Consider the following 67,525-nt stretch of genomic DNA (forward strand, 5'->3'; position numbering starts at 1 on the left):
ACACTTAAGTCAACGGCTGAAATAAACCTTTGAAAAGGAACAACCGGTGTCAAGTTTTCCCTTTTACACGCCTGATGCTTCTGCATTTTTTAATGCTTGTGGGACACTGATTAAAGCCATGGCAGAAACGCTGGCCACTCTTCTGCGAAATGAGAGGTGAAGTCTCACCATCCACCGTGCTCCGATTGAGGCTAGTGATAGGGGCATGGCGGTTTATCAGTCTATTTGCTTATTTACCGCTTTATTTGTTTATTTATTTCCTCACTGCAAGCTTTCCACTGCATTGCAATAGCTAACAGCAAAGAGCACCATCTCTTCCCCCTCTCCCTTCTACTCCCCCTCTATCAGCCTAACACTCAACACTTGCGAGTGATCTGAAACACCTTGTGGCTCCGTGATAATTCTCTGACCCCAGTGAAGCATTTGTTTAAATTAGAAAGTGCACGGTTCAAACCTCCTGACAGTCGACGCTCTCGCTGGTAAATCTTAAGTCTCGGGCTAAAGAGGTGTGTGTTTGTGTGTGAGTGAAGAGCTCAGGAGGGATGGGGGGGGAGGGGTCAAGTCCAAGGTGAGAGGCGTGAAGAAGTGCCATAAGGGGCTCGGTGGCAGGCAGTCTGCATTTTCTCAAGACCTCATCTGAATCCCTCTGCGTTCTGTAGGCCTCGGCATGCCGGGCCCCCAGGGGACACAGATGGGCAACACGTCGAGGGCAAAAGGCGAGGGTATGACTTATTGCCATGTGGAGAGAAAAGCATGGGGCGCGCCCCTGCAATGAGGCCAAATTGAATAAAAGCGAGGCTGAATGCGATCCAGATCTTAAGTCGATGCCCCGGCAATGCTGTTTCAATTAGCCGGCCCTCCAGTTCAAAGGCGAGGCCCCTGATACACTTATGCTCTGCTTGAAGCCACTATCATCACGTCGGCCCTCGCCTTTCACCTCCCCATTGTGGTGCCATCTTTTTCCGCTCAGCGCCTCTGTCTGTCTGCTGGCTGCGCTCATGTTTTACATTAAACAGATAGCGAAAGCTTCGGCATCACAGGCAGTAAAGCCATCAGTCAGAGGACCAGCAGGGGTTTATTTCATTCACCATCAGTCACTTAGTAAGAGCCGCTCTTGCATTCATGTCAACGATAAACGTAGCTTAACCTGAAGATATTAAATGCACAAAATGATGCTTCAATAAACATTCTTCAATCTTCCACAGCTGACAGATACACTCCTCACCCCGAATCCCTCAAGTTTAAGGTTTTGACCGTATAACCTAAACCCTGAAAGAAAAACAGAGTCAAGTCTGTCTTTCAGTGCTGATGCTTTGCATCTGTTTAGAACTCATGATCCAAACTCAAAGCTGTTGATCATTTTCTTCTAATTTGGAGTGTGAACGTGCTTTAGATACATTTTCTTTCTGTTTTTTTCTCCAACAGCTTTGTTTTCTTGATGGATTTCTGCCACCTCACTGCTTTAAAACAAAAAAAAACAAACAAACAAAATAAAACCAATAACTGTACCATACTGCTGGCTGTCCTCGGCTGGTACCCTACATCATGTTGAGCAGTCTCTGGATTCTTTTGTCTCATTTTCTCATTTTGGACCTTCCAAAGATAGCGCTGACAGGTGATATTAATGGTCTTTTATTAGCATCATCCTGATTGCTGTAGATTTTTTGGAAGCATGAGACACAGGGAAGGAGCAGGAGAGAGGCATAAGAAGAAAGGGAAAAAAAAGAATATGGAAGTTTTCCACCCACCACTTCTCACAGGAGATCGCCTCTCTCTTTGATAGCTTGCCCGAATCTGTTCCCCCCATAGAAACTGCCCCGCAGATGTTGTTGCTGTATGCAGACTACAAAGAAGGAGCCCTTTATGAGAAGTACATCTATTTTGGGCCTCAGTGTTTCCGAGTCGTGGTGCTCAGTGAGAGAAGTGCAGGCCCAATCTTTCTGCGGCTGAAAACTCTGTTTTATTCGCTGCCCATGATATTTTTAGATTAAAGCCCAGCTCTAATGAATAAAGTGAGGATGTAATATTTTATGACAGTATCAATATGCCATCACTGCGGTGGGCTTTTGCTTGAAACAGTCTACGTTGCTATTGGCATCAGCCGAGAGAAATGGGGAAAGTTGGGGCAGTAACCTCTGAGGAGTTGGAACATGGAGAAGCCTTTGAACCAGTCCTGACTATGTTCATTCAGAAAGTGTTTGTGCTTCAGACTCTCACCCCCAACCCCAGAACCATGACTTTGTTGCACTGTTGACTGTCAGGCAAAGGTCTCGGGTGCAATATTAACTCTTGATATTATTTTTAATTAAAGCACCAATCCCTCAGCCAACTTGTCCAAACAGTTCTAAATAGGCTCTGTAAATCAGACAAACATCCTCAATATTTGATGGGTTGAGAGTGTGCACTATAGCCTCCAGATGGTTTGTGTTTCTCAAGCGTTTCACGAGGGATGGTACGGGACAGCGATCTTCTGTTCGAGTGTGCCTCTTGACAGAACGAGTTCCTCCAAATCACATGCCGAGTCGTTGGATCTCTGCCTAGGTCGCGCTTTCTCTTTCTCCCTTTTTTTTTGTGTGTTCTGTCTCCTCTGTGTGTGGGTTTATTTGTAGGCCATGTGTGTGCATGAACTGTAGCTTTGGCTTTTGTCTGTCAATACCGTCTTTAATTAATAGCACACCCATGACCAACTGATTCCACTGCTGAAACTAACACTATGCATTCAGCATCACATCCAAAAAGCTCAAAGGCACACAAGACAGTCTTCACAGACAGGGCATTTATTTGCTTGTATTTAGTATCATACTCAAGAGTTTTTTAAGCTTGTGCCGTCTTTAATAAATGGGATGTTACTTGCGAAAACAGAATTAAAGGGAAGAGATTGTTGTAAGATGACAGGAAAAAGCAGTCTGAGGACGGAAGAAGAGAACCACAGATGTTGAGTTCAACTTTCCCCGGTTGATAAGCTGTTGGCTCAGTGCCAGGGTACTCCCCTCGATTCACACAAACACACACTTAAACACCCTGCCCAGTTGTGAACTTAATCCCCCCCACCACCACCACCACCACTCCAGTGGTGTCTCCAGTTCCCTATTCCTCTTCATTAGGGTCCCAGAACGAGATGCTTGTCATGTAATTAATAGAGGACGTTCTCCGAATGCCTATGCAACACACAGTCTCATTAGAGACGTGAGGGAAGGCTGAAGCTGCAGAGGAGAGGTGGAGAGTCAGAGCTAGGAGGCACGTACTGCAGGGTAAGAGCAGTAGGGGAGTCCAAATAAAAAAAAAAAACAGCATTTAGGGCAGCGAGAGAACAGAATGTTAAATGTTAAAGGGTGAGATTTCTGATCTAAAGATTTCAGCCAGGGACGTGAGTGACAACAGAATTTAAAGACTCACCTCAGTGAACTGGTTTTCTTGTTGATATTCATAAATTCTGAGAGATGCATCAAAGCCAGCCTTGGCTCATTTTCTCAGAGTCATCAGATTTAAAAGTGATGATCAAGTAAAGGAGAAACACAAGTCCACACAAACTATATACCAGATAGCCTGTAAACCCAAACGGGCTCCAAGTTTTGCGGCTGTTCACAATCCGGGAAGAGCCCGATTTTTTTTCTGTCCAGGTCTACAAAGGCTTATGTGCGTAATTAATAGATTGGATCCAGTTTACATGGACAAAATTTGTGTCCATGAAAACTGTACACACTGTTGATACAGCAACTGTGCATGAACCAGGAATACAAAAACAGAAGTTAGTAAATGTAACTCAAGCTCTAGAAGTACAAACATTGCCTGTATTAAAGGGATAGTTCGCCTCTTTTGACATGAAGCTGTATGACATCCCATATTAGCAATATCATTTATGAACATTGACTTGGCGCTATTTTTGCCTCCCTTCATATCAATGCGTTCAGCCACCTAGCGATAGCCGCACCTGTTACGGTGTTTACTGCTCGGAAGCAGGGGACTGCTCGGTCTGCACTTCGGTCTGCAAGGTTTACACAGCCCATAGTGATACGAAGGTAGAGAGAAATAGCGCCAAGCGATTGTGAGGTCTGACTTTTTCTGGAGGGACGATTTTGTGATGCGAATGTATTACTCTTTTGAACGCATATTGTTTTGAGAAGCAAAACGCTTTATTTTCGGGACCCTAGCTAAATAGCCGGACTACCTTCGTCGACGCCAAAACGAGGCTGGAACTCGGCTCACAGGACGCAGCGGGGGGTAAGTCAATGTTCATAAATGATATTGCTAATATGGGATGTCATACAGTTTCATGTCAAAAGAGGCGAACTATCCCTTTAAAGCGTACAAGGACACAGATTATTTTATGTTCCTCTTTTTGACTTTTTCCTTCTTTTTCCGGCAACACGGGGGCTCCTCTTCTCATTTTTACTGCAGGGTCCATTCATGGAAGACCAAGATGTTACAGAAGGCCAATCAATCTGTGCATATAGACATTAAATTGACCTTAAATGTGATGCTTTTTCTTCACTGAAGAGGCTCTTCGTGAGAGTTAAAGATTATGTCAGCGTCTGTGTCCTAAATGGCTCCCTACTCGCTATATAGTTGACTTTATGAGAGTCTGCCATTTTGTCATGCTGTCTGAATACAGAAAATGCTAAGATTTTGTATACAGTATAGCGGACTAAACGTATTCCACATTTCTCTCTGAAAAGTAGTTTAAAGTGTGATGGTCACTGGCACAGAAAATTATAACAAAAATGTATCAATCCAATGGAAAGATGGCTTTTGATCAAGAAGGCCTGCTGCCTACAAATGCAAGAAACCTTTCAGACATATTTTCGAGTTTACTATACTAAGGTAATATGTACTTCGGGCGGCACAGTGGCGTGGTCGTTATCAATGTCGCCTCTCAGCAGGAAGGTTCCTGGTTCCAATTTCGTCTGGGGCCTTTGTGGATTATCTCTGGATTCGCTCCCACAATCAAAAAGCATAAATGTTAGGTTAATTTATGATTCTAAACTGACTGTAGGAGTAAAAGTCAGTTTGTGTGATTGTTTGTCTCAGTGAGAGACTGATGATCTGTCATGTCTGGATATTTTCATACACCTAAAGCCTAAAAAACAATGCACACAGTATTGAGGATAACAGGGCTGAGAAAATGAGTTGAACAGAGACTCAAAGTGTTACTTTTATTATGATAATCAGCCCACTGTGAAGTCCTCGATGTACAACTCGATTAGAAGTCAGTAGAGATAAATAAGTGATTTTGGACACAGTGAAAGTGTGTCCTCCCTCATCTATTTTCAGTTTATCCATCGATGCACACAAAACCTGCTTTTACTTCCCTTTCCTAATTTGGAGTTTTCCAGTTTTGCAGATTATTAAGGACCTGGGTGAGAAAGTCAAGCACTTTTCCTTTTATTTTTTATTTTTTAAACGGGGGAATCATGAGCTCCGCATCCCTATTGTGTTCACACTGATAACAACATCAGTGCCCTTAGTGGGCTCGTTGGCTTCATTCACTTCAGCCTGACGATGAGGTGGGAATCGGCCTACAGAGGAAAGCTTATCAGGGTGATGAGAGGGAAGAAGGAGCTGCTGTCAATGGCTGGTTTTCACTGAAGTCTGTGTTGTGTCTTGAGACTTATCGTCTCTTCTGAATAATACCCTGGACAGCAACAAAAACTATTGAAAAACATTATTTTATTCTTTGTTTTTTTTAACTCATTCAGCTGGCAGATGGTCAACATATCCCCAGCGTGTCGCAAAACCTTGAATACCAGCACCTGTAAACCCTTACCAAGTCTAATTTTCCAAGCCGAGCCATTAGTTCACTTTTGTCATGTGACTTATTTTGACGAAAGCATATTTTTGCCCCTTCATACCTCCTTGTAAGTGTTTGTAGCCAAATCACCGACGTCAAAGGTTTGCATCTCCACACGGTGAGACGTTAAACATGAACATTGGGATAAAAGGAGCAAAACGTCGAACGTCGTCATCGTGATACTGCGACACATAAACGGTGAATGTCAGTATCTTTGCAAAGCGAGATGTAAACTATGTCCATGTGTTTAGAGTGAGGAGTCAGGAGGGTGCAACAGTAGTGTGGTGGGTGGATCTGTGGCTTCACTGCAAAGTGACTCCTGATTGGATTCTCAACTGGAGCCTTTAGCATGTACAGATTTTCATCACAAGCTGGTCTCGCACAAGTAATGAAATAACGAGGACAAGACACTTAATGTGTTATACAGATGTGGCGGTAGCACGGAAAGCGACAAGCTTCTCCTCCACTGACTTGTTCACCGGGGTGATGGTTCCCGCCCTGTGCATTCATGACGACACTACTGCTGGTTTTTTTCAGCTCACGTCAAGCTGCCCAAACCCTAATTCTTCCTAAACCCAACATAATTGTGAAAGAAACAACACAAGAGTACACTAAACAAAAAGGCCATGTGTTAACAGTTCCACTCAGATATTAAATCGGGGGGTCTCGGTCGATATTCTCTGATGTCTGTGCCATTCTGCCACCATCCCCTCTTGTCCCCCAAAAATGTTTTTTTGTGGGTCATTAAACGACTTCAACTGAGCGAGGAAATGCATGTGCTCATCACAACAAGAAAAGTTCTCGGTGTGATGAGCACAAGAATGTGTGTGGCTGCCATAATAAAATTGCAAAGGTGGCGCGTCATTCCAACACATTTTGGTCCACCGTCATGCAATGCAGTGTTGGAGACGGTATACTTATTTCACATATTACTCTCAAATTAGGTTTGTTTTTACTAAGGATTATGATATCATAATGAGATTTGACATGAATGAATAAGAAACTTTACTCTTTAGGGTTACAATTTGAACCTCTCGGTATCAGGAATATCAGCCTATGGTGAGCGATAACTCCCAGCTGGTTAGATTGTTGGTAATAATGCCATTTTTTTGTGTGACACCGTAACAGGTCTCAGCCCAGTCTGAACAATTCTCTTATATAAAGAAATAAATTCTTAAAGAAAGCTGTGAATTATAAAGGAACAGCACTCCATGAAAACAATTTTGATTATTTTTTGTCTGCCTGCTCAGGGACTATACTATTCATGTAAATTAGCCTCTGTTTACCTCTGGTGCCATCACTTTTTTACTCTATGCTGCATGCTCCCATATAAGTAACCACTAGATTGGAGAAAGAATTCCATGCATCCATCTCAAGCCAACAAAACTATCAAGTGAGCTAAAGTTTGCTTTTTGGAACAATGAATGAGTATTTCCAAAAACCAAAGAGGGTTTATCAAGTGAAAAGGCTGTGATGACTGAATTTGTGAGGTCTTGATGGGGGATCTCCCTCTTCCACTTCCACTTTCACTGTCTAACTCCTACTCTCTCTCTCTCTCTCTCTCTCTCTCTCCATCTTAACCCCCTCAATGCAAACCCACCTTAATATTTGCCCCATTTCTGCTCACGATTCTTTGGCAGGTTGGGGTTTCTCTCCATCTTACAGCTTCATGCCTCCTCCACTATCCAGCTGGCTGCCACCCCCACGCACCCCACCTCACTCAAACCCTGCTCTCACTCCCAGCTCTTTCTGCTCAAGCAGGTTATTTTTAGAGCTCCGTTGATGGTTTTAAGGATGTTAAGTCCACATTCTGCCCTGGATTTTCATTGAGGAAACGGCCTGTTTCTCTCCCCCCCCCCCCACTTCCATTCATTTCCTTCTCTGTATCCTCTCAGAAACCTTCACATAACATCCCCTTTGCCAGCACACTTTCTCTTTCTCCCCAGCCTCCCACTCTCTCTAAGCAACTGACTGTCACCACCACCATGCTCTCACCTCCCTGCTCACACCTACACAACTCTCTTGTTCTCTCTTTCTCATTTTCATTTGCGCTCTTCCTAGCAGAGAGCTGTTTTTCCCTCAACACGCAATCTGGGCCTTTCATCTTTCAGACTACGTGGCTACTCTGCTGTCAATCTGCGTTAGACGTGGAAGACAATTTCAGAGTGACATTTTGAACACTCTGGACTTTCATCAAGTTTGCAGATAACTTCATCTGGAACAAAACCAGAATCAGCCCCAGCTTGTCTTAATGAGAGACCCTTGAAAGCAGCACTAGAGGAAAGACCAGATGCTAACATGGTAACAGTGCAGACATTCCAAATAAACTGAACAGTTTTTGAAGTTTCTGAAAGTTTTTAGAGCCATTAAACTCAAAGATTTGTAATATGAAAAGCTCCAACCACAAGCCTGACATGACTCTGCTGTTATCTCACTTGTTTCACAGCTCAACTGTGCCCTCTATCAGTGGATCTCTGAAATGCAGATACAATGTGTCTGAAATGTGTCATTATTGGCAGTAGTATTTATGGCTTGGTTGAATTTTAAAATAAAAGAAGAAAGGGAATCTTGATTTAAAACTGCAGGTTTTTTTGTTGTTGTTTTTTTATATTTGTTTTCCTTTCTGTCACTTTCAAAAAATTAAGTCTTTCAATTTGTTTTTGCTGAACCACTACCTCACACATAGCTTGAGCTGGTACAGAATGCCAATCAGGCGACTGGCATGGCCACCTACTGGCTCCTGTTCATCTCAGCAGCTGTCTCAAATAGCCCACACCATATGTTAACACTTTACTCTCCAGATATCCCTGATGACAGCGTCGCACTGTCTCTTTAAGAGTCAGTGTGGAATGCTGCGGTCTGCCTAGGCGTTTGGGGTAGTGCCCTCACCCACACATAAACACAGCTCTAAAAGGAACCCTGACTCATTCTCACTCTTTCTCCTGTTTCACCCTTAAATGCTTGCAGCCTGCATTAGGAGGTTTCTTGTGCTGTTCTGCGGCCTGTGCCTTCATTCTGCTTGCTGCTGTGAAAGAAAACAATGCCCTGCCCTCATCTGGTGGGGAAAGTGCACAGCATAGCCATGCTTTATGCACCGCATGTTAATTTGCACCACAGGTTAAAAAAAAAAAAAAAAAGGGAGGATGCCATTCCTGTTAAAAGGAATGTTTTCTAACACTTCAAACAAAAACAGTACATAGGAACTGTCATTATGTCATTATCTTGAGGTTGTATTTGTGTCTGGTGTGTGGTTCTTTGAATAAACACAAAGAAACATTCCATCATTAAGATTAAACAAGGAACTGGTCCCTTAACAATGAACCAATTGAGCTAATTTACTCAAAAAGTTTATCCATTCTTGAACATAAAGTCCCCATGAACAAATGTGTACCAAAGTCCTCAATTAACCACCTCTAGCTTGAGCCAGAGAGCCCTCAAGTGGTGGGAGTTAGAAGTATCTTTCCTATGAATAGGATCAATAGGCAGGCCCTTTATTAGATCCAGATTTGACCGTCTGAAGGCACAGATGAATGATTTTTGTAGTCTGGTGAGCAGCCCACGTTGAGTTCAGCCTGTCAGACATGTCTGGGGGGACATGGGGGAGGAAAGAGAGACTCTGGCCTCAAAGTGAAAGCCTTGAGAATGCGGGACAGGGGTAAACCCTAAACCTGAGAGCTCAGCACAGGCTTGCAGCCTTCCAGGGAACAACACTTTTCTTATTGAGACAGTGGGCCAGACTCAAATGAGAGGTGACAGCATATTCATTTCAGTCAGTGTTTTTCTTTAAGGGCTTTTTAAAATGCTGCTGAATGATGAGCGGTCAGCGGATTTATAGTTCAGGGGATGATTTAAGCTTTCTCAATGGCCCTACCTTCCTCCTGCTCTTGCTCTCCCTGATTTTTTTTTTTTTTTTTTTTTTCCACAGGAGCCGGTATTTTCAGGGGCATTTATTCTCAGCCTCATGTTGTTCATATAGGAACGACTTCCTCTTGGCAAGTAAGACTGATTGAAAATGTCAAGTGACCACCTTAGATTCCCATGCATAGTCTGGACTAAAGACAGGGTGTTTCCTCACATGGACCTGAACTGACATAAGATAGGTGGTCTGGAAACCCATGTGTAAACTGTCAGAAATTTTCAGTAATTTGTGGTGTTGCGAAAAGTAATTCCATGGACACACACCACAGATGTGTAAATCACAGATGGACACAAACACTGACCCCAACACGCTTTGATTAAGTGCATACCAGAGCATATTAATGACAACATGCATGTAGTCTCGCCACCACATGTCCTTTCCTATTCTCCCAAGCTCTCATCTCAGCTCTATCCCTCAGGGCAAAAATACCAAGAGTGAACAGATGAGGTCATAGAGTGGACGTATCAACGCTTTGCTCTGGAACCGATGAGTGGCAACACATCAGGAGGCATTGGGAGGTCGTTAATTTATAGGGATGCTATTACCTTCATAAATGCTTGCCCCATAAAACGACTGCTTTGCTTTAATTTAATACTTCCCCTTGCTAATTATCACTGCACACACAAGTGGGAAGCTGTCTGCACGCTGCGTCGGGTGAACTTGTCTCTATAGAGCTACAGAATAGGACTTTTGTCAAGTTATTTTCAATTCTGTGTGTTGGTTTAGTGTATTTCCTTGAAACAAAAGAAGCTTTAGCTTCGGCATTGTGTTCAAAGAGGGTAGATGTTGTGGGATAAGACCTACGTGAACGAGGCACAAACATTTCGTTGTCTTGATTAGGGCTCCCTTAATTCATTCAAACTGTAATTCAGCACATGAAAATGTTCTAACTTTAAGGTAAGATGACTTCCACTCTGTTGAACATGAGCCTTGCGCTTACATGTAACTCCTTGTCTGGGTCATAACTGCCTGAGAGCGTGCGTGAAAAGATTTGCTACTCTGCCCTGCCTTCCCTGGTGCCACACTGCCATTTTCTCCCTCCCCAAGGAGCAAAGAAAAAGGGTTGGAATGGCCAATCTCCATCTCCAGATCATCTCTTGCTAGCCCCCTCAACTAAATAAATAACTCATTAAAGTTCAGAGTAAGGAGCTTCATTTACTCCCGGCGATGTAATCACAAATGTCTGCAGGTTGCCCACATCGTCTCAAATACAAGTGTTTTTAGTGGAATCCCAAGAGGAGGCACTGTGAAATGTTAACATACCAGTGAGGAGAGACTGGCAGCTAGCTGCTTGTGGGCCAAGTGCTGATGGCAGATAGTTTGGCATTGCTGTTGGGTGGGATTATATCTTCGTGTTAAGGCACACAAGGAGAGTCTGTTTGCAGAGATACTGAAGCATAGATGCTGAACTCCGAAGATGTTTGCGTGAGCCATCGACAAAGGGGCACAATCATCTCACAACCACATTCCACGTCTAATGCCAATGCCAGATGGTGCAAGATTTGATGAAACAGTAAGACTGAAGATCTGATGCCTTTTTTTTTCTTTCCCTGCCGTCTTATGAAAACACAAGGGAGGGGTGCTTCCACACAGGACAAAGCAGTCAATGTTAAAAAGCTTAAACAGTCAAAAGAGGTCAATTTGTCAACACTCTTCTTTTTGTTAGATATCAGTTAACATAGTGTTGTTCTATTGCAGGACATGTAATATGGAAAAGTGTATTTCAGTCACATATCTGGCTCAATTTACTCATTAAACCATAAATAAACCCTTTTTATCTTCTACAATAAATTCAGTGATTTGGTTTGATCTAAGGTGTGATGAACTGTTAGAATATTATATTCTGAATTCTAATTCCAATTTTGAAAAACAACAACAAAGAAAAGTTTATTATTTTTGGACCTGGTGTTTCTTATCACAAGCTGCCTTTGGTCAAAAAGAAAGAAAAAAAAAAGAGTTGACATTGGTATTAATATGAGCTCTAACGGCACACTTTGTTCATTTCTCCAACATTTTGAGAGTTTCAATAGTCGCTGCTCAAATGTGTTAGAAAACTTATTCTACGGTATCCTGAGGAAGGCAAGCACAGCAGGCGCGTGAATGCCATTTTTCAGTAAAACGGACGTTGGGATTTCCGTCCATTGTTCAGTGCTGGGAACACCATTATCCATGTTGTTGTTCTTAATCATTGCGTTAGGAAGCGCTGCAACAAACAGAAGGTCTAGCCAGCGCTGAAAGACGACCTTTTTGAGCAGATGAACCAACACTGTAAAGAGAATATGCAGTGCTCCTTTTTTTCATTCCGTCTCAATTAACTTGTTTCCAAACTTATTTGGTCTGTACATCACATTCACATTCACTGTTAGGCAGAAAATATGAAGAAGTTGTGATTGGGAAAAAAAGATGTTTATTGTTACTTTTTTTTTTAATGAAAGGATACTGCGAAGAACATATGAGGGGGGGAATGTCCCATTTCGAGATCACGCACTGATCTTTTGCGCGTCTTGCAGGTCATCCAATGCGAAAATTTACAGGCGACCTCTTCGTTTCACTTTGGTTGCTCTGCGTGAAATAGCGACCTTGATGAGGCTATAAACTGCCACGGTCGGGCGACTTTCCTCGGCCTGAATTGCCCCACATCCTTTCCTGGGGACTCCTGGTCGAAGATGAGGGGAGCAACGTGAAGGAAATGAAGTTAGTGAAGTGAGTGGGGTCAACTGAGCAAGAAAAGAAAAGAAAAGAAGAAGAGGAAAAAAGAAAGCCTCTGCAGAGGATTTGGTGTTCCTGTTGAGTTCCTGCGGGAGCTGACACAGCATAGACAGATAGAGGGACAGGGACGGATGTCTGCGCACAATCTTAATGATGATTAGAAAAATGAGGTGCATGGGTTTAAAGTAAGCTCGAATTCCCATTATTCATCCATTATCTTTTTTCTTCGACACAGTCTTCCAGCAATACCACATTATCCACACTGGGTCACATTTTTTTTGCGTGTGTGGAGCCCAACTTCCACGATGAGCAAACATTGCACGATATAATTTTGGAAAGTGAACATACTAACAATCAGAGTTTCCTTGGAGCGCTTCTCAGTCAATCTGCTACCACTGCAGCTCAGATGTGCGCAGCGCTGTTTAAATGAAATCAGAGAAACGCTCCAAAAAAATATCCGCCGCATTTTCATCGGCACATTTCTTCACCTGAGGACTTTATAAATCAGATTTATGACGCTCTTTCTCTCTCCCTCTCTCGGCTTTCCCCCTTATTTCATGGTTCAGTGGCCTCACACTGCAGGCAAAGGGGAGGTTTTCTCTCGCCGCTCATTGGTCGCGACTTTCCCATCTCGCCGACATTTCCATTCATACACGCGGCGCTCCTTTTCGCCCCTTTTTCTAAATAACTCACTGTCATCATCATCGGAAAAAAGCCTTTGCCTGGACGGGACTAATTATTTGAAATTAGACCGGGGGCGATTTGCCAAAAATAATCGGGGGGAAAAAAACTAAAAAAAGAATAGCCCCATCAGACGAGCGCGACTACAAAGACAGGTGAGTGGGGAACAACAAAAACTGACCCAACGAGCTGCAAACGGTGCAGCGTCGGTGTGCATGCAGGGCGATAAATCATTACCACTTGTTTTACTGCTTCTTGGGGGGAAAAAATTATGTATTTGCACCTCGATTGATTCGAGAACAAAAAGGTAAAAAAGAAAGTAGCCGAGTTCGACATGAAACCGCGTGTCCTCCACCTAAATGTTTGTGTTAATGTTTCAGCTTCACTGCATCGGACTTGCAACGTATTTAAGGGCTGAGTTTATTCGGAGTTTTACAATCGAAAAATCGAATAGGAATTCCTCACATTTTCAATTTAAGGGGGGATGTATGAAAAAAAAAAACTGAACGCGCATTAGCTAAAAAAAAAAAATCAGTTGGGTCTCCTTTGTGATGGATAACAGCAAAGTAAGATGCTTAAAATGTAACACTAGAGGGGTCCCTGCCCACGGGGCTGTCTCGGAGGAAGGTTCACGCCGTTATTCACCAGTCCTCCTCTGCATAATTGGCTGCAGATGCCGTATCCTATGCTCCTTTCTACCGGGTAGAAATTGGATGCATTTTGGGGGGTGGGGGGGACTTTATGAGGCGAGCACTGCGTTTGCATGAAGGAGTCGAGAGGGGAAAAAAAGAAAAGAAAAGAAAAAAGTGGTCCCCTACAGGTATTTAAACCGTGTGCCACGTCCATATATAACCATCCTTCTGTGGCTAATTTATCACTCAGGAGGAATTAATGGGGTTGCCAAAAAAAAAACAACTTCATGTTGTTCTGTAAAAACAGAAATCGTGTTGCTTTTAAACCTCGAGTAATGTGTAGTTTTTGTGTGTTCGTTTTTGTTGTTGTTTTTGTTTCTTTTTTTCCTTGAATTGCCCTGTCAGGTGTTGGCTTCACATCACAAAGACTCACGACCAACGCTAAGTGTAACAAACGCAAAGAAAGAAAGAGAGAAATGCGCCCGATCGTACACGCGTATGAATATAATCCTGACAGGTCGGAGCATGCGTGCTACTGAACAGGACAAAGATGTCCCCCTGGGATTGTCAGGACCTTAATGGCATACGTCCAGAACTGCCAATACGGGCATCCATAAAGGCTCATTTGCTTTATCACGCAGTCTATAGAACAGCCATTTGTGATGCTTCAGCCCCCCGTAATAATTGCAGAGGGAGGGAAGGACTAAAAACACCGTCCTCTAAGTGCCCTTTCACCCCAGACTTTGTAAGCTGCACTTATTAAAGCGAAAAGTGTTTCAATATGTGGTAAGCTTTAGGGGAGTGGGGGGCGGCGATGGGGGTTGGGGATGGGGCCCTCTTCTTCTGCTTCTTCTCGCTGCACAACTCCTATTGGGCGACTTGAAGTAATTCATCCATGTTAGAGGCAGGTCACTGGTGTAATTTCCATCTATTGGTGCTGTTAAATGTAGAGAGAGCGGTAATTAAAACCTACCCGTATCTAATACCGCAGACCACTGCTGGAAGAAAAAAAAAAACCTAAACAGAAAAAAAAAAAAAAAAAAGAAAGAAACGAGGGGGTTTGTGAATGAATCTAAGCATGGGTTTGGGGAGGTGGGGTCGTCTGGGGTTGGTGGTGGTGATGGTGGTGGTGGTGGTGGGGGGATATTAAGCAAATTGAACTTTCCCTTTACTTTGGTGGAAGTGGTAACCCATGTGAGCGCTAAATGTGTCAGAATGTTTGCAGTCATAGCAAGTGGGGCTTTGATGACTAAGACGGTCTCAATAATAATAATAATAGCCTAATAATAATAATAATCATATTTTTATCATTTTTCCCCCACCACTGCTTTCCTCAGGGCCCTTTTGGATACTGAGCACCCCTGGGCCTGTCTGTCAAGTAGACATGTTTCAAACTGTCCCTGACACGTCGTCTTACGTCAAGGTAAGACACCACCGTCTCTTGAATCAGGTAATGTTGGAGGGACTTACTGAGGTCTTTTCCATTATTGATACTCAGGCTGTGATGGGATTTTTCCAGCGTGTAACATGCAGGAGGCCATCTTCCCCCTTAAACACTCTTTAACAGCAGTCAACGACCGTGTCCGCGGGGCTTTTTGCGCCACTGTAACGTTAGGCTACAGTTTCAAAATGGGTATATGTTTTAAATGTGTCGTGCAGTTACTTCGCTGAGTTATTGCCTTTGACTTGACAATGCTTACATGTTTACACCTTACAGCTGCGGTTGCCACGCGGCTTCTCTCGTGGTCTATATGAAGTACCAAGATCGATTTGCAGTTTTCATCATTGAACAATAAAAAAGGGCTGTTATGCCTCATTATCATGTCTGACGTCATGAATCTGACTCTCTTCCCCGCCACGGTCCCGAGAATGTAAATAAAGCAAACAGCGCACATCTGGTTTTCACATAAAACCTGCATCGCGTCACATGTGGCGCAGCGGGAATACCTGCAACAGCTCCACGTCTGAGGAGCTGAACCCATCAAATGTTCCTTTTTTATATATTCTATCGATAGGCTTTATGAATATATAATGTCAGTGAATGCGTGTGATGTTGGCTCGCATCCATCTTAATATATATATATATATGTGTGTGTGTTTTTTAAAGTTATCTGACAGCTCGGATTGTGCCTCATCAAAATGAGCCATTGTGCAGATTCGAGCCACGGTAATATCTTCATAATCAAGGTGTTTTTCCAAGGGCGACTCGCTAATGTTTTGAAGACTTATTCCCCCTTTGAATAAGGGCTCCTTTCATGCAGCCACAGCGTTTGTGCCACCGCTGAGAGACTTCGCGTTTCAGGGCTCCGAACAATTCCTGATTTGTTGTGAGAGAGTTGAATAGCAGGGAATGTTTAAGGAGAAAATACGAGCTTAAATGACTCTTTCTGCCTGCTTTTTTTTTTTAAATAAAAATAATTAAAAAAAAAAAGAAAAGACAGAGGGCCAGTGAGAGAGAAAAAAAGGTGAGCTCTGGAGTTAAGTTTCCACTTTAGAGTGTTTCCATCTAATTGCATTTTATTATTTATTTTATTTATTATTTGCTGTGGAACTGCAACCGAGATTATTTCAGTTTGTTCTTATTAAAGCAGCCCCCCCCCTCTCTCTCTCTGCTGCCGGGGTTCTGGGATTGCGTGTATTTTTTTGGCCCGCACTGACAGGCTCAGTCACATTCAGAGAGATGTTTGGTCGGCATGTGGGACGTCTCGATTCAAAATTCAAAAGAAATATTCCTCGTTCAAGCGAGTCCACGGGCCCAACATTTGGTTTTGTTTGGTTAAGGCCAGGCGAGACTGGAACTCTCCAATAAAAATAAATCTCAAATTAATTATGGCCTAGAGCGAGGGGCCAGACAGTTCGTGCTTATATGTGCTGCAGACTCCACTTTTTGCCCTCAGTATTTTGACTCGGGCTGTCTTATAGCCCGAGAGGAGGAATGATCTGAATACAAGTCTGCAGTTTAATAAACAGCAACGTTAGCGGGCTCACATGCACTGCACTGGGGCAGGTTTTGTTGTTGTTGTTGTTGTTGTTGTTTGTCTTTCCGTTGGAATAACACTCTGCAAAAAGTTTTCTCGCAACTCTCAGTAACATACAAATATATATGTTTTCCCACTTTATGAAGTGACTAAATGAGGTTTCCATGTGGGTGCCTTTGTGAGAGAGGGAGCAGCTTACCCTCAAAAATGTAACACCTCACACATTTAAACGCTACCATGTAAAAATGGGACTTTATAGAAAAAAAAAATTGTTTGGCTGTGGCAGTTCCACACTTGTTATACAAAAAAAAAAAAGTGCATGTTACATTATTACAGAGGCTGCTCGGTAGCAGCAATGCAAATGTTTTTCTTCTAACGTATAAAGCCCTCGACTTTCACCTTATTCACGCACACCTAAACACGTGTGCTGTAAGCCTAAACTTCCCGACGTCCAAGCGGACTTACATATACGCCATAGAAAAAAAGGATGGGCCCAAACAATTGAAAAGCTGCTGAACATAAACTTAGCAAAGTGTCCGCCCACCTCTGGCTCGTTGCCCCAGCGGAGAGACAGAGGAGCTACTGGCTCGCGGTGTAAGAAGAAATGTCTGGCTGTCTAGTTCCAGCGTCAAGCCAGATGTTCTGTGGTTCACTGTGTAAACCAACTTGCATCTGTTTACTGGCCTTCCAAAATGTTTGTTACCACTGTATTCATTATGATCCTGGTAGACCCCCCCCCCCCTCTTGAAAAGCTGGGTGTCTGTGATGACAGGTATTTTAGCAAAGAGGAGGGGAGGTGTCCTGTAGCAATGTGAGCTTAGTAGGATTTGCTTAGACTGTCAAAAGTGAATATGCTTGATCATTTGATCAACACAGATGATCATTTGTGTCATTTGAAGTGCATAACATAGTCTCGAGGCCCCTGTTCCTATCACCTATTTCAATATTTTGCACAACATCCCCAAAGATTTGGTCTTAAGGTTTTCATGAAAGGTCAACAGGTTTTTAACATTGGAAACTGTTCACATAAATCCAAAGAAGCATACCACGGCATCTTTGTTGTTATGTTTGTTTTTCAGAAATGTGTATATGTTACTGATACTACACCCCGTTTAGATTTGAAAGTAATAAATATATATATATATATCAGATGAATAAATTTAAAAGATCTGTATAGGCTGGAATGTCAAGAAAAACAAAAAAAAAAGAAGCCAAGTCGGTCACTGAAGAGTTAAACAAGGTGTCTCCCTTAATTACACGAGCCTGAACTGGCCTCAGGCAGGAGAAGCCTTGACCCTTAGCAGGATCCAGATGTGGTGGTCCCAAGGGTGGGGGCCCACTGCTCCACCAGACCCCCATGTCGAGAGCAGACAGGCCGGCAATGCTGTCAGTCGTTGCGGCGGCGCAGGCTCTGTATGGCCACCGAGAGGCCTCTTTCCCCAAGGCAGAACCCCAACGCTGCAAAAAAAAAAAAAAAAAAAAAAAAAAAAATGCTCATTGTCCTTATCATCAACTACACGTATCTGGAAATGCATTCACTTTTTTGAAAAGACGAAAGCCTGTGCTTCTCTTGGCTCTGGTGACATGAACAATATTTTCTAATGTGGGCTCCTCAAACAGGAAAAACAGGAAAAAGAGGGGAAAAAAAACTAAAATCCTGATCTAAATGATTACTTAGTTAGATGTGTTGGCTAAGTGGTTAATTTGTCTGGAGAGATGCTGAATGTAAGAATAGATTAGTCATGGCGGGGGATGGGGGGGACTTTTCTTGCAGTGTTTTTGGTCTGGTCACGTTCAGATCTGGCCCCATGTCCTGCATCTGCACTGAAATTGTGCTTGAATTGATGAGAGCAATTTCATAGGGGCAGACAGGGAGCGAGAGAGAGAGAGAGAGGGGGGGGGGGGGTACCTTTGTGGGGGTGGGGATTATGAGATTTCTTTTAGAGGTTCAAGCGAGTGGAGGGAGGGCATTAGCACTGCTATTAAATCATAATGATAATAGATATAATAATAACAATAATAGTCTTCTTTGGTGTGTTTTTGTTGATTCAACCCGCATTCCATCTATTTGGTCTTTTGCTGGGCAGCAGACGCGCACATGTATCGCAGACTGTCAGATTATTTTGCGGTTAAGAGCTGAATACTTGTATTTTATTGATGGCGTCTCAGGAAAACTTCACAGACGCTTCATAAGGAGTTGTGATAGAAAGAAAGAAAGAAAGAAAGAAAGAAAGAAAGAAAGAAAGAAAGAAAGAATAAAAGACGACACCGCACCAGCTCCTGCCGTAGGTGTTCAGTTTTCTCCTCTGTTTTGATGTTTAGCTCCAGCAACGGTGCGTTTGAGTGAAACATCTGTCCACAATGCAAGGATGAAAAGTATAGCGTTCGCAGTGAAATATAGAACAAAACTGCGAATACTGTGATTTACAGAGGGATGGAGGCATGGTCAGATGCAAGTCTGGAGCGTGGGCGTGAGCCGAAAGCGCTCTAAAAGATTAAATCACATAAGTTAGTGTGCCCCGCGACGGTAAACTTCATCCCGGAGAACCTCTGCTAAATGTGTGCGGACATAATTCAGAAGTCGGACAAAATAGTAAACCCTTCCACACCATCTGTGACGTTACTGCGAAAGAATACACACAAAACAGTACCCCGCAGCAGCCACACAGCAAAGGCTGTGCACAACGCAGTCAGCCATCCTGTAAATATTTCCGAGCAGAAAAACATAGCGGAGCGAACACTCAATTGTTTTCCCTGCTTATCTCTCCGGGACAGTATCCTGCTTTTTTTTTTTTTTTCTCCTTTTTTTTTTTTTTTTTTTTTGAAGGCAGGGCTTTCGGTGACACACAGCTTCCTTCTCAACCTTCTCAACAGTGGTGACTTCACTTCCCAAATTTAGAGGAAAGAAAAAACTCAATCCGGTAAAAGTGTCTCTTTCTCTCCGCCGCATACCGGGGACTGGAATTAATTCAGGAGCGTGTCATGTTTGGAATATTGTCAGGGTCCGCTGAAAATTGCGCAAAATGGACGGAACTATTAAGGTAAGGGTGGAGAGCGGGGTGTATGACTTTGTGGGAGACAGCTTTGTCGGAGTTGCGCCTCCTTTTTTTAAGCAATGGGTTGAAATGCTCCTCTGTGTCCGTCTGAGAACTGGGACCTCCAATCTGACGACGATGAGTGCCTTTTTTCTCTCGGTCTAAAAGCGGTAACCAGATTTCCCTCCTTTTCTCTTTTCTTTGAAAGCACTTCTCTCCTTTTTCTAAAAAAAAAAAGACTGTCTGGTTGAGAGGAGACGCTGCGTGGATTCAAGGCGAAATCAGAGTCACGTTGTGGATTTTGGGGACCAAGCGCACGATTACGCACGTCTGGAAAGGCACGAATGAGTTATTGATTGTCCGAGATAAAACTGATCAGACTCAACTTTCTTATAGATGTAAGTAATCCGTGAGTCCAACGGCTTTGGTTTTGTGTGGGCAGCGGGAATTGAGCAATAGCCATTTCTGGATGTACCGCTGGATACGATGTGTCGAGCTGCGCAACAGCAGTGTGGCACATCGCCCGGCTCAGTCCGAGGATCGTGTCGTGGGTCAGGAAACTGCGATGGTTTTTGAAAGAATTCGTCATTTTCTGTGTGTTTTTGTTGATTGTTGTAACTGGCGTCCCTCCGCTGCCGCACAGAGAGTTTAGTCAAACTCTAAGGAAAGCTGTCATTTGGTAACTCCGTGCGGCAACTGCACAGTTTGCAACACTTTCAACCGCAAAGCTTCACAATGATACACTGGCTTGCTCCTTATATAGTTACACAGCTATTTTGAAATGGCACGCTGGTAGTGGCTGAGCCCTGGTCTGCATTAACATCGGCTACTGGCTCCCGACACTCGAATTCCAGATGCATTATGGCTGCGGCTGCAGCAGCCACCAGATGTTGAATGGCAAGTCCCCGTTACTTCCATCCGCGATGTGTTCAGCCTGTGTCCTCCACTTAACAAGTGTAAGCTCAGGAGTGTGCAGTGGCTATATTTTCTCTTATTGTTGCTGAGAGGCTAAGCGACTTGTTTTATTTTGGAAATTTAAAGCAGCTCGTTTGCGGCAGCAGGGTGTGGTGTGAGCTTTTTTGGAAGAGTGTAAACGTTGGCCAGACAGAAATGCCAGGCTACGAACAGCCATGGTCACTCCAATCCCGTCATTCATCTCTCACAGGATCGCTTTGTTATGCGCTGAGAGGAGGGGGCGAATGCCATGCTACAGGAGGATGTGACTTCCTCAACTTAGATTTCTGTAACAAAGCAGAAGTTGTGACAGTTAATGTTATCATAATTGAATCCCTTGGTATAAATGACTGGCTGCGAGCTGCATTCATGCTCGCTAAAAGAAAGGAAGGACTCTCTAGCCATGAGAGCTTCCTGCTCTACACAATCTTTTCCTGACAGGTTTCCTCTTCCTCCTTAAACAAAGGACAGGAATGCCCCCCTCCAACCCTCGCTCCCTACCACCCTCCATTACCCCATGGGTGACTCCAGCCTCCTCCTAGAGTGGCTGTGTGTGTGTGAACGCCAAACAGATACACGTGTAGTCTGGATGTGGAGCTTTTGCTTGTATCCAGTCTTGTCCAGACGCGTCGTGACGCACTTGAGGAGATTGACTTGGCTGATGTAAACAGAGCAGAGGTGGCTCCCAGCAGGTGTCACACTCACACAATGCTTATAATGGCTTCCCAGGAACGCTGATTTATCAGCTGTTTTTTCCCCATTTGTCAGGGGCGGCGCTGAAAGACACACAGTATGAATAGAATATGGATTTCATTAATGTTTTGGGAAGAATAATACGGTATTACATAATATCTCCAAAGCATCACAGATATGAGGAATCATCTCCTGACTGTGTGAGACAGACAGAAAACTAACTGTAACTGCCCGTTTGCGCTCAGTGGTGGTACGTTTTCTGTGTTCCTTGAAGATACTGGAAAGAAAACACAGCAAAATGGCACTGCTCTGTCAGCCGTTCAGCCTCCCCACTGTGAAGTGGTGAGCTCCGTTTTTTTTTTTTTTTTTCAAAAAAAGAAGAAAGAATTACTGCAATCTTGATAGGCACACACCACTTGCCAATCATGGCCCCAGTTGCAGAGGCTGATATGTCAGTTTAAATATAGTTTGCAACAGTCATAATAGTTCACAAAGCCCTTATCAGGCTGTAATGAGACATTCCCTCACTCGTTTACACTTTATCATCCACAGACTAGCTGTTGTGCTCTACTCAGATAGCACGTCTTGCTGCCAGTGCTCAGACTATGATGGATCCTCTGATGAAATCACTGGAAAAAGCTAATTCTGGCAGTTCTCTGGAGAAGTTCAGCTTTTATTTTTCTTCAACCCATTAACCCAAAGAGTGGCAGCACTAAAAACTTTAGTTTGATTTCTATTTGTTATGAAACCAAAACGTTATGAAAAAGCATTATATCATCCACACTTTTAGCAGTTTCCAGCACTGAGTCATTTCTTTATCTATGATTGTCTAAAGTTCTGTGGTTATGTTTGAGTTTACTGCGAAGAAAGCCTGGGACACACAGACTGTGTTCAGTAAAGGTAAAGAAAAATTTGGAAAAGTGTGTTTTTTTTTAGTGCGTGTGTGATTGTTTACATCAGATGCAAATTCTTGTAAATATCCAGAGGTTCCAATGGAACATTTGTCTTTTAAACGGTGAAAACTTTTCATTTGTACGACATCTTTGAGAGGAAAAGTGCTGTAGTCTTGTTAGATCATGAGGATTTCATTCATATGTTTTTATATAGAGATATTTCCTTAAAAAAAGGAACGGCGACATGTTGAAAATATTGATAAATGAATAACAAATAGCATTTTCCCCCTGAAGCAGATATGCTGCTGGAATGAAATAAGTCAGTCCTCTGGGATTAGACACGTCTCAGTCTAAGCTGTGCCATCAGATCCTATCAGATCCAGATGTATATCAGAACCGGGTCCAATCCTCAAAGGCCTGCACTGCTAATATTTCCCTTCATATTTTGGCTTCTTGTTTTTTTTTTTTTTTTTTAAACTGCTTTTTTGTTTTAATATTTTGAACAATGACAAATGGAACAGTTGAGACAAAAGTCATTGTTAAGCAGTATACACAGTGTGTGCCAGCTAAAAGGCCACGATGGGCACAGATCTGGGCTGTATGTTCCAATCCAACCCGTCAAGTGCAATCAAGATATTACACAAGGCGCATGTCAAAACCACACAATATCTTGGCCAGCTCTGTGAGTTTCTGCGTTTGTTTTCTTTAATAAACTTACATTGCTCCGGCTGAGCCACAGCAGAAGGGTCAGTGTAGCTGTGACCCCCTGCCTCTGTTGAGTCTTCCTCTGTGGAGGGAGGCCCAACAGTCAGACAAGGCAGTCACTCCAGGGCCGAAGTGGGAGTCCAGGGAAAATATAACAATAGGCTACTGATCATAAGAGGAAATAATTACACCTAAGGAATTACAGAAGATTGCAATGTTGTATTAAGTAAGAATTGGAAGCCCCTTTTTGTTGTTGTTGTTATAGTTGAAATTACCTGGTATTTACTGGCTACCATATGTATTAGATTGTATTGTGAGTAAACCAAAACGCCTGTTGCATCTTATCTTCTGACCCCACCGTGGGCATGATTGAAGTCCTCCTAACATCAACAGGAAGCTACAGTTGCTGCACAGGCTGTGTACACAAACTACTGAGGATGCCAGACTGTGATATGACCCATAACTGCACATAATTGCTGTAAACAAAAATACACAAGAGATTTCAAATTTGACCTCAACGAGTTTTTGGGTAGTGTCAAATCAGAGACTTGAGTTGTATTTGCTTGACTTTGTGAGAGTTAGATTACCGGATAGATACTGGTTGATATCTGGTTGCGCACACCTTTAAAGCTGACCATTTGGAGAGCTATAGAGGTGCTCATCTGCATCTTCTCAGGCTCAACATAGCGGTTTCCAAACTACATTTCTGACAAAATGTAGATAAGCTTATTTCCTGAAGTCTGAAGTGATCATTACAAGGTGTATTCTGATTTTGATGTTGTGGTATGGCATGTTAAAAAAATATCTTAAAAGAATTGCTCGCACTTCCATAGTGAATTGAGAAAGACATACCAAATATTTGTTCCCTTCTCCTCCAGGAGGCGCTATCAGTGGTGAGTGAAGACCAGTCCTTATTTGAGCCACCATACGCTGCTGCTGCCCCTCTCCCCAAAACAGACATGACTGCATCTGGCACACAGGACTACGGCCAAACCCACAAAATCAACCCCTTACCCCCACAGCAGGAGTGGATCAACCAGCCTGTGCGGGTCAATGTCAAGAGGGAATATGAGCACATGAACGGATCCAGGTACAAGGCAACAACCAGTCACTGTGTTTTATAGCAATTCTTTTTTTTTTTTTATTAATCTTAGTTACACACATTAGAGAGCCTCTGCTGTTGTCATTTGTCATTCATCAGGTTATTTCTTTGTTGCTACTAACCAGAAATTTTGCCTCTAATCTTTGATGTACTTGGCAAGGAAAGCGTAGGGCTTAAATATCTGATGCCAAAGTCAATTGCTGGACGGAAAACTCAACAACACCCAATTTATCTTCCGATAATGTTTTTACAACTACGGTACGTGTGTGTGTGTGTATGTGTTTGTGCAGCAGGGAGTCTCCCGTGGACTGCAGTGTCGGCAAATGTAATAAGCTGGTGGGGGGCAATGACACATCTCAGATGACCTATGGAAACTACATGGATGAGAAGAGCGCTCCTCCACCCAACATGACCACCAATGAGCGGAGAGTCATTGTACCTGCAGGTAGGAACATTCCGTGCACTTTTAAACCACAATGGAACATGTTGACAATGGTCCAGGGAGCAATGTGTAACTGCTTGACAATAAAGACTCAGAAATGGGGCAAATAGCTACACTTTCTGGGCAGAAAATTGTTCTGTGCCTACATCAGCCTTTCAAGATTTTGACATGAGGAAGGGATACTGTCAGGCGTGCTTAAAAAACGCACCTCGAGTGTCCTCTCCAAACTGTAACACGGTTACATTTTTCATTCAGTGAAACAGATGTGACTCTGCACAACTATTCAAAGTTAATGCAACTCAGTAAACATTTGATGAAACTAGAGTAGACTTGTTAGAGTTAGACATGAGAGCGCCTTACTTCTGTTTTAGCCTCCTTGCACTGGCTCCAAGTATGTTTCAGAACTGATTTTTGAAGATTTTACTGCTGATATTTTTGAAGCCCATCGTGGCCTTTTACCTTCTTATTTATCTTACCCATCTAATAAAATATGAGCCTCTTTGTAGACTAAAAACCTCTGGGAGACAACTTTTACAAGCTCCAGAGGACACGGTTTAATTCTAGAGGAAACAAAAGCCTCTAAACTCTGTAACGAGCAACAAGCTAGGTTTAGATTTCAATTATCGTAAACTTACAGGTTTGCATCACTCTGCCGGAGCGCTTCACGATATGAAACAAAAAGGCACTGAAAGCGGTCACCTTCAAACAACATTTTGGACCTTCATCGTGACACTGCCACATTTTGGATATGTGGAGAAACTTACCCATTTCCGAGTTTTCTTGTGTGACTTTGTTGTCACATTACAATAACAATCTTCATTGTATATTTATAAATTTGTCTTTTGTTTGACTACATTCATATTCAGTCAGAATCATTCCCCAGTTTGGTATGATTTTAACAACGCTGTAAAGTTTTGTTTTTTTCGAGTTTAGCAGTTACTTTGCTGGTTAATGGGCTAAAGCCTTATTCTGTTGTGTTTTATGTCAGCCATGGGAGCACGCTTGAACAGACGCAGGTAGAGAGATCTATGATTGTCTGCCAGACCTATTTAATTTATTGCTTCATTGCAGTTTTTTTTCTGCAGAAGAAATAATACCGTTCAGGGAGTAACAAGTGCTGTTTCAGGGTTAAAGCCTGAAAAGTCATCTCAACATGTAAGTCGATTACACTGGTACTCATAAGCCAGCAAGCTAAAGAGAAAGACTGTATTTTCCAAATAATGAGCGCATGTAATTCATTTAATTAGAACTGAATGGAGCCTTGGTGAATTTTCCATTTTAAAGGATTTTTAAATGTTACCCCTAAACTGATGCAATGCCCACTCATCTATTAGCCTTATAGCGGCTCTTCTAGATGCCTGTCCTTAACGACAAGTGGGTAAGATTTGGGTTTGGTTTTCCCAAATTTGCAGTGCAGAGTTTGGCAAAGCAACATTTTGCAAAAGTGTGTGTGTTTTTCTTAGCTGACTTTACGGCCGTATTGGTCAAAGAAAAACAAAACGTTTTGCAGCAATTTCTCAGGAGGGGAGTCTGAATTGTATGTGATTTCATAATGTAACTAAAAATTAAAATTATGCATTCCCCACAGGTCAAATCTGCCCAGATGTTTTAAAAAAAAAACCTCAAAGTTAATTATTATTCTGACCATCTCGACCTGATACCTACTGAATTTAACTTTGAATCTGCTCTTTTCTCCACCTCCCTTCACTGAACGTGAAGTGTGAGACTTTCCCAGCTGTCTTCCCTGAGTGTCCATAACCGGGCATTTTGTAGTCAATAAACTTCCACTCTCTCTTCTTCTGTCTTCCTGCAGACCCATCACTGTGGTCCCAGGACCACGTGCGTCAGTGGCTAGAGTGGGCCATCAAGGAGTACGGGCTGTTAGAGATTGACACAGCAATGTTTCAAAACACAGATGGCAAGGAGCTCTGCAAGATGAGCAAAGATGACTTCCTCCGACTCACCACCATGTATAACGCAGAAGTGCTTCTCTCTCATCTCAATTACCTCAGGGAAAGTAAGTCCACTTTGTGCAAACTAAGGGGTTGGGGGAGGGGGGGGGGGGGTCAAATGGAGCAATGCTAATCAGTTAACAGATACCTAATCAGGACGAGTTTTGCTAGATGATTGATGAAGAAGAGAGCAGAAAAGTAGAGAAAAATTATATATATGTCGGCAATAACAAACTTCTGTTAAATACATTCAAAGAATACACAACCACTCGTGGTCATGAGAGCAGAAGCTCTTATGGGTTGTATTTAAGAGATTGAACAAATGACCTGTTTGGTCGTTTGGATTGGAGTACTTGTTGGTGCATTTGGCTGTTTTTGCGCTGGCATCTCTTCTTTTTTTTTGGCATCTGCCAGAAAATGGAAGTCAAAATCAACTTAAGGCACTGGCCTCTTTTCATACATATGTTTTCTCTTCTTTTGCAGAAGAAGTGAGCGTAAGATAGGCCTCGGTTGCCAAGCCCGAGAAAGCAACATCACACTTCTTCTTTTGTCAAAACACCATATTCATGTTACCGACAATAAACAATGAAATTGCTTTTACTGGAACTCATGTCTTGATAATGGGTAACCGTCTTAAGCAGAGACGTGGAAACCAAGAAGCTTTTTTTTTTTTCCCTCTCGAGATAACCATCGACTACATCCCCCCACTACACTTTGCAGTGGCTTATTCCACATGGTCCACAGAAAGATGAAGCCCAGGTGCATTGCCTCAGGAATTGAGCTTGGCCTGCACATTTCAGCACAGCAAAGAAAGTCGATCTTCAATTTGCAATGGAGGCAGCTAAATGCGAGCCTCTTACCTTTGAAGAGTGCCTCGGTGTAATCCTGCCTCATATGTGTCTGTAGAGGAACGAAGCCCAGTTTTCTGAGACTGTATGCAAATGACATTTTGATATAAGTTGTAACATCTGGCGTGGCTACGGCTTGAATGCACAACAGTGGCTGGTTCAAACACTATACCAAAGAGTCTGAACCGAACAAATCCCGACTGATGTTTTTGTTGCACATCCAGAGGACACTTTGTCCCGTCTTTCAGTCCTCTAGATTCGGAACCTCTGAATAGTGAGAGTTTCTTCAGCTGCGGTCGCAGAGTATCATGACAGCACGTTGGGTGGAGTGACTGCTAGCTCAACTTAATTTAACATTTCTCTCAAAAAAATTGCGATGGACCCTGATGTGATGTAATGGGAACTGTGTTTTGTGGGTGTTAACAGTTTTCTCTCTGCACTGTGTCTGGGCAGAGAGCGATGCTTGCCGTGAGTATAACAGCCTCATTGTGCTGCGCTGCAGCGGGTGGATCTGTCTGACCTCCGCTGGGCACACTTTGCAGAGCAGTTTTCATTACGACTGCGGGACTTAGCCCTGCTTAGGCTTGCCGCATCACGACTCTACCCATCGCTGCAATTTTTTTACTTTTTTTTCTTTAGGCTTTGTGTCTTTTGGAGACAGAAAATATATCTTCGGGAATCCTCCCCACTTGCCTGTTGAAATTCTTGGATCCCTTTCCACAAATCAAAAATATGAATGCTGCTTTACCAGGGCTGAGTGACCTGTTTGAGAGTAGCTCTCTGAGATGCAAGCAGCGCATATTAACACTCCGAGCCTAAGGGCAAGTGGACACATGTCGGTAAATGCTCATCTGTGGAAGACAGAAAAACAGGACGAGAGGGAAGAAAAGGCAGGGTGAAGCTTTATGTAGACCCTGCAGGGCTGATGATTTGGAAACTAAAGCCATTCTCTCCTCTCCCCCCACAGAACAAACAAACACAATCATAGACGAGGAGTAGCCCTGTCCAGAAAATAGACCTCTGGCTTCTCTCATGAGAGCTGGAGCTCAGGCGAGCTTCCAGAATGCAAAAAAGGGAGAGAAAAGAGAACGGCTGAGCCAAGCCCCTGGAAGTATTAGTGATTGTAGGTCATGTGATTTCGTCCTCTAACCCCATTCACTACTTTTATGTATTGCCCCCAATCCTCCTCCAAAAAAATGGATGGCCCAATCATCATCATCTCATACACATCTGCATGCACCATGTGTGCATTTGGTTCTGTTTATTGAACCTCTGATTACCATTCTTCGGCGTCATTAAGCCCCGCGTGTACACTTAGCGAAGGGCAGGGATACACTTCCCCACCCTACAGCCATACCATAACAAAACACTGCTGCCACGTCATGTGCAGAAACGCTGCTCAGACACCCACACTGGTTCAACCGCAGGTACAAGCTGAACATCTGTCGAGCTGCCCAGCTGCTTACAGTAACAAGGGTAGTTGCTTGTGCATTATTTTGTCCTCATTGTTGGTCACTTATCCAGATTTCTGTAAGTGATGGCCGCCCACACCCCAATGTGCTTTCAATTTGGGGTGCAATTTGAGAATTTGTTCAAATTAGTCTGTCAGGGAGGGACCACGGACTGTTTGCTTTATCGCACCCATGTAGGTCGGTTTGATACCACATGTGCTGGAAGCCGAGCAGAGCAACAAACCTCAGACAGCCAGAGACTGGATCCTCTGACACGCAGAGATGCAGAAGCAGGGAAAGAGATGGGAGAAGACAGATGGGAGTTTAACAAGACAGAAAACTGAGAGCTGATCTGTAGATCTGAAGAAACATAATCGTAGAGGCTGAAAAAAGGAATACGTCCTTTACAGATACATTACACAGTAGTTATTTTAGGACACAGGCAGGAGGTTGTGAACGTGAGAAACGGCTATAAGATGAAGTTGGGAAAAAAAAAGGTTTTTGTGTGTGGAAATGGTTTGAGATGGATATGATTGAGTGCAGTTGGAGAATAGCAATAGTTCTGTTTCCCAGCTGTCGCCATTGCTTGTGTGCCTGGATGGATTTACAGTGAGGGAGTCAAGACTGAGAGGGAGAGGGAGAGTGATAAGTCTGGGCTTCTGCGCTGCTGCTGCTGCTTGCTTCAGAGTGGGGGGACATTCTCGAGCCCTCAATAGTTTATACAGACCATAAACATCTGGGCTCGCAGGCTGAGTAGGGGAAAAAGGAGGTCTGGAGAGCTTGCTCTCCCTCTCTCCCATTTCTCCCCTCACAACATTTTTATTGAGCTCCCTTTGCATTAGTTCTTTCTATTGGCAGATTATCACTGGTGCAGAGGGGCTCAACGGCCTGGCCCGGTGCCCTTTACTGTTAGCTGTCTGCTGTTAGCCACCATTAGGAAGCAGTCTGCGGCTGCTCACTTGACTGCTGGGGTTCAGACACTTAGCACGACAAGAATTTATGTGCATATCGCATTAACGTAAGTGGACAATGAACGCGGGTCATAAGCAGATACTTTTCATTTGAGCACAGCGATGAACCCGACTTTAATTGAGGATAAATTCCTAGAGGTAGTATTTCTTCTTGGAAGCTAACATTTAGAGTGAAAATTGTTTCTTCCAACAATACCTGTGTGTGACTAATACAGATGGGTAACAAATAAAGGGTCAAATCAGAACATTTGACCAGGCCAAGGGAAAGAAATTGGCCTTGGAATTCATTCCTGGTGAGCCCACTCTCTAGACGATACATCTGTTGGGGGCTCTGTGTCTTTTGAGACTCTTCTTTTATGTATCAAGATATATCTTTTAGAATTATAAAACATTTGTCTTGCTCTTCTCGGATAAGATGATTCCCTTACCACAACCCTTGAGCAGAAGAAGTAAATTAAAGAGTACAAATAAACCCAAGCCCAATGGATGTACAGACAATGCATATATGATTCAGATATTAGTCAAACATTGAACTTGTAAAATTGGTTTCCATCATTTTTGTCAGCTAAACATTTAGTAAAATTACACTAAATACTGTTTAAACAGAGCAATAAAACACTTCACAGGCCTATTTCATGAAAGATTTTAAGGAAATAAATTAAATAGAATAATAAAAAACAAATATACAAACATATATACAACCTGATAATGCTTTGACTTGGACATTCATCTATTTATTACTTACTTATTGCTGCAAAAACATACTAATATTTTATTCACCTTTCTTTGCTGATACAAAATACAAAGAGGGTTATTTGGATGGTCTTTGGGGGTCTGTGCGGGGTCCACTGGGGTTTGGCTCGCTTTCTGTTGGCATCTCTGTTCTCATGGTCTCCCCCATCCTTCAACCATAAAGGGTCACTGGATGGATTTGTAAATATAATTTGAAGACAATTAGCTATGTATGCCCTTTACAGTTCTCAGCCAAACCTAACATCTGTGGGACGTTTCGATTTCACCACCATCTTCAAAAGAAGAAATGAGAGGATATATTTTAGTGAAATCCTCCTTCCATTAGATATCCAGACACTTGTAAACTGCAGCAGTTGTTCTGGGAGCATATGGTTTGTCACCTGTCTGTACATTTTTTTCAGATAAAGGGTAATATTGTGGTCATGCCAACATGAACTATGGTTTGGGTATTGTTAAAGTGCAAATATACTCTAACAGAAGTATCTACTGGGTGATTTAAAGTCTCTGAAACTCCTCTCTGGGGGCGATTTTCAACATTGAAAGTGGCAGTGCTGCAAACTTCTGTAACTTTCCGAAATGGACAATCTGAAAGTAACTCCGACTTCATTCAGCCATTATCCAGATGTGTGAAGGTGAGAAAAGAAGCAGAGTTCAACAATTTGTTATAACTGTTGCTGGCAATTTTAACAACTATAAATGGCTTCCAAGAGGGTCTGCTCTAAAAGTGTGCTTCATAATGCAATAAACACTTTTGCTTTCCAACACATGACTACACATCATACACAACACTGTATTTCCATGAACACCCCGCTCTTTGAGGGCAAGGTTAATGAGGCCTGTGTTTGCTGTTGGTAAGAGATGGAATGCAGTCCCGGTGTCAACGTCACTCTCGATGTCCATCTATCCATCTGCCACGGCCTCTAAACTAAAAGTTTTTGTTTAACTGCATTAACATCAGCGCACATCTGTCTAGTTTAGGCCTTGAAACGAACAACCAGTTCTGTCGGTTCTCGGCATTATAACTTGCTTGGAAGGAAGTAGTGTGGTGGGTGTGAGACGTGTGTGGTGTCCATTTGAATTTCAGATGTATGCCCAGTCACAGATCAGCATTTAATTTTCCCCTTTTTTTTCCAACTCCACTTAAACATTGAGTGTACCGCTGGCCCGTAATGCATCACTTTGTAATGTGTTACAGGTATATAAAAAAAAAAAGCAGAAAGATTACAAAAGCAGGATTCAGTAATTCTATTAAAACTTATTAGCCTTAGTTATTTTGCTCCTTCAACATTGATGGTACACTGAGTTAACCAGAAAATTATTGAAGGATTCACATTAGTTTTGCCACATATATTTCCATTCATTGGCAGGCCAGTCTTGTGCCAAATGCTGATAATATGGCATAGTCCTATTACGTCACCAAGTGAGTAGTGGAACATGTATTTTGAAGCCTCAAGTTTTTCATTTGGCCATGAATATCTTGTGTTTTTGGAGGCAGAAGTGAAGTGCAACCAATAGATCTGACTTAAAATCAAAATTATCATCTGCATGCCTGTTGTGTCAATTGTCACTCAAAGCAGCCACATCCTTAGTTATAAATAAACTTAGGCCTTTACAGAATTGGAGCTGGACTGAAATTCAGCTCCTTTACGGCTGTCTTGAATGTGGAAATTAACCTTTGTGACCAAAACCAATTTTGTAGCAGGTTGTAAACATTTTTATTCCTGCTGTAAAGTTGGGCAGCCTTTTTGGAGCCAGCCTTGAGTGACCATTTGAGGAACCACAGTTTTTGGCACAATGCACTTGGCTTCATTTTTGGTGTTGCAGACTTTTCTTTCTTGCCTTACACAAGTGCTGGAGACCTGGTCAGAATTTGGATCATTAGCCTTGTTGAATACGTGTTCAGATGCTTTCCAAATGTCATATATCAGTCTCAGTTTTGCAACAAGCTCTTCTTAAACTTGTAAGGGGGACATAGTTACTTTTTCAATAATATGGGATACAGTTTGTGATCTAAAGACAGGTAGTGGGAGAGTGCCGTGGACTTTTGTCCTTTTGCATTAAAAAGCTGGCCGAAGCCCATGTGACCCCTTTTTAGGTGGCAAGACATTGAAAACTGGGTGACCGTCAGTTTGCTGACAAAGCTCAGACCACATGTTGCAAGCAACTGTATCCCATAGCTTCACAGAACAAACAGCGGGAAGCTGCTGGGGGTCCAACACAATGTTGAACAAATATCTATCAATATTATGGGCATGTGAAATTGGGGAACAAGGCTCTTAAAAGACCCATCAGTCATAGGAAGGAGAGAAAAGAAAACTGTTTGTGGATGTTATGTAATCTAACAGACTCTAAGCAGATGTGACCAGTGAGGCAAAGGGAGAGTGAGGGTCTTAAAGGCTGAACACTGGCCAGTCCTCCCACTGTGCTGTCAGATTACCGGGACATGTTTGTTTTCTGAGAGAGGAAGAGGCCGTCCAAACAAATAGGCAGCACTGCCAAGACTTGCCTCCACCGAGCAGTCAGCTGTGGTCTCTCCCTCTGTCTCATTCACTCTCACTCTCTGCCGTGCAGCAGTCCTGAATTTCTCTGTGGGATGGTTTGAGGTTTTCTCTGCAATGCTGCCTGTTTGCCTGTCTGGGTCAGCCCACATATGGGGCACACAGTAGGAAAAGGGTTAACAGCCCCTTCCTCCTCCCTTCACTCCTCGTCTGTTCATCTTTTCTTACACTTTCTCCCTCATTCCAAAGACAGTGCTTTGGTGGCTCATTTTGCTTACACTCCGCGTGTGGAATTATTTTTGTACGGGGAGCTGCGTTTGATTGCTGTGCAGGGACCCTTCCTCATACAATGGCTCCCCTGTTCTAAGGCCCCCAGCTTTCTAAACTAGACCCAGAGCCTTGGGGGTGCCACGGAGTAGGTAAAACTAGGAGGGGTGGGGTGTTGGGAGGTTAGAATACATTTGTGGAGCACCCCACTCTTCAACCTCTCCCCCTGCCTCCCCCTTAAAAAAAAAAAACAGAACCATAGTCTGCCACTATGGGCCCCACTACCAGCGGCACTGGATGTTGTGTTAAAAAAAAAAAAAAGAAAAAAATTCTGGATCGAATCTAAAAAAGAAACACCCCAGCCCTACAGGATTATTTATTTCACGTTGTATTTAAGAGTTTGTTTCAAATTGCTCCATTCAGAAAAGGTGTCCTCCCTGCTCAGCAGTCTGAGTGCTAAATCTTCGATACACTCTCCATGTAGTAACTGCTCTTGTGTTTTCTCTGTGCATTTTTGGGTCTGTTTTTCCACTCGCTGATTTATGCCTGGGGGCAGCTAAAATTAAGAGAGCATTTTGGTGCCGCCCAGGGTGCCTGTGTAAGTGGAGGAATGCAGCGCAGAGTTCTGCACCATAAGGTGAAATGAATAGGCAGCCATATGAGGACTCTCGCCTCCCAGGAGTGGCACTTGGAGTGAAAACGCTGAGAGGCTCCATAATTTCCCCAACGTTTAGAGGATCGAGTGTGTTCTGTAGTTGCTTTTTTTTTAGGCTAGATATACTCGCCATATTTTTCTTTTCTATTATTGCCAAACACAAAACAGCATCACGATGAAAAGAGGTTACATGGTGCAGTTTGATAGTAATGGAGCTGAGCTTTGTGCTGCCACCTGCTGGCTGCTGTAAAACCCTCTGAGCTTTTTGTGCCCTCGGTTTACTCTGAATCTCAGCCTCCTTTAAACAAATATATCAGGATTAAAACCCAAATTCTTCAAGATCACATATTCTAAACCAAATGCTTACAGTCAAGCTGATGATGATGAAATTTGCCTTCCTCGTGTTTTTGTTGCATTCATTCAATTCATTAGTCTTTATTCATTGATTGACACGACGGACCTCGCTGTGCGCCTCTTTTGTCTCATTGCAGGTAGCTCATCATTATCCTACAACACACCATCTCACACGGACCCGTCTCCACGCCTGGCTGCCAAAGAGGGTAGGAACACTTTGTTTTGTCTAAGTGTACAGTTGGATCGACGTAAATGTTGCTTGCTTGAGGGATGAGAGAAATTAGAAAATCTCTTTTTGAAAAAAAAATAAAAACCTTAGATGGCAGTTCTGATAACAGTACCAATGGGTTTCAGAATTGCAAATAAAAAACAAACACGAACAAAGCGGCCACACACTTAAGAATACAGATCACTCACTAAATCAAAGCATATGCAGTCACTGATTGCAGCGGACAAAGCTCTGGGCAGGTGCAGCTTTTGTGTAGATGAAATGATATGCTGCTGCAGCAGCCTGTGCTATTCAGGACTGCTACCTGAACGCTGTGACAACACAGAGCAGCTCAGAGTAACAGAATAGAGGCATAAGAACAGCTAGACAAAACCAGAGTGCTGCTGATTTTCATTTTATTTTTTTCCCATAGTGGCAGGGACATGAACAGACTTCAAATGGGGTGATTACAGGAAAGAAGAGAGGTGAATGAGGCTGTTCATGGAGGACAGGCATTACAGACAGGTGCTGAGGCAACAATGTGTCGGGTGAACATGGCAGGCGAGGCGAGGCTGACTGCCTCAGACCAGACCAGAGTGGAGTGGAAAGGAGTGCACGTGCGTGGCTTTAAGAGAGTGAGACAAACAGCGAGGGAGAGGAAGGGAGGCTGCGTTCAAAATGCAGGCTAGAAAAACTGCTGTCGCCGACACTTGTCATGTTGGATCTTCATGCGTGAGCTTTTATCGGTAGTTTCGGCTACTGTCACTGTCTGTAAAAGGAAATATTAATTATCAATGATCTATTATCTATTTTTCAAACAAAATACAAAATATGTGTAATCATTTAGTTTGTTTCACCTAACTCAAACGCACTTTTTTCATATCAATCCATTTTAATTTCTGGGTATTCTAAATTTGAGATTTCTTCTCAAAATGGCAGCTTTTTACCTAAAATAAACTCATCTTATCGGCTCTTTAGTCATCTGAGCTTAAGAGCCAATATCTGACTAAAAACCTGCAAGAATGAGCTTTTTGTCGGTATTATGGACTAAAGGTGGCAGAATCCAGTTTGCTCATTGAATTAGCATTTACATGCTATTGATAAGGAAGAAATGCTGCCATCAAATGAAACAGGCAGTAGAAAAAGTTCCGTGGGTTTCCAAGAACAATGCTAACAGCAGCGCAGGATGACTGTCCCTTTCCTCTTGATACCTTTTTCACTTTAAAAACATTTTTTCGTGCTGACACGGCTTGACTAGGCAAAGACTGCATATCTGTGAGAAAAAAAAAGGAAAGGCATCCTTTACATCGGCTATATGGTGTCACCACCAGAGGAGAGAGAAAAGACTGCAATAACAGTGATAGCCTTGCTCACAGGATGAGGGGCCCTATCAAGACAGCGGCTGGGGAAATACTAAGTCTGATAAGTGTCAGAGAATGCCCTCTGTCTCCCTCTCTATCTTCTCCAGTGGTGAGAGTTACCAGGCCAGGGACTTGTTCTCACCCAGTCTCAAACTAATAGACCTATGGGCAGGCCAGATAAGATTCTGCTCAGTCACCCCCGACCCCGATCTTCCTGGTTCTCAGCAAACAGGTATTTGGACTGGCAGGAATAGAGGGACCCTCCCTTCAAGAGCATTTCCCTTTCACAGGAGGTGACTTCTATAATGGGCTCCTGTAACACCGACTGTGCCTCGCAATCCTCTGTAAACCCGCTGGCCGGGAAAGACCTCATATCCCTAGCATGCAAATTTGAGGAAATTTAGGACATACATCCGCGTTATCAGATTGATGCCCATCCAGTTTAAAACTAATCACCCTGAAATTACCCAACTTCTCAACCATGTTAAACATTACAACATGTTACTTTCATGCTCAGTAACATGTAGTGTGGAAAAAAAAGGACAACAAGTTGAAGAACAAAAACTTTAAAGTTAAAGCTGGGAGTTTGGGACTCAAGAATAAAAGGTGTCTTGCTTCAGGAGAAGCATTTATCAGCGAATCCACAGATCAGCACTGCCAGATGTTCAAGTTCATATTGCCTTTTGAGAACAGTCAAATACCATACAGGCGCTTTGGGGTAGAATAAGCACAAGCAAACGGCAGGAGACAACATTTAATCTGCTCCAGACTCTGTGGTGTAAAATGCAATGTTATGAATAAAAGAGAGCATATAAAACACGGAATGCAGCAGCTATGGAAGGGTGTGTGTGTGTGTGTGTGTGTGTGTGTGTGTGTGTGTGTGTGTGTGTGTGTGTGTTTGACTGTCTCTATGTGTATCTAAGGTCTCTGTCTACTTTTTTCCCTGTGGATAGAAGTGTATGTGTATGTGTGTGGGTGGGTTGGTTTCTGAATGCCTTGGTGCAGCATGTGTTACAGTATGCATTTACACTGATATCACTAAGTGCGTATTGTGTTATTCGTGAGTTATAGATAGTTGTAAGTTGGGAAGCGTTTTTTCATACAGCATAAACTGTGGGTGCTACCGTTTAACGTGGACGGCTACTTTTAGAGCTTCTTTTGTGCACCTTTTTGCAGTTTATTTTCTCTTACCTGTGAATTGAAATTCACAAGGACACCAAGGACACGCTTTTCATCCGTAAATGGGGTAAAGATGATGGTTCACAGTCTTGAATTTATCTGTATGGCTGAGAAGTCCAAGGAAAAGCAGCTTGATGCTCTCATACTAAAATGACTTCACAGAGCTCCAAATGCACTTTGGAAAAATAATAGAAGTGTTGTGCTAAACATGTTTCTAAGATGGTTGTCCGTTTTGTTGCAACCGCTGTCTCGCTGCTTTAACTCCTCTTCTTTGCTATCTTTCTCCTCCTCTTATGGCTCCGTCCCCTTTACAGATGGCTTTTAAAGCACCTGTATTATGGGTATTAAAAAACGTTACCCTGTCTCGGTCTCGCTCCTTGGCCTAGATTCTGGATTTAAAACAGTTCGCATCTCGACTCCGTTCTTCTCCCTTTCTCTGTCTCACCCTTCCTTCTTTCTCTCCCACTCCATCTTCCTGTGCCTTTCTCCTACTCTCTGTGTCTCTCTCCTCCTCTCTGTCTCGCGCTCAGGTCTTGTTTTGACTAACTGGTCCTGCAGTCGAAGTCTCCCAGGAGCATGCACCACACCCCAGACCAGAGTGGAAACTGGCTCAAGTCACAGTCAGAGCGAGGCCTGGAAAAATGGAGGCGGGAGGGGGGGTGCAGGGTGGGGATGAGGCGGCTCTCTCTGTGAAATTATTCGTCTGTGTTTGCGCCTTTCGACGTGCACCCCCCCCGCCCCATCCCTTCAGTTTTGTGCGCCTTGTATCTACTGCTCCTTCCTTTTTTTAACACGTTCGCTTCCCCTTTCCCAAATTCCATTTGACAAAAAAAGCCAGAAAATAAAGAGGGGGAATAAATATGTAGGAAATACTTTAATTAAGCATTCATGTTGAGATTCTTGGCTTTATGTCTTAATTCTTGTGTTTCGAGGGTCTCTTCCCACTTTGGGGCATTTTACAGGCCTGGAATAACCGGGCATCTCCTCCTGCCCATACCAGACGGTAGCTGGGTTTGCCGCTGTTGTTTTCTTTTCAAATTCCAAAGTTATGTTCTGTCTGACTCAGGGTTTTCTTTTGTCATTACTCTTCTCCTTTTGCTTTTCCTCTTCTCTGTCTTTCATGCCTTTCCCCTCACTCATTCTGTTAATACCTTCATCTGTCTGTAATTCCTTCACCTTCCCGCTCATCTCCCCATCCTCTGCCTCTCCCCCACCGTCTCCTAACCCCTCTCTGCAAGTACGAAAGTAGCCCCTAGTGTTTTTTTCGGGGTGGTGGGGGTGAGGTTTGGGAGGGGGGCTGGCAGTGAGTAGAGGGGAAAAAAGGGCCAGTAAAACAAAGAGAGGTTGTCTGCAGGCGAAGCAGGCAGGAAACGCAAGTCTCCCTGGACTCTCCCCCAGTCGCTGCTCCTTGGCTATCCTGTTGGCCCACACCAGATTGAACCTGACAGCCCCTCTGAGCCACGGCAGCCCGCTTGTATTTTGTCCCTCCTCTCCCCCCTTTTTGTGATTCTCTCTATTACGCTCCAGTTTCTTCTTTTTCTTTGATCCTGTTCTTTTTTTTTCTTTCTTTTCATTGCAAGCTCACATCCTTCATTTTTGCTTTGTAAATGTGCCGTCACTCAAACCGACTTCCACTGTTTCCTCATTCAATGAATTCCTCTATGGAGTCGCAGGCGACAAGAACGATCTCTTTTATCAGCAGATATTGTAGGAATGACTCCTCTGCTGAAGCAGGGGAGGCTAAAAGGTGCAAAGTTTAGAAATCGGTAAAGAGACTGGAAATCCCTAAGCAGCAGGGTGTTCTCCAGTCAGACGACATTTTGCTTTTAAGGAACGGGAAGATCAAACAACAAAGAACTAAACATACTTTGAAAGTACAAGTTACATTTGAAGTTGATACTTATTTTATGGAGCACTTTAGGGATTTTAGCCACAGGAGGGCAGTATTGCATAATTTTTGGAAATGGCTGGACAAGGAGGTCACATGGGTCAAAATGGCACCCAAAGACCAAATGTGCTGTTGAAGTGAAAACAATCACAGTGTGCTTTCAGGCCCACTGAAAATTATTGGTGCTCTTCGAATAAGTAATAGTGTGAGCGTGCTTTGTATAAATCTACTTTTACATTAATAAACATAATTCTTTTGGGCTAAAAAAATTAGATAAATTCAGGTTGTAATTTTTTCCCTTATCTGATAAGAAAATTATTTGATGTGATCATTTACTTATTAAAAAACTTATTTGTATCTGACAAACAAACAGATCCACACAAATAGCAGATAATTATAATAATCATTTTTAGATTGATGATTAATGTTGCGTATTTGTAAAAAACAAAAAACAAAGAAGAAGATTTTTATCTACATATTTGATACAGACCCAATGCTATTCATTAGCCAAAACCAAGATTCATGTTGATACAGTCTATGCAGTGCCCAATTACCCAGAGGGTGCATTAAAAAAACATCCCGGGGCTAAAAGGGGCTCCTAACTGGCTGACTTTGTTAGAGGTAGTCCAGAAGACTCCTAAGTTATGGATTTCCAGGCAAAATTGATGTTGAATATAGAGTTATTGTTTTGATATATGCATCCAGCTATGGTTCCAATTTGCAAAAAGTTTGGATGCTGTGTAAAAATGAGAGTCAAAAAACAGAATGCAATGATTTGTTTGTTAAATTCGTTAAAACAACATATAATTTACAACAAAACATAGAAAACATATCAAGTGCTGAAAGTGAGACATTTTACAATTTCATGAAAAATAGTTCATCTTGAGCTCATTTTGAATTTGATGGCATCAAGATGTTGAAAGAAAGTTGGGACGAGGCTGTGTTTACCACTATGTAGCATCCCCTCTCCTTTTAACAACAGTCTGTAAACATCAGGGAACTGAGGAGACCACCTGGTGGACCTTTTGGGAGAGGAAGGTTATCACATACTTGTCTGATATATGATTCTAGCTGTTCCACGGTCCTGGGTCCTCTCTGTTGTATTTGTCTGTATACCCAGACTCGTCTACTAGCCCAGGACATGCCGTCCATGATTTCCTGAAAGAATTTCAAATTTTGAGATGTCTGACAACAGAAGAGTTTTCCACTTTGCAACTTTGCCTCAGTTCATTTTAAATGGTGGTGTTTCTGGCTCATGTTCACATTAGGCTTTTTCTTTAAATGATAGAGCTTTAACCAACATTTGTTGATTGCAGGGTGAACCATGTTGAAAGACAATGAGACCTGGAAACATTCCTGTGCTAATGCAGTTGTTTTCAAAACAGAATCACACCTGTTTTTAATGCCTGAAAGCCCAAAGATAATATGCATCCAGTAATAGTTTTTGGCTGTGTCCCTTGTACTGATGAAATATTCAAAGTCTTTGCAATTTTACGTTCAGGAACACTTTCCTGAAATTGCTCCACAATTTGGAACAATTGCTGTGCCATTCTTTACTTCTGAATAACTCTCTAAGGTGTTCTTTTTAAGCCTTATCACGTTACTGACCTGTTGCAATTGACCTAATTAGTTGCAACATGTTCCTCCGGCTGTTTCTCTTTTAATACCACTTGCTTTTCCAGCGTTTTGTTGGCCCTGTCACCAGTTTTTGAGATTGGCTGCTGCCATCAAATTCAAGATGAGCTCATATTTTTCAGCATATGATAAGTTTTTGATGACGTATTATGATTTTGCGATTTGCAAATCATTGTATTCTGTCTTTATTTACATATTACACATCCTCCCAACTTTATTGGAATTGGGGTTGTAAAATATGTCTTTTTTATGTATAAACCTAAAACCAGTCACCTGTTTACAAATAACTGTAGACAATGTGAAAATGTTAATCATAAGACATGGTGTAACGTGTAGCAAAGAGGCCAGCATCACCACAGGGGATTGAATAAGTCTTTAAAAAGAAACCCTCAGCACAAACAGCTGTTCCCATTGTGATATATGATCCTTTACGTGTACAGCCCATGATAAATTAAAACAAACAGTTGGCTATTAGCCTGCTTCTTAACAACTCAGCCTGCACTTCTGAGAAACTGAATTGCCTCTTGACCTTCTAACAGCTTGCTGATCCCATCAACAACTCCTGTCATCACCATTACACCGTCTCTATCTATCTGTAATCTGGGAGAAGCACAGCTGACAAAAAGATTTACAGGTCACGATAACACTCTGAATAGCATATTGGGCAAAATGCAGTGTAAAGCATACCTGGGTACAAAACAAATCGTAGATCCCTGTGTTCTGGCAACCGTTTGAACTGTTAAAGCCCAATGAAAATACAAATCATTAAGGGAGATGACCAGGTGCACCGTGAGTGTACCAGGTTATTTTTGAGACATTGCCAGAGAAGCGCTACAGCCTCTGCTGTGTGCTCATGTATCAGAGTGATTGATTGTTAGTGTAATCTGTCCAGCTTCACACCACAGACACACAGCAGGTAGGACTGGGCTACAGCAAACTGGGCCAGGTTGGCTGTTTTCTCAGGTTTTATGAAAGCCACTTGGACGGGGAGGTGGAAGAGATAGATAGATATTATCTGCATGTACCGTCTCCATGCTTATTCGTTAATTTGCATCAGTCCTTTTATTTGTGGTCAGGGTGTTGCAAGCTTCTCAACCAACTGCCCCTTTTCTCAGAGATTGAGCCATATCCATTTGAACCACCGCAGCAAGCCAAACAAAACCACATGACCATGTGCCCAGATATGCTGTTTAGAACATTTTTTAACATTTTTTCAATTGATTTATTTATGCTGTTTGACACTGGCCTTGACGTTTGCCATCTGTAACAGTTGCACAAACAGTTTTAGCAAATATACATTGAAATTAGACATGTTATGATGGCTAAACCCACAAAAATATTCATGAACACGCTGGGTTTCTGTTCATGTGGCTGCAAAGGGAAGGGCTACAGTATGTGCTGATAGATCAGTCTGTTTCTGCACGTTGGACACAAGTTACATGATGTTCTTCAGTGGTACGAGCTCTGCACATGCACTTCATGTAACCTTCATTTATTATCATCTTGTGGTTGGAATAGGTTTTGATTTAAATGGGTTTTGACTTTCAAGAGTTTGAATGAGTTTTCATCCTTTTTCGTTTGTCGTAGAGTATATTAGTTAGAGAATCATTTCATTCTTTGTTGTATTGATTGAGAAGGAATGTTGTGATCATTAACTTTTGGTTAGTTCTCTTGTTCGTACGTTGCGTATTATAAATTTTGGCATCTTGTGATTAATGTTCTCCTGTGATTTAATTTGCAAGATTTCTTCTTCAACTGTTTAACTTTATATTGACTTGTTTTTGAGCACTATTTTGTACATTCTTTTTTCCACTTAATTTTCTGACACAAGCTTTTTATGTTCACGGGGGGGGGGGGTTATTGGCATTGTTGTTAGGATAATTTGACTAAATATGTTGCCTTTTGTTACGCCTTCTACCACCAAAGTGCATCAACTCCCATTCATACACTTATTTCTTATCTTATTTAAAAAGGTACTGTAATAAATGTACATGTGTTGACAAACTCTGTGTTTCTATTCTTTTTGTCAGACCCTTCATATGATGCTGTACGGCGGACAGGGTGGTCCAACAACATGCACAGTGGCAAAGGTGAGGACTCGAAAACGGTCAAAGATCCCATTTACATTTAGCCTATATTGTTGATTATGAATGGTTGGAACACTATGAGAAAGAACATTTGACTTTACATTTCTCATGGTATAGAAATCTTTATCATTTGCTGTGCAATTCAAACACCCAAATGATGGCCAAATAGTATAATCCTACAGTAAGTGTGTAGTACAGGAGGGGCAGACTGTAGACGTGTGGGATAGACTACTAAAGATTGCACAGGCCAAAGAAGTCAGCTCAGCCACTGCCTCTTTTATTTTGGACCTCTGCTGGCATGCCTTAAGGATGTGAAGTTTGGTTCTCTGTGGCCACCCCATTGATGTTTTCTTTGAATATTTTTGTGTCTGCAGGCTCACCAGTAGTTACTCAGAATGTGACCAAGTCCACTGAGCAGCCCAGAGCTCAGCCAGGTAACTAATTACTTGGCATCTTTCCTGGGTGGCATAAGCACAGACTCAAAACTTTTTTGTTAGTATGAACATCAGTTTCCTTTATGTTTACAGTCAAGACAGTCAAGCATAATTGCACTGTGTTTTCACAATAGAATCCTCTCTGGATACTTTGACTATGATGGTCAGGTTTAGAATGCTTTTCAAAACATTCTTAAGACAAGATAATGTATTTTCAAGGCTTTATGAAACTTCAGAACTGCTTATAGCTTGCCACAGCAATGTTACTTTACAGACCAAGGTGCTGCGGTGACTTTGGCATGATGTATCATGAATGCTGTAAAACAAAAGTGATCACACGCCTGTGTTTAGTGTCAAAAGCAAAATATATGTTCTCATGGAGAGTTTCAAAATTCACACTTACTACATTAGAAATACAGTTCCCACATTATGTAATAGGATAAGATGATAGATAATAATAAGATTAGCTAATTTATGTGTCAGTGTTCGCATCTGTACCCACTTATATTGCCTTGATTTTCTCGTGTGGAGTCATTTCTACATTTCTAAGATAGAATTTCTTAAATATTTGATTTCAAAATAATTAATACTGTACTCAACTTGCAATTATTGAAGAATGACACCATTTTGATCAATTTCAAATTGATCAAAATGATGTCATTTTGATCCATTGTTTTATCCTCTTTATAAGACTACACTCTTCTAGTTTTTTTGTCAGATGGGAAACATTCCAACAAAGAAAATGTTCAATGTTTTTAATCTTTGCAGTTTCTTAAGAAGAAAAAAAGTCAGAGTTTGAGAGAATAAAAGATATCTTTTGAATGGGAAATATAAACTGCTCGTTTTGTAATCTTACCAAAGATCAAATGTGAAACTTGGGAATAATGTATCTGCTTTAAGGTGCTACAGTCTTGACATGTGACTGATATTGCGTCGGTTCGTGCTGTTGTGTACTTTGAATGTAGCATTCATAAAGCCTGTTTTGCAAATGACTGCATACTGCTTCATGCTGCAATTTATTTCCTAATTTCATTTCTTGACTTTTTAAAAAAAATTGTTTTCTTATCTCCCACCCACACGTCTACCACATGTGTAATTATTTTTTTCTAATCACTTTGGAGATCACAATTAAAGTAATTGAAACTGTTTTTTGGGTTTTTTCAGCGACTATAAGTGATTAGTTAGTCTTATTTACTTAATGGGAAACATATCATAAGAGCCTCCTGAATATTTGGCATTAGATTGTAACATGCTCTTACAGTCATTCATATTTCATAGCATGAGAAACTTTGAGAAACAAATTGTTGCATATTTTCACAGCGGTATACAAACTAACAAAGTTTTCCTTTTGTCCACAGATCCTTACCAGATTCTGGGACCCACTAGTAGCCGCCTAGCCAACCCAGGTAAGATTTTCTTCATGACACAGCAGTGTGACATGATGTATCTATTTGTGCTCTTAGTTAGTGGAGAACCCATCTGTGCCTGACAAAGATTTATTTAATTTTTTTGCGTGCCATCAGGTTCAGGTCAGATCCAGCTGTGGCAGTTCCTCCTGGAGCTCCTGTCTGACAGCGCCAACGCAGGCTGCATCACTTGGGAGGGAACCAACGGCGAGTTTAAGATGACAGATCCTGATGAGGTGGCGCGGCGCTGGGGCGAGCGTAAGAGCAAGCCCAACATGAACTACGACAAGCTGAGCCGTGCGCTGCGCTACTACTATGACAAAAATATCATGACCAAGGTGCACGGCAAGCGCTATGCCTACAAGTTCGACTTCCACGGCATTGCTCAGGCACTGCAGCCGCACCCCACCGAGTCCTCTATGTATAAGTACCCCTCGGACCTAGCCTATGTGCCTTCCTACCACGCCCACCAGCAGAAGGTCAACTTTGTATCTCCGCACCCTCCATCCATGCCAGTCACCTCCTCCAATTTCTTTGGACCCACTGCTCAGTACTGGAGCTCGCCCACTGCAGGCATCTACCCCAACCCAAATGTTCCCCGCCATCCCAACACTCATGTGCCATCCCACCTGGGTAGTTATTATTAAAACAACTCTCCCTGACCATTTGACAGCTGAGAAAACCTTTCCCCAACAAAATCCACAATTGCTGACCTGCACTCTTTAATATCCCAAATCAATGAAGATTGAATTGATGGAGACATGTAGTACTCCTGAATGAAGGATGATTAAATTGATGTTCTGTTATTTTTTTTTTTTTGTCTGTGTAAAATTCTATAAACAACTGGATGCTATGGTCCAAAATGGAATACTACTTACCTTTTCAAGACTAGCAACTGTTTGTTTATGTTTTACGGATGCACATCTGAGTTTCCTGTGCCTTTCTTTCCCATCGTCCTGAAAGCTTCGCCTACAAGCCAGTAGGTGCCGCTTCTAAACAATGCCTAAAAGACAGGAGACAAACCTGAATCTGTCTGCCTCCTCGTCATGCTACAGTACCAGACATGGGCCTGTTACTTATGGGTCTCAATCTGCATCCTTCTCAGTACATGATGTACATTTTTGCTCGAAAGCATCTGCCTTTGCCGCTTGTCTACTGCCTTGCCGGGGTTTCTTCCACTGCCTGCTTGTCTGCTCATCCGCCTCTTTTTATGTGTGTGTATGTGTGTGGAGAGTCCTCTGGATTTCAGTGGACAAGGAGGAGCTCTCACAAGATGGACTTTTCTCAGCACTGAATGAAATGTGGCGACTGGAATATGCCGCTCAATATGCCATTTAATTTATCCTCCAAACTGGAAGGCTCGAGAGGAGTTAGATGCCGTAGAAGGAAGCGCTGTATGTTTTGTTGACCTGGGTCAACTCAGTGGCTTAAAAAGTGTTCTCTGTATATTTTCTGATGGAGATGATGGGTGATGCGTGCGGTAGGGTTGAGTCAATAGTGCTGCGGAAGCTGAGTCGAGATATAATTGCGGTAATTTACAGCATTAATTCAGCCCAGGTCAGATGTTTTCAGTGGGCCACACACTAGGCTGTTAAATGTTTGCCATGTTGTTGCCTCTCAGTCATGCCATTTCCAGATGTTTGGTTGCTCGGCCATGTCAGTATTAATGTGAATGTCTTCGGGTTTGTGAAGTACATGTAAAAGGTTATGCGAAATCAAAATTTGTCAGATGCGGTTATTTTATGAAAACAGTGCATGTATAAATTCCTTCACACTTAAAGTCATGAATCTAAAACATGCAAGTGCCTTTATGCATATGTGATGATGTAGATGTGTTGATATTATCTGCCGTTTCTTTTATGGGTGATTTTGTTTCTTTTTTCTGTCCAAAGTGTCTTGAGCATTCATCTAACTTTAATATGTGCTGAAAATCAAAGCCCTAACCCGCACAGAGTTAGTGCCATGCTTTAACTGCTGAATTATGCCATGTCTTGTCTGTCAGTTCAAGACGAGACCGCACTAAACTTTAAATACAAAGAATTATCTCACCAAATATCTGACAATTTTCGATTTTTAAGTGCGCTCTAACGCCAAAAGCTGCCATAGTGTCTCTTCTCTCTTTGTAGGCCAGTCAGGACCATACAGGTCAGTACAGAGGAGTAGCTAAGCAGTAAGTCATCTTAGTAGACAGTCAAGTTGCATTTTCACCAGGGCTGGATCCTAGTATGAGAGCAGCATATTTGTTTTGATCGTTGGTTTCTCACTGATCTTAAAGCCCTGCAAAAATGCAGAAATGTTGTGATTCCATCATCATCATCACATCACATTATGTCAAAACATATCCATCGTCAGTCGGGTGTTCAACGCTGTTCATATCAAAAAGTTTTTGCCTTTAGAGTAACTGAAAATGGACACTTGAAAATGAATTACTTGGAAGTGAGTAGTTTGTCAAAGAGCAAAACCAATGAAGTATGACGAGATGAAACAAAGAAATCCTCAGATTCGCAAACGCTGTGCGTTTGTCAGACCTATTTTTTATTATTTTATAAACATCAGTCAACTAGGCATTGAAGCAACTTACTGTATAAATTATGCAGAGTTATTTTCATATGTGACATAGTATAAAAGTCGAGAGAATTAATACGAGTTGACCTCGGTCAAAAATGCAAACCTTTTAAGTCCATTTCTGCTAAGTAGTTTGTTAAGCATTTGAATCGTTTTTATATCTGTACATTTGGGCAATGCAGTTTAACATTTTTTGTTTTCTCATTGTTGTTATTATTTCTAAAATTCGGTTGTAACATCCTGAAAGTGCCTGAAAGTGTAAAATATATTTTCTTGTGTTCCAAAAAAACCACAAATGCCTGCTTGAATCATAATCCAATAGATGGGGATTCCTTTACTCTGTATGCAGATACATGTGATGACGATGGAGGTTTCCATTGTCCCACACTTTCCATGCCTGGAAATCGTAGCTGACCCTGTGCTTTAAAGGATTTCAGGTATTTTATGCTCATTGATACAAACAGTATTATCATTTACATCCAGCTCCTGTTGAAGATATAGCTTTAAAAGAACAAATTAAAAGGGAACATGTAATTTGTAGCATAAAGAAATTATTCTAAAGTACCCTCAATGTTCATATTTCATAAGCATCATCAATGAAAAGGGATCTGTGCTATTTCATATATGCAATGTATTTTGGATATCAAATATATAAATATATATAAATATATATATATTTGTGTGTATATCTTTACAATTAAACAGTGTATTATTATTATAATTGTCATTCCTGCAATGTATGAAGTAAAACCTTTTGAAAAAGGGCTTTTGTATAGGAAAATGTGACAAAATAAATGTTTTTACCTCTCCAGTAATCTTGTCTGCCTTTGGCTTCACCACAATCACATGACAGATGAAAATAAAGAACAAAAGAAGCAAGATCTGCCAGAGTACAGCATTTGCTTGGAAGTGACCTGCGAATTTGCACGATACTCATTTCTGCTGTGGCAAAGTTAAAAAAAATCTACATCATTACAGTTTCAATGTCTGTTGTTTCCCATCCTTATTCATACACTTACTTATACGTTCATTACATATGTACATTTTTACTTGCCAACAGATGGCAGCTTGTCTGTTTTTTGTCTTTGCCAGCAGTTGTTGGGAACATGATTGATTCTAACAAAACGCTTAATATGTACTGTTTCCCATCTGCCAAAAAACTAGAAGAATGTAGTCTTATATAGAGGATAAAACAAGTACTGCTGCACCTGATAAAGAAAAAAAAAAGTCTGTAAGGGACATGGCTGTCTTCTCTTGATGACAGCTTCTTGTCATGAAGATCAGAAGTTCCACTTTGTCACTGCAAAAACAACGATACACAACCTTTGTGTTCACACAAAACTTCTTTTGCATCAATCAAAGCAACATCCAAGGACACAGGCTGTGAGCAGAGAAACTGCACTTTGTTTGGTTGTAGAAACTGACACACGCAACGTGACAGCTGTGCCAACCCATAATCTACCTTCGCTGATCTTCTGTGTTGATTCAAGAAGGTTTTGGAAATGCTGACTTTTAAACAAATCACCACAAGGAAACTGCATTATTTATATAATAATCAATTCCTATTTCTCATATCTAAGATATACAGTCGTTTTGAATGGTTTTGAAGCTGTGAGGTTTTTTATTCATTTACAAAATAAACATTTGTATTCATTATTAATTATCAAATAAATGTCTAAAAGATAAAATTGTCCGCCGCACCCATCGACTGAAGCATCGCACTGTATATCAGAACACACATCTGCTAAAACCATTGAAACTTGTATCAGTTTAACCAGGTGGAATCACTGCAGTTTCAAATGACAAGTCCCTGCAAATTATTTTCAATTTTCTATTTGGACATGGATGACAGACACAGTGAAAAGCCATTAAACGGACTGCTGTGTGTGTGTGTCTTTAAATCCAATTTAAACATTCTGCATTAGCATGTGCAATTTTCGTGTTATTTGGTAAATTAACATATTTGTCAGTCACATAAGCTTGTTTATCAGCAGCATCCTCGGATGCAGAGTCAAACATAAGTCTGAAGGCATATGCAGTTCATTAGAGGTCATAGTGGGAAGTCCACCTTTATGAAACCTGTTAAAGCTTCATGCTAGCATACAGTATGTGATGTTATTCCACCAAACGTAGAATTCCGGTTCCGTGTTCAGAACATGCGGGCTAAGTAAAGGCCAACATCCTTCCAGCTTTCATCTCCCAACCACTTCTACAGTGTTGTGTTTATTTTCCTGTTTGCTGTTACAACTTCACGTTGTTTACAGATGAAAAGCCGCTGTAGGGGTTGACCTTTTTGATCACTGTGCTAATATGGCATGCAGATGGAAAGCAATAATGCCACACAGACACCTTTTCTGCAAAAAATGCATTTATTTGTAGTCATTTTTACCTCTGACATAAGATTCTTAAAAAACTATTTATAAACATAACTCATTTTCATACTATAGTAAGGGCTGCATGCAGCCATATGACGCATTTTGCCGAATGCCTTGTTCTCACGCGTCTTCACTCAAGAAGAAAACCACAACTTCTTCACTTACTGTTTGAAAAGACAGGCCTCGGCGCCCAGCCCTTTGCTAGTGCTAGTGCTCGTGAGTAGTTCAGCATACTGGTTAAAGTCAAATTATAATTTCTTTTCCCAACAGCCTTCATGAAATATTGAACGAACACCATTACACTAGCACGACTATGCATGGGTTCTTCTTGTAATATTAAAATGTTTACAAAGGATAAAAACTTGCTTTGTTTTCATGATTTTAGGAAAGCTATATAAATCCCAGGTACCTGTCTTCATTTCAATGTTTATACCTTGTGCGGGTGACTGGGAGAACTTCCTGTTCTTGTACTGAACCTTCATCATCTTACATGATCTGGCCTCTATTCTGAAAACAGGTTTTTGGTCAGCACACAGTGACAGGTGAGGTTTCACAAACAAACATACAATGCTCACACGGGCTTTTTCTGTGTTGAATACAAAGGAGTAGCAAATAGTTATTTCCGTTATATTTCAATGCTACACTGTGATTTGTGCAAGATTTTTGTAAGTGGGTAACCCCCAGCTTTCCCTCAGCACATGTCTGTCCCTGAGGAGTTCACCACTGGGAAGCACAAACTCTACCAGTCTCAGTTTTATTGCCAGTCAATGTCTCACATATTGGTGAGACTTTGGGGGGCTTCGATATCGATTATCTCAAAGCCCTGGTTGTCATTTCCATCCCTGGAGTGGTGATGATGACCCTTGATGTTGTGGTAACAGTAGGAGCAGTGTGCAGTTGTCACTGGCACTACCTTGGAGAAGTTGGAGAAGTCCACTCTGTACTTGCCATCTTTGTTTCTGGAGATGATGGGCAGGAAGTTGTAGCCCCACATGATCTCCTGAGGAATAAAGGAGGTTCGCACTTGGCAGGATGAGCTCGTGGACTCTGCTGTGCCATCTAAAAAGACCACCAGCTCAAATTCTTGCTTGTGCAGCGTGTCCACTGCCATTTCGAAGAAGGGACTGCTCTTGTTGATGATGTGGTACAGCGTGAGAGGACACACAAAGAAGAGGTTGTCCTTCCCAGCGTCCACCATGAAGTCAATGTTCACCTGATCCATGATGATCGTCTCCCCGTCTGGTGTGATTGTGGTTCTCAAGAGCTTGCCGTAGATCTGGCTTCCAATCATCAGGGTCTTTCGCAGGTTAGCCACTCTGATTGACAGGCAAAGAGAACCATGCTTGGGGCTGATGACAGCCATGTCACTAAATGTGATGGTTTTAGCCCTCTTTTTGGGTGAGGAGATCTTGGAAAGGATAACTCCACACATGAAGCAGTTGATAATTGCTCCAAGGAGGGACTGGATGATGATGACGGCCAAAGCACCCGGACAGAAGGGAGTGATTGCACGCCCGCCAAACCCAATAGTGGTTTGTGTTTCAAGAGAGAAGAGAAAGGCTGTAGTGAGTCCGACAACATTGTCAACACATGGAATATGATCTGATGGGGGGTTTTGCCACGGCAGATCTCCATTGCTTCGGGCAATCCAGTACCAAAGCAGGCCGAAAATGAACCAGCTGAGGGTGAACGAGGCGATGAAATTAAAGAGGACAAAACGCCACCTGATCTCAACAAAAGTGGTCCAGAAGTCAGCCAGGAAGGCATAGTGTTTGCTATACTTGATGTTTCCATACTCAATGTTACAGCGGCCATCTTTGGTCACAAGTCTGGTCCTCTGATGTCTTCTCTCCGCCAAATAGTCATGGAAGCGTTTGTTTAAGGAGCCCATTGTGGATAACCAAGTGGATAACCTGAGATGAGATGAGATTCAACTTTATTGTCATTACACATATACAAGCATAGCATAACGAAAAGTAGTTTTTGGCATCTCACCAGAAGTGCAAATAGCAGCAATAAATAAATTAAGTAATGTGCAAGTCAAAGCAATAATATAGTGCATTTTTACAGATTAATAATTACAGATAGTACAATGAAATACGAATGAATTTACGGATTAAAGTGCAGTGGTGATATATACATCTATATTGAGAGATTTGGGAGTAGAGATTGGGGAGCAGAATTCAAAAGGCAGACAGCTCTATACCTATAAGGCAAAACAAGAAAAATAGTAATGATGTGCAATGAATACATGCCCAGCTTACAAGTACATAATGGTAATCCAGTCTTTAAGCTGTTGACTGTGTAAAAAAAGTACTGACTCTTTGAGTTCATGGCAAATTCAAACAAACGTAGTTAACTTTGCAAATTATATAATATATTATTATACATAATATAAATATGTTATATATATATATAGATGAAGATCTTTTCCCGAACAGATTAGACAAAACATTTGGGTCCCTACTGAACTTTGATGGCTCAAATAATGGCAAATGAATCTCTTTATATAGAAGTGCAAGTTGAATCGGAGACTGTTAATGCCTCGTGTTTTCAGCTTCTCTGTCCCACTGCAGTTTTAATCATCTCTAAAAGGCTTAAATCCTCTGTGGATGCAGTACTGAAGTTAATTTGAAACAAAAGTTTCCACTAAAGAGTCACACAAAAGTGCTCCAAATAAACCAAATCATTTGGAGACTTTTTATCCCCCGTGCAAGTGTCTCAACACAAGGATCAGTTTTGTTTTTCTGGGTTTTCAATGCAGCAAAACTTAATGTGGCATTAAAATAATTTGAGCAAGCTCAGCCAGAAAGGCAGCTCCTCACAGACATAACAATCTCTGGCTTTATTCAGGCTTTGACTTTTCATAAGTGTGTTTCTTGATGGATGGTAACTGGCAGCAGTGGCGGTACAGAGGTCTCCAAATAAGTATGGCCTCTGTTCTTTCCAAGTCATGCAAACGACCATTTGGACTACATCATGCTTGTTAGCGAGTGTGAAGTAGTAGGGAAACGATCAGTGCAGTAAGTTTAGTTTTTTTTTGTAGTTTGGAGCACTCAGTCATTTGACAAAAGAAATCCAATAATCAGACTGCGTTACCTGTTTGCAAGCCATAATCTTTTTGGAAGTAAACTTGGTCTTCCCAAAGCGAAGTATCAAAGCAATGTATTTTCATGCAGTGACTAGGCATGAGATCAAATTTCCTCAGGTACTTATGCAGGTTAATTGGATGTAAGACAAGATAGTTGAAATTAGTGCTCTCGATTAGAAAACAACAGCTTTAATGAATGAAGTGGGCATGTTGAAATCGAGGCATCCACAAAGAATTAAATGTATATGAAGAGTACTTTACTGCCACCGAGTCATCATTCAAACAAAGGAAAGTTACTTTCAATTCTAGGGTTTTATATATCAGGGTGTTGAAAAACCATCATCCATCATTGAGTGGGACCTACTCAAGTCTCAAAAAGGAGGTAAATGCAACCTCAAATGAAAAACTTTTGACTTATTTAAAAAAGAAACTGAGCCAATATGCAGAAGCAGTGAGTGAAAAACTAAACATGCCCTCTCTTCTTAAGAAGGCAAGCAGTCGACCAAATGCTGATGCTTCTCATCAGATGCACCGGATTAAAGGATCTTCAGCAAGTGTGAACACCTCTATAAAAGCAGAAGCTTTGGCAGTTTGTTGGTCTGGAGCACACAATGCCAGAGAGGAAAGACATCAGCAATGAAGTTAGAGAAGAAATTGTTACACCCTGTCAACCTGGGAAGGGTTATAAGGGAGGTTTTTATACAATCTGGAGCCTGTCATTCTACACTGAGAAAGATTCACAAGTGGAAAACATTCAAGACAGTTGATAAACTCCAGATAGTGGACAAGCCGGGCAAGTTCAGTCCAAAATCAAACTGAGTAATGCTCAGAGAAATTTTTAAAAAGTCCATGCCACAGGACAAACCTCAATTAACTGAGGCAATGTTCTTAAGAGAAGTGGGGCAAAATTCCTCTACAATGATGTAAGAAAACTGATACTTTCATATCACTTCAAGTCAGAGCTGCTAAACGTGGTTCTACAAGCTGTACAAGGAGTCTACATCGATTTACACTCACAGCTTCTGCATTTTGGCTCAGTTTTGCTAAAGGAATAATGACACAGTTTAAGATCATGTATTGTTTTTCAGCTGTTATCGTATTCACCTGATTTCGAAACCTGGTAAAGACCAAATGATGTTATTTTATTTTGTATATGTCCTGATATGGAAAAATTTAGAATTGAAAGAGGGTGTATTTTGATCATTTAAAATGTTAGTATTGCAATGTTTTACAAATCAGAACATCCCACTTTCAATGCATTAAATGAGGCAGGTACACTTATCACTATTTATATCAAGGGTTCAAGTTTTCCTTCTTTGCAAAGCGAGACCTTTTCAATGCGCCTTAACAGCTAAAATCCCTGAGCCTGAGCCATTGCCGCCGTATTTAAAATCTTGAAGCCAAAAAGTATTGTCTCTGAGTCATTGCAATTTTTTTCCCCCAACTGTGCGTAAGAGGATTTAAATTTATACGTAACATTGTAATCTTAGTGCAGCTTAAAAATCCACTGCAGAAAAAACAACCGCAATTAGGAGATAGAGAGTCAGGTTGTGGTGTTGTGTGGCTATATCTGCTGTAATATTATAAAGGTAAGAATATGTTTAAAATAATTCAAAATTAAAGATATTTCTGAGGTGTTAACTCACCAAAAGTAGAAGTTATCTGCAAAACATCCAAAGGCTGACAAATATCAGTTGTCTCCGTCTTTCTTGTTTGCTGCTGTATGAGACAGTTTAGGCGTGTCCTGCTCTTACTAGATGCCTGCCACACAGCACCTGCGTGTATTATACTGGCCTGTGTCACTGTGCTACAATCATTAAGGTGAGGTTAACGCCCACAGGTACATCGGTCACCCCTCTACCCCCACACACATAACGCACCTTATCCTGACTCCAAAAATGTGTATTGTGTCCAGGGGCGCCGCTAGGGATTTTGGGCCCCTCAAACAGCCAGCCAGGAGGTCGGCAAAAATTTGTGATGCTATTTTACATAAAACTATGCATTTTAATGGTATTTCTGACTATCGTTCCCATATTTGTGAAAAAAGAAACACATAACAGTTGAGGTAGGTAACACTGAGCACAAGGAATCCAATGGAATTAATTTATTTGCTGCAACACTGATACTCTGATTCTAAACTCTTTATTAGGCTACCTGAAAAATACAAAACATAAACGTAATGTTTCCAAAACAAATAAAGTTATTGTTACCAGTAAATTGTAAATAAAATATATTTGTGATTATAAGTTAGTTAATAACTTAGTGTCATATTATTTTTTGCCAGTATTATAATTTTATTAGGGCCTCTCTGGGCCCCTCTTAATCATGGGCCCCTAGAATCCTTCTCCTTTTACCCCACTTTTCGGCGCCCCTGATTGTGTCCACAAAAGCCTGGCGCTGCGGCCCAAGCTGACCTCTACCAGTCTGCCTTGCCCTGGCAGTTGCCCTGGATTCAGGGTTGGTTGTTTCTTATTTGAATCCCATCTTTTGTGTTGCTGCGCTCATGCTAGAGGAACCAGCCCAGCGATTGTTGACAGTGTAATGCAATGCCTTCATGTGCTGTTTCGGTAAATGACCCTGGTTTGCTGCGTCTCAATGTCAGATGGACTTTTAACTGTGAGCACATGAGCACCGGCGCATTTTTAATGACACTGTTTAAGGGAAAATTAATGAGCAAGAAGGATGATTTGAATCATATGAAACAAGGTTAAAGCAGTTTAAATATCATATAACTCACGTGGCTTTATGCATGTTTTGCTGGACCCAACAGTGAATCCCAGGTGGATATATCTGACAGATCCTGGATCTAATGTTGTCACCGTCAGCCAGAAATCAACACTTCACAACTCTGCACATTGCAGTCGTGTTAATCTTCGCAACTAAGATTTTCCCCATGGATTTGGGACGGGATGAGACATCACAAACAGATAGCTCTCAGAGGATTGTCAGGACCCAAATCAATTACAGAGCTGCAGATGTTTGGGTGCTGAGGGAAGAAAAGCTGTCAATTCTTATGGGATGCATTGTAAACTATTGTTCCCAACTAAATAGTGTAAAATGCTGCTGTATTATCATATATGTGGTGTATAGTGTCTATTATAACAGCAGAATAACTAGGCTCATCTTTGTTTTCTTGAGTGTTTCGGGGCGGTTTAACTTCGAGGTGATTTGCCTGTTTGAAACAAAAGAAGTAAAACAAAAGAGTTATATGAACAAACACAGAGCTGACGAATAGCTACCAGATCGAGTAACTACGGTATACTGATTGTTGGGCTGGTTCAACAACTTGAGAGCATTAGACTACACTTGGTCGCTAAATTTAAAAAAAGCACTAATATATTGCTGTCAGATTGCAGCAGTGACAAGAGAAAAGTCATCATTATTCAAAATATGTTCAAATGTTGCGGACATGGCATGTGGCCCATTGTCTTTTTTACTGGTACAGTGGAAACCGCTTATAGTGGTCACGGATATAGTAATCAACCGCTTATATAGATCAAAAGGCTTGGGACGGAATCATTTCTATACAAATGCTGTTTAAATAATTCGTTTATAGTGATCAAGAAATCCGCTTATAATGTTCATTTTTGGCCATTTTATGAATGTAAACATGTGCAAAAATAATTTTAAAACTACGTGTAGCTATTTTATTGTTTACTCCCTTGATTCCTTTCTGGACGTCTGCTTCTGCCTCGCTAGCTAACGTAACGAGTTGACACCGGGCAGCAAGCGCGCGAATCATGGCTGGAAAAAGGAAGTCATGGAGGAGCATGTGTCCGAGGATGGGTGCTGGAGAGCGGATTGAATGCGCGTGTGACCGCTGGAGGCTCCAGGCTGGTTCTTGTAAGATGGGAGGCCGGTGTTGTTCATTCGATTTCTCCTACTTGTCGAGAATTGCTACTTTGTGGTTTTGCGCATGCGCCGAGCCGATTTTCTAACTTTCGTTTTCACACCAAGTAGCACAAATCGACAGAACACCGGCACGGAGGAGCATAGATCCGAGCAGGGGTGCTGAAAGGCAGATTGAATTCAAACTTTTTTTCTGCACCGGCGGCACAGCAGAGAATAAGTAACGTACTGTATTTGAGTTAGCCTACAGTATGTCTGCGCACTGCGCAGTACTGTAATTAAACTTGCATGATAATAAAATTCAGTAAATGCTGAAGCTATCCGTTTCATTTCATTTTTCTCATTGAAAAACGATACAAATGGCATTTAGATGATATTCTGCATAAAAAAATAAGTGAAATACCTGTACTGTAATACAAATTCGGTTTTAGTAATCAACCGCTTATGTTCAAATTGGCTCTGGACCAACGTAATCACTATAAGCGGTTTCCACTGTATTGCAAAGTTTTTAGTAGTTAGTAATGCATAGTTTGTATAACTTAACCCCAAATGAAGTCAGTTTTGGCTTTACCTGTTGTGAATTGTTGACGTGTTTTTTATCATCTACTTTTTTAAATAAATAAAATTGATTGTGCAATTTTTTTAGATAAAGTGTAGAAAAGTCCCAATGTTAATTCTATTGAGATATCACAATGAATGAATTAGCATCAGTGTGCAATGCAAAAGGATGTGTAAGTTTAAAATGATGTATTCAACATTCGTGACTGCTGTTTAAACCTGATTCTTTTTTAAATTGTTATTATTATCTCTGCAAAATCTGGTGACCGGTCGCCACTGTGACATATAAACAGATGTTGACCTTTACATCTACACCTACCCTGCCATCTCAGCTCTGCGTTGTTCAAGATTAAATGTTTGTGTGGTCCACACATTAGTGTTGCCATAAGATACAATGGGAGTGTCTGTCGGTATCAGTTGGAGCATTCAAATGCAGAAAGCTGGTTTTCTGTTGCAGTATCTGTCCACCAGCTTTAGGGCAAAGACAGTGAAAGCAGTCAATCAAGATTACAAGGTGATAAGTGCTTGACAATGTTGAATATCAAAGGGCAAATAGATGACATAAACACGCAAAGAGCTTAGACCAATATTGATTTAACTAATTTATTATATGTAATTCACCAGATCTGCCATTCATACATAAATAAGGAATGTGCTGTGGCCAAGCTCCACCAAAAAGCCAGGTGTAGTTCCTCTGTTACTTTGCATTTTGTTGGAGTTTAAGATGTGTTAACCCTTCCAGTCAGATGTGGAAATCTCCTGGAATTACTGTCTCAGAAGGAAATTTACTGTATTTCAGCACTGAACTGATGATGCAATGAGGTTAGTTTCAAATGTTTCCTGTAAGAGCTTCTGAACTTCCAACATCAGTAAGAGTTGTTCTACTCATGTTTCATTGCTATGCTTTTTTTTTTTTTTATAAAAAGAAGATTGCCCATCTGAAAACAGGAAGTTAAATGTCATGTGACATTTCGTGGCCTATGTATAAAAGTCCTGTTTATAAATGTATTAAATAAGTGTGTTCGAATTTACCTAAGCTGCTAATTAGCTGTAGATGGTTTATTTTAATTTTCTGCAGCTTATTTTCATTTTGGCTTCGTGGAACGCTCATTGTGTTGCAAGTTCACGTACATCGACACAAAAACAGATGAATATAAACACCTCTTACTTCCATTTTGTAAACATTACACGTGACACATCGGTGCCATTTGAACACCACAAAGTCCATATTTTTGTTATAATGGACAATTTCATATTTATATTTGACTACTTTTGATTATTGTTTGTTTTCTTTGCTTGGTACTTTATGTAAATAGATATGCGACTTTTATTAGCTGCAATGGACAGTTACACACACATATTTGACTGAATGCCTTCTTTTTCCTGACCTGATTATGCAGGGATTTTATTTTACAGCTACTGTGCTTTGGGCAGAATGTGGCACAGTTCTGATATCTTGGGACGGTTTCAGAGCAGATTTAGCAATGTTCACGTATTTGTGGTTGGATTTTGGGGCAATCCTCCAGGACCAGCAGGGCCACAATTGAAATGTAATAAGGTTTTCGAGCAACAAGCACACACTATCTCAATGATAGGTAGTAGCCCACCAGTGACATTGAGACCCAGACCCATCTTGCATGAATTTGGAGGAGTTTTGCTATAGCATCTGTGAGCAATATTGATTCTGATGAAAAGCCTTTCCAAATTAGTCATTTACTCCATTTAAGCTCGTATCCCTGAAAAGAGACAGTCACAGAAGTCAGGAAAAGTCCATCTTATAACTGCTTTCATTAGTCGTCTAGTTGATGAATTGAATCGACAACACCTCATTCACTGTGAAATCAAGAACAGAAATCTCTTTTTGAAACCTGTTAACACTTAACCACAACCTTCCTTTGAGGCTGTTAAACATTCAACATGTTGCCACAACTCTTTCTGCTTCATATCCTGGCTCACTTAAGCCCCCCCCTCCTCCCACTGCCCAAGCACTGATTTGCTCCGACAGCTCGAGGGCTCACGAACACCACTTAGTTTGTGAGTCGCTGATTGTGAGGGACAATAATGGCTTGATAATGTCGTTCATTTTTCATATTTTCACTGTAACCCAGTGTTCACACAACTTCATTCTAGCCCATTCATTTTTTAACAAGACTGCTCAGTAGCAACAGCAAAAAATAAATTGGTTTCAGTCAGGATTAATCATGAAAAATGGCTTTAGTTTGTCAGCTTTTTGTCTGGAGGCTATGGCAAAAGAAAATCACAAGAGTCACAATATCATGAAATTAACCAAATACCTTGGGGATGATGGTTTGTGATAATATGTGTGCCTACGTGAGCAAAAAGCAAGGGCTCAGCGGGCTCTATCACTGAGCTGGATCATCGTGTCACTAAGCATTCATATTGCATATCCATCATTCCCTAAGTAAAAAGTGCTAAATGCCGAGCACTACAGTTCCAAACTGTGCAGTGTGGCTCATACGATGATGTCAATAAAAGCTACAAAGCCTTTCCTCGGAAGAAGTCTTTGCACTTTGCAGTCTTATTATCAGCATGCATTTGTGCAAGACTGTCTCGCCTGGAAAACTGAGATGAGTGCATGACGGGTGGGGTAAGAAAAGCTGCGATAATCTAAAAATACTTGCTTCCAGGATTGAGTCTTTTGGGTGCAATATACATGACAAACAGTGGTGTAGTCTACCTTTTTGAGGTGGGTATACTGTATAGTTGGCCAGTCATAGGCTCGTGGTACCAAACTAGGGGTCGGGACTCAGGACCCTCGGGACCAATAGTAGCCCCTTAATGCACGCCGTACCTCCAGTGGCGCGCTGTAAATAGTCATTGAAAAGTTAAGTACCATAGTACTACAATACTATGCCATAACACAGGGCTTTTAATAACGCACTACGACTTGGTCATTGCCATTCTGGTAACAGCACATTTATAATGCTGTCTTAACGTGTTAAGGGACAAACATGTTTGTGAGGTCGCAGCTTTGCACTCACCTGCCCCTTGCATGCATGAGGGACAGCATAAACTCACTTTGATTGTGTGGACTGTGTGCTGTGTATCTCAGTGGCAATGGGACTCCCTGTGGCATTTAATCTTTGTACTCATCCCTCATAGAGCGAGGCCTAACAGAGTGATTGTTTTAACTAATCAACTAATAACTTTCAACTAATACAAAGAAGAAGGATTTCTGTGGGAAGTTATTGTCAAACAACTGATAGTGAATCCCTGGGAGATTGCAGACTGCCGCAATTTCCGAATGAATGCTAATCTGAAGTGTTGTCGTTGTATTGTTAAATTATAACAAGGCTTCCATGAGAAGTGGTAGTTGATGAAACGTGGCTGTGCTATTCTAAATATTGAAAAACGAATTTGAAGTGGGTATAGCCTACGGAGCATTTTAGGTAGGTATACGGAAATCCCCCCAAAAAAGAGGTGGGTATACGCCGTATACCTGCGTTCAACGTAGACTACACCACTGATGACAATGGAACAGGAGGACGACAGCCGTTGGGCCTTAATGAAAACAAAGAACTTGAGACCTGTCCAGCAGGCAGGGTTTGTTGGAATTTTCGACTACAAGACTCCACTTAAGCACGATCTATTGTGTTTCTTCACAGCTAAGAAACTCATTACATTCATCCGTATTTAATTCAAGACTGCAGAGAGATACCTTTGACGTTTTTGTGACTTTTGGTCTTGAACACCGGGGCGTTATTCGTGGAATACATGCAATCAGGAACAGGAGAATTCTCCCTGCTGAACCAAAAAAAAAAAACCCAGTTTGGATGCATTTGGACGAATGTGTCCTTTTTCTCTTTCACTCAATATTCTCTGCAGCCTCTGCAGCATCGCGTGGACATGGGGGGCAGTGCCTCTGGACTGGCAGATCGGGGTGGTGGTCCCCCTCTTTAAATAGGGGGACCGGAGGGTGGGTTCCAACTAAAGGGGGATCACACTCCTCAGCCTCCCTGGTAAGGTCTTTTCGGGGGTACTGGAGAGGAGGATCCGCCGGATTGTCGAATCTCGGATTCAGGAGGTGCAGTGTGGTTTTCGTCCTAGCCGTGGAACAGTGGACCAACTCTATACCCTCCGCAGGATCCTGGAGGGTGCATGGGAGTTCGCCCAACCGGTCTACATGTGTTTTTGTGGACTTGGAGAAGGCGTTCGACCGTGTCCCTCGGGGACTCTTGTGGGGGATGCCGGACTCCTTGATATGGGCTGTTCGGTCTCTGTATGACCGGTATCAGAGTTTGGTCCACATTGCCAGCATTAAGTCGGACATGTTTCCTGTGAGGGTTGGACTCCGTCAGGGCTGCCCTTTGTCACCGATTCTGTTCATAATTTTTATGGACAGAAGTGTGAAGCGGCTGGGATGAGAATCAGCACCTCCAAATCCGAGACCATGGTCTTCGGCCGGAAAAGGGTGGAACGCTCTCTCCGGGTCGGGAATGAGATCCTTCTCCAAGTGGAGGAGTTCAAGTATCTCGGGGTCTTGTTCACGAGTGAGGGACGAATGGAGCAGGAGATTGACAGACGGATCGGTGCGGCGTCTGCAGTGATGCGGGCTCTGCACCGGCCCGTCGTGGTGAAGAAGGAGCTGAGCCAGAAGGCGAAGCTCTCGATTTACCGGTCAATCTATGTTCCTACCCTCACCTATGGTCACGAGCTGTGGGTACTGACCGAAAGAACGAGATCGCGAATACAAGCGGCCGAAATGAGTTTCCTCCGCAGGGTGTCTGGGCTCTCCCTTAGAGATAGAGTGAGAAGCTCGGTCATCCGGGAGGGGCTCGGAGTAGAACCGCTGCTCCTCCGCATCGAGAGGAGTCAGATGAGGTGGCTCGGGCATCTGGTGAGAATGCCTCCTGGACGCCTCCCCGGTGAGGTGTTCCGGGCCCGTCCCACTGGGAGGAGGCCCCGGGGAAGACCCAGGACACGTTGGAGAGACTATGTCTCTCGGCTGGCCTGGGAACGCCTCGGGGTCCCCCCAGAAGAGCTGGAGGAAGTGGCCGGGGACAGGGACGTCAGGGTCTCTTTGCTTAAGCTGCTGCCCCCGCGACCCGATCCCCGGACCAGCGGAAGATAATGGATGGATGGATGGATGGATGGATGGATGGATGGATGGATGGATGGATGGATGGATGGATGGATGGATGGATGGATGGATGGATGGATGGATGGATGGATCAATATTCTCAGGTCAAATTATGATCTCGCCTTCTTGTCATACACCCTCCACTCAAAGGACTTCAGCCTGATTAAGCATCCACACAGCCTGAATAATTAGGTATGTGAAGGGGAAAGAAAATACACAACCCCTTTTAAAAGGTTAAAATCCCTCCTCTTTTTCATAATTATTTGTTCTCACCCCAGCACTTTGTTGTCAGTGACATGTGAGGAACGAGCTGCATATCCCTTCAGTACAACGTAACACGAGACCCAGTTCCCAAATCCACAAAAGAAACACCTAATTATTGTTCCACTTGAGTGATTATAGCAACCTTTTTTTCACTGGTGCACACTGTTACTGCCAGTGTATCACATTTCATGTATTTTCACAGTACTTTATCATTTTCTATGGCTCATTCATTATTCTTTGCCTCCCTAAGAGAGGTTCCTCAGATAAAAAAAAAACACTAACAAAAAAACAGTCCTAGTGTTGTCGTACAAAGACTAACCTCTGGTGTGATAAGGACGGCCTGACAGCACCTCTCTGCATATTAAAACATAATACTGTTTGAAGAACAGATGTCTTTAAACATTCATATCAGAGCTCTCACAGCAGTGTCCCGGAGCTGAAAGGTATCAGAGATCTCGAAATCCTTTTGCCTACGGGGACGACAGGATACAAGAGTCTTTTTCTCTCAGTTGGAACACAAGCTGTCAGCAGTTCTTTGCAGACTACGTTTTGAACACATGGCTATTGAACACAGGGAGACACGGCACGAGAGAATGGATGTCAACATGCTTTGACACTTATGTGCTTGAACTAATTTTTTGCATATTAGGCCCGTGGGCACAAGTCTGAAGATGTTCAGTGGATTTGTTTAACAAATAATTAAACAAATCCAAAATTATTTAGTTTTGATTTGTTTGAATTAGAAAATTATCTATATGCCCCTGCAGGTATTTGAAGAGCTACATATGCAGTGATTTATCCTGCTTTCAGATGCTCGGTCTGAGTTGGATACATACTAAAGCTTGGTCAGGAGCCCGGCGCCTTGTTTGACGGCAGATGGTACCCCAAAAATTGTCATTTCCTGAGCTGGTCATAAATGACAGTAGTGTGACACATTACCATGGCAACATAGGAAATGTTGGCAAAGCTGTGTGCAATCAAATTAATCTTACTGTTTACATGTATTTTAACATCTCACCATGATGTTTTTCTAACCTTAATCGAGCACTTTTAAAGCCTCACCATCAGCAAGGGCTGTGTTAGGAAGAAGTGTAGTAGCAAAGCAAAGGAAGTCTTTCTTAAGACATGAAAGTAGAAAATATAGACAAAAAAGGGAGCTGAAGAACAGCAGTCTCAAACCTGAACACGTGTTCCCCGCTTGGGAGTCAGAAGTCCATCCCCCTCCTTCCCTCTAATCTCCTCACGCAGTTTATGTTACTTGTTGATAAGCTAGCACTATAGAATAACATTTTCCTGTTGTGGTTTACAAATGGTGTGGCTGGTATGTAGTATATATCGCCACAAAGGATAAATCTCGAAGATATGTAGCTGGCGAGTTGTTCCCTGCACCGCAAACTCTCAGTTAAGGTGTACACACATGGAAAACGGACGCACAGGGTTTTTTGACTGAGCATCACTTTGTGATGAGCTGGAAGTGAATATGTCACTTTGAACTCATATGTCCACTTCATAACATGAATTAATTAATTCATTAAATCATTATTCTAAATTATTGTTAGAAGGAGTTCAGACCACGGTATTTTCTATGAAGTCTGAACATATTTCAAATTATGACAAAGAAATAACGCAAAGAAATACAACGCAAATACAAAGCATTTGGAAATAAAATTTGAATTGAACTGGAGGTTTTTTTTTTACTTGGTTAATATTCACTTCAACTATTTTGGTCTTCCAGAAAGATACTGATATTGAAATTCAGCTTCAACCTACAAACTCACTCTTATGGACTGTAACTAATAAACATCATCAAACTAATGTTATTGCGGTTTATAGAACTTACAAAGAACTTACAAAGTTTTATCTGATTCATGTTACTGTTTCATTTCATGACTTCCTTCAGTTGCACCAGCAAAAACTCAGCAAAGTTCAGATGAGAGTGGCTCCCTGCTGTACCTCTTTCCTCCACACAGTGTCACTGTGTCTGGGCAACTTGTGTCAAGGCAAGGATCCCTCAGTTTCTGTATCCAGTAATGAGACAGCTTCGGAGCATGTAGGATTTGAGTATAAATGGACACGGTGGTATCTGCTCCCCTGTCTTCCATTCCTCTGGCCACACATGAAGACATAGGCAGCAGTTGTACAACAGTTAAGTCTTTCCTGTCTATTGTGAAAATAATTCTAGAAATCCACTCTTAGCTATTATGTTGTAAATGGAAACATCTGTCCAATCAGCCAGTGAGAAGCATTCTGTCATGTCAGACCTGCCCTAAATACAGTAAGTGTGTCCAAGGGAATGTTGTTTCTGAAAACGTGTCGAGGGGCCCCTTTAGACCTTTGTCAGGATTTGTATTTTTTGTAGATTTTCTAGTGCGCTCTACTTTGTTGCACAAGATAAAACCATGTTACAGTATGTCTAAATTATGTATAACAGGTGCAGTGGTGCGCTGTAGATTTTCACAGGCAAATAGTTCATAATTTAAACATTAATAGATGTTTTCATTCTCGAAAGCTGAGCTTCACAGGATGACTCAAATATAAAAATGGAGAATAATATCAATGGTTATTGCCACATAATGCGCCTGCTTTTTTTTCTCCCCCATTTTTTTGTCTCTTGGATGGTATGTTTGACACTTCGAGAGTTGACACTTGAATAAACTAAAGCTGGACCATAGAGATTGTTTAATATTTTAAACATCTTCCTTTGCAAACACACTATGCCTGTTCATGCATCACTTTCCATACCATTAAATGCAAGAGTGCAGTTCTGCACTTTATGTGTCACCTAATGCAAAACTAACAATTGGGTGTAAACGTTATTGTCGACATTACCTTCATGATCAACAGCTTTATGTTTCGAGCTACAGAGTCTCTGCCAAATTGTTAAGTGGTCAAACACTCAATTTTTTTCTGTAATGCCTTTGTAGTGACATGTTTATTGTGGCTGATTTTCATTCCATCCCTATTATATTCCGGGCTGAGTGTAAAAAATGCAGTTCATCGCTGCGTCATCAGCCCTGACAAATAGGATCAATCAGAGCTAACAAAGGCTGGGAGGTGTGAGGAAGCCGGAAGGGATGGAGCCAATGGAGGGAAAGTGGGGAAAGGGGTGAGGTTGTGCAGATGAGCTGAAGGAAAAGGAATTCCAGAGCCAAAAGACTGGAGAGAGGATTAAGATTATTGACATTACCCTCTTACCTCGTCAAACCACACAAGGAGGAATTTTAGTTTTCCCCTCACTGCTATGGAAATGGTCTTATTTACTTTTATTTTATTTACAAAAAATAAATATCTGCATTGTGCTGACCATAAACATATGAAAATATTGCAATGCGGCTTCAGCAGATAAAATGTAAATGTTATTGATAGCAGATTGGGTTTTGCATGATCTTTTAAGTTCTTTACCTCTGATTTCGAGGGTGTTGTTACATCCAAAAAAAAAAAGAGAGAGACCAGTGAAAAAAAGGCGAATTGGTCTGATGGCAATATACACTTTCTGATCAAAATAAGTCATCATCTGGATTTAAGTAAGGAAAGAGACGAAAGCCTTCATTTGGGGAAATCCAGCAGCTATTAATACATTTCCACTTACAAGCTATCCAACCCTTACCCTGTAAGCTTCTCATTACCTAGAAAAACATGTCAGAAGACACATTTTGTAGACATGAAAAAGATGTCACTGTTCCAGAAGATGAAACGATTGGTCTGCATCATGTAAAACAATTATCAAAGTGATTGCTGAAACTACTCAGATCTGATTAAGATGAAGAAATGTTATGATTGAAACCTGTAAAATTAGTGGTAAACTATCATCTGGGAGGCAGTCGGAATACTCAGGATCTGAGACGATTACACATTTGGTGAAATCAAACAGGACAAATCCACAACAAAATTCATGGCAATCTTTAATACTGAAAGGAAAAGCATCAGCACACACACAATGCAAAGAGAAATCAAGGTATTGGGAGTAAACAGCTGTGCAGCTTATAAGCAAGGTTAATAGAAAAAGAAAAGGCTTCAGTTTTTCTTGGGAGCATTAAGGTTGAATTCAAGAGCAATAGAGAAAGTTCACTGTGGTCTCATGAGTCCAGAATGACCCTGTTTCAGAGTGATGGGCACATCAGGGTAGGAAGAGCAGCAAATTAAGTGCTGCACCCATAATCTACTCTAAAAGGCCGCGGGGGCAGTATTCTGATATGGGGTTGCTTCAGGTGGTCAGGTCTAGATTCAGCAACTCCATAAATTTGCTCCGCTTACTACGTGAATGTACTGAATAACAGTGTTTTTTATATGAAGTTTTTTCTTTTATTCCCTTATGACACAAGTATATCTGCAAGATTCCAGTACCGGGATTTATTGGGCTCAAGTAGTGAAAGAATGGTTCAGGGTGGGAGAAGAAGACATAATTTTTTTACACATGAATTGGCTACCGCAGAGTCCAGACCTTAACCCCACTGAGAATGGTTGGGATGTGAAAAAAAAAATGTGTGCCTCTCTAAATGGAAATAACGGTTGGTACATTGAATAAGTTTGTTGAAAAATAGGCACTTTGAATGCATGTCGTAATGTTTTTTTAGAAAAAAGTTGTTTAATAATGTTTTGATCAAAATATTATCAATGATGCTTTGGCCACAATAGTTATATATAGTGAAAATCAGATTTTGTGACAGTCTTTTTTCTTCCTTCTACTTTTAGAAAAGATTCAAAGCACAGTTCATATGGTGCATGCATATTTATTTCTCAGTCTGCAGGAAGAATATCAAGAATGGCGCATACCCACAGTGAATACAGATATCACTCAGTTTAATTCCTATGCTAATTTCTGCATTGATGAATATTGAACATGAAGCTGAACACACAACATTTTTTTCTATTTGTATTAGATGCCTTCATCGTGTGGTTCATCTCTGCAGGATAATCCAGTAGGATACTTGTAATGGTTCATCTATTAAAGTACCAATGAAGAGCCTGATATAATGTTACCCACACCCCTTTAACATTATGCAAATGAGACAACAAAAAAGCCCACGTTTCCTCCAAGCACATGTAGTTATAAACGTGCGGAGAAGATTCATTAATGTATGATGTGTGGTTAATAAGAGCTGCATGGAGTCAACTGAATGGATTTCTCCCAAGGTTAAACAGCACAGGCAATAAAGCGGAAGGTGCTGGGCTTTGATCAATAATGGTGTAACCTCAGGAGGGGAAATAATTACACATGCCCAGAATCTGCACAACTTGAATCCA

General features: G+C 41.7%; 2 protein-coding genes across 9 annotated transcripts; one reads left to right on the top strand and one right to left on the bottom strand.

Annotated features, from left to right (window-relative positions):
* Positions 1–12,948: 12,948 nt before the first annotated feature.
* On the top strand, positions 12,949–47,854 carry fli1 (Fli-1 proto-oncogene, ETS transcription factor). Of its 8 annotated transcripts, none has more exons than XM_075473846.1 (10): positions 12,949–13,252; positions 15,067–15,179; positions 23,866–24,077; positions 24,383–24,534; positions 26,345–26,548; positions 34,418–34,486; positions 42,582–42,641; positions 43,013–43,072; positions 44,431–44,478; positions 44,596–47,854. In XM_075473846.1, exons 2-10 carry the CDS (start codon positions 15,114–15,116, stop codon positions 45,123–45,125), a joined length of 1,401 nt encoding a protein of 466 aa, XP_075329961.1. In that variant the 5' UTR covers positions 12,949–13,252; positions 15,067–15,113; the 3' UTR covers positions 45,126–47,854. The 8 variants fall into 8 exon arrangements, with proteins under 8 accessions (XP_075329961.1, XP_075329963.1, XP_075329960.1 ...); XM_075473848.1 differs by having other exon boundaries at positions 12,952–13,252; positions 15,067–15,152; XM_075473845.1 differs by having other exon boundaries at positions 12,955–13,252; positions 24,380–24,534.
* A 1,584-nt stretch (positions 47,855–49,438) lies between these two features.
* LOC142388893 (ATP-sensitive inward rectifier potassium channel 1-like) lies at positions 49,439–54,258 on the bottom strand. Its single transcript, XM_075474464.1, has 2 exons — positions 54,156–54,258; positions 49,439–51,331 (listed from the first exon to the last, which is right to left on the bottom strand). The coding sequence occupies exon 2, from the start codon at positions 51,307–51,309 to the stop codon at positions 50,191–50,193; it is 1,119 nt and encodes a 372-aa protein (XP_075330579.1). The 5' UTR covers positions 51,310–51,331; positions 54,156–54,258; the 3' UTR covers positions 49,439–50,190.
* Positions 54,259–67,525: the final 13,267 nt, after the last annotated feature.

This window comes from Odontesthes bonariensis, chromosome 9 (assembly GCF_027942865.1).
Source record: "Odontesthes bonariensis isolate fOdoBon6 chromosome 9, fOdoBon6.hap1, whole genome shotgun sequence".
In the NCBI taxonomy this organism is placed as follows: Eukaryota; Metazoa; Chordata; class Actinopteri; order Atheriniformes; family Atherinopsidae; genus Odontesthes; species Odontesthes bonariensis.

Excerpts from the sequence above, each read along its gene's own strand:
- fli1 (XM_075473845.1), top strand. The coding sequence starts at position 15,114 with ATGTTTCAAACTGTCCCTGACACGTCGTCTTACGTCAAGGTAAGACAC. Across the intron at positions 24,078-24,379 it reads GAGCACATGAACGGATCCAG|CAGGGAGTCTCCCGTGGACT; the intron begins GTACAAGGCAAC and ends GTGTTTGTGCAG. Across the intron at positions 24,535-26,344 it reads GAGAGTCATTGTACCTGCAG|ACCCATCACTGTGGTCCCAG; the intron begins GTAGGAACATTC and ends GTCTTCCTGCAG.
- LOC142388893 (XM_075474464.1), bottom strand. The coding sequence starts at position 51,309 with ATGGGCTCCTTAAACAAACGCTTCCATGACTATTTGGCGGAGAGAAGA.